At 41.5% G+C, this 68,444-nt stretch overlaps 1 protein-coding gene across 1 annotated transcript; it reads left to right on the top strand.

Annotated features, from left to right (window-relative positions):
• Nucleotides 1-51,252: 51,252 nt before the first annotated feature.
• Nucleotides 51,253-51,689, top strand: LOC122043701. Its single transcript, XM_042604297.1, has 2 exons — nt 51,253-51,504; nt 51,573-51,689. The coding sequence occupies exons 1-2, from the start codon at nt 51,253-51,255 to the stop codon at nt 51,687-51,689; spliced, it is 369 nt and encodes a 122-aa protein (XP_042460231.1).
• The last annotated feature ends 16,755 nt before the right edge of the window (nt 51,690-68,444 follow it).

The raw sequence follows: 68,444 nt of genomic DNA, 5'->3' as shown, positions 1-68,444 counted from the left end.
AGTGTGTGTTGTTGATTATAGAAGAAATATGTGTCCTAGTTATCTAGGTTGAGAATGCCCCCAAGAGGAGCTCATAAGGATTGTCATGTTAAACCCTGTAGGTGAACTTAGTCTGACATGACAATAAAGTTGAGTGGTACTACTCTTGAAGTTAGATATTAATTAAGTGAGTTGTCAGTAACTTACTTAATTAGTGAACATTTGTAATCTTAAACAGGGAGACTAACACACTCATAATAAGAAGGAGCCCATAATGTAATTTGGGATTGGTGCAGTAGTGCAGTAATAACTCTCTAGTGGAATGAGTTATTATCGATGAACTTGAGTTGTGTGTTCGGGGTGAGCATGGGATACTCAAGCTCATCGGAAGGCCAAAACCAATTTCTCCTCTAGGTCCCTGTCGTAGCCTCATTAGAGCCTCAAGTCCATCCAAAGAAAGACCCATCTTGGTGTCCAAAAAGGGGGCCAGTCCATTGCTTGATGACCAAGCAATGGTCGACCACATCACCTCTTAAAGGGCAGGCCCTATTGCTTGGTGACCAAGCTAGTAGGGGTTGGCCACAATATTAAAACATGGAGGGTTGTTTTTGAATTTTTTAAAATCTTCTCTTTGTAGAAAACTATAAGTTTTAAAAGAGAAATTTTAATTTTAAAAACTTTCCTTATTTGAATTTGACCACATGTTTTAATAGAGAGTTTTAAAAGTTTTAAAACTTTCCTTTTTTAACCATCCTCATGGTTAAGAAAAAAAAAGGAAGATAAGTTTTAAAATTAAAATTTTCTATCATCATGTTAAAAAAGGAAATTTTATAAGAGAAGTTTTAAATTTTAAAACATGATTTTAATTTTTAAAACTTTCCTTTTTTAACTCTAGGAAAGAGAGCTTGTAAAACTTTATAAGAGTTTTTTCTTCTTGTAAAATTTTATAAAAAAATTATTTTTTCTTTCCTAAATATGGTGGCCGGCCACCTTACTTGGTGCCTAAGCAAGGGGCCGGCCAAACTCAATCCTAAACCAAATAGGATTGATCACAACCATTGATTTGGTGATTGATTCAATCAAGAGGAAAGAAAAGGAAAAAATAAAAAGGAAAAAGAAAAAACTCTTGGATGATTTTATTTTTTGTAAATTTTTTTTCCTTATTTGCCTTGGGCAAGTAATATAAAAGAAGGGTTGAGGGGGCTTCATGAGACACAACTCTTATTCTCTTGCTTGGAGATCTCTTGGTGGCCGGCCCTCTCCGTTCTCCCTTTCCCTTTGCTCTCTTCTCCTTGGTGGTGGTGGTGGCCGGATTTTAGAGGAAGAGGAAGGAAGCTTTTGGGTGGTGTTCATCTTGGAGGATCGTCGCCCACAGACGTCCAAGGCGAGGTGAGGAATACGGCAGAAGATCTTGAGGTCATTAGCTTACAAAGAGAAGGTATAACTAGTAATTTTCTTCCGCATCATACTAGTTATTTTCTTTGTAAAAAATTCTAAATACAAGAGGCAATTAGATCTAGTTTATTGAATTTATTTTTCGAGTTTGTGTTTTCTTCCTTTTTGAATTTGTGATTCGATTGTTCTTTTTGGTTAACCTAGAGTTATTTAAGGAAATTAAATATTAGCTTTCCTTAAAAGGCTTTGACTAGGCGATGGTGGTTGCTCCCATATCCAAGAAGGTCATGTGCCTCGCCATGCAGTCCTGGAAGCCAATTTTGGAAATTAATATTTAATGGAATTAATAACGTAGGTGGATTTGAATCAATAGTGTTAAGTTCTGCTTACGATTCAAATCTAAATCATTAAGAACAGATAAGTTAAATTTGGAATCAATGATGTTAAGTTCCTTCTGCGATTCCTAATTTAACTTCTAAAGAACACAATAGGTTATTTAAGGAAAGGTTCGACACTTGTATAAAAAATTTTTGTACAGTGGAACCGGTATATTTTCCTAGGATTAACCAATAATTGGTATCAGAGCAGGTTTATCTCTATGTGTTTAGAATTCAAATAGGTTATGCACATGTCATACATAATTTAGGCAGGATAATAGTAGGTTGTGCTAACTCTTTGGTTGCAGGCTCCAACTATTATGTCTTATTAATATTGTGTGTGATTGGACCCTTGGACATGTCAAGGGCATTATCTGTGTGCATGATTGTATGTATAAAATACAGCAGGAGCTGTATTATTTTTAGAATTTTATTTTTTGCTCGATCTAGAATACATGTACATTCCCTCGTGGAATATAGGATCGATATATGTAAAATTCTATTTTTGTCGCGGATCGGATTCTTGCGAGGCATGGTATTTTTGGAGCACCAGAGGCGCAGCGGAATAAGAAACAAGATGGATGTGACGTCTCGACCTGATGGCGGTGGCTAAAGATGGTAGCAGCTAGGGTTGGAGCACATGGAGGACAGTAACAAGAAAATGCCATAATAGTTGGAAAATAATTTCCATATTTATTGCTTTTATTTACTGTGATGTGTGTGTATGCATTTGATGTATGCTAGGATAGTTTAAAATTCCTTACTTTAAATAACTAAGTGGGAGAGAGATTTATTTTAGTAAATTCCACAGTCTCCATTACTGGTTTGTAAGTGATGCAAACAAACTTGCGCGTTGGCTCTGAGTGTCTTCCTCCATATCGGATGAGTTTGTTTGTGGATCACTAGATCAAACTTCCATTTTGGATGACTATAGGAAATTAATTAAGAGCGTGTGATCTTCCCCATCGGAAGGGGCACAATCTTATTAATAGACTTAGTGTCAAGTAATGGTATACACTTAGGCACGCCTAATAGTATCCTCCTCATCAGAGTCACTGCTATTATTTGTGTGACCGAAGGAAACCAACTATTAATTTTATTTGTTAAAAGTTAGGTTGACAAAATAATAAAATTAATGGGTTACACCCTCCTTTTACAAATGTTGAATTTGTATACACCCACACTATCATGGCATACAAAATTCACTATGTTTTGAGGTGTTGGTTAATTTAAAATAGTATTGTTTGAGGAATCAATATTATTCTAAATTTAGAGTTCTGACCAAAGTTATTTTTGTGATTCTTAGGATGACTTTCAACCCACTAGCCATTATACTGAAAGAGAACAAACTTACTGGAACCAACTACATAGATTGGAAAAGAAACCTGAGCATTGTCCTTACTGCTGAAAGCTATAAGTTTGTATTGACTGAGGCTTGCCTTGATGCACCTGACGGTGACTCTACCCCAGAGGAGATTGAGTATCATAAGAAATGGGTAAAAGTTGATGAGATGACGTGGTGTTACATTTTGGCATCAATGTCAAATGTATTGCAATATCAGCATCAAGATTTACCAACAGCTTATGATATAATGAACAATCTCAAAGAACTCATTGGGCACCAGAGTCAGACTGCTAGGCAAGAGGCAATGAGAAAGCTAATGACAACCACCATGTCTGAGGGGACACCCGTAAGGGATCATATCCTCAAAATGATGGCTTATCTGAATGAAATACAAATCCTTGGAGGAGAAATCGATGGGGAAACCCAGGTCGATATAATTCTCCAAACGCTACCCAAAAGTTTTGAGCAGTTCCGCCTGAACTATAACATGAACAAAAGAGAGTATACGTTGGCGGAACTTCTGACAGAACTACAGGCAGTAGAAGGAATATTTCATCAAAGTTCTCAGATTCACTATGCTGAAAATGGTTCTACTTCTAAGCCGAAAGGCAAGAAGAAGAAGAAACAGGTCTTTTCAGCAAAGAGAGTGAATAAACCTCAGGGACAAAAAGCTGGAATGAAGAAGCCGAAGGACAAGTGCTTCATCTGTAAGCAGACAGGGCATTGGAAGGCAGACTGTCCTCGTAGGAACCAGAACAATAAAGGTATATCTTGTGCTCTAGTTGTTGAAACATGTTTAGCGGTGTTATCTACCAGCACCTGGTGTGTAGATACGAGAGCCACTGATCATGTCTGCAATTCCTTGCAGGGGTTCCAAAAACCCGACGACTATCTGAAGGAGAGATTACTGTCTACATGGGCAATCTACTAAGGTGGCAGCTGTTGTAGTGGGAGACGTCTACTTATCATTTGATAGGAATAGGAAATTGATTTTAAGAAATTATCTTTATGTACCCAGTTTTAGAAAGAATTTAATTTCAGTTTCTAAACTGTATTTGGATGGATATTCAGTTTCCTTTAGTAACAATGTAGTTATAAAGAGAAATAAAGTGATTATCTGTTCTGGTGCATTGGTTGACAATTTATATACTTTAAATCCAATTTCACCCACAAAGAAAAATATGGAAATTAATAATACATCTTCTAACTCTAATAAGAGAAAAGAACCTTTGGAAATGAACCAAACACATCTTTAACATCTAAGGTTTGGTCATATTAACTTAAGTAGGATTCAAAGGCTTATAGCCGATGGACTCTTGGGTCCATTAGAGTTGGAAAACTTTCCAACATGTGAATCTTGCTTGGAAGGTAAAATGACCAAGAGACCTTTTAAGGCTAAGGGGTATAGAGCCAAAGAAGCATTAGAATTGGTTCATTTTGATTTGTGTGGTCCTATGTCTATCCAGGTTAGAGGTGGTTTTGAATATTTTGTCTCTTTTATAGACGATTATTCAAGATATGGATACATTTACCTAATGCACCGTATGTCTGAGTGCTTTGATAAGTTCAAAGAGTACAAGACTGACGTGGAGAAATGTCTAGGTAAAAGTATCAAGACACTACGGTCTGATCGTGGTGGCGAATACCTCTTAGGAGATTTTAGGAATTACTTATCAGAGGCCGAGATTCAATCCCAATTGTCCGCACCTGATACACCCCAACAGAATGGTGTGACAGAACGAAAGAATAGGACTCTTATGGAGATGGTTAGATCGATGATGAGTTATTCAGAATTACCAAATTCGTTTTGGGGATACGCTCTGGAAACAGCAACGCACATTCTGAACTTAGTACCTTCTAAATCAGTATCTTCTACTCCCACAGAATTATGAAATGGGCGGAAGCCCAGTCTAAGACATATTCGTATTTGGGGTAGTCCAGCACATGTGTTGAAACTAGATGCTGATAAGTTAGAATCTCGTACAGAAGTTCGTGTGTTTGTGGGTTATCCCATAGGAACAAAAGGTGGTTTATTTTATAGTCCTAGAAACCAGAAGGTCATTGTTAGCACCAATGCCCAGTTTTTAGAAGAAGACTATATGATCGATCACAAGCCCAGTAGCAAAATTATTCTAGAAGAACTTGGAGAGGACACGTCTACTTCAGTACCAACAGTACAAGATGTAGTACCACAAGAGACTACAACACGTGTCACACATGATACACAACCACAGACGGTGCCTCATCGTAGTGGGAGGGTTGTAAGGCAGCCTGAGAGATTCATGTTTTTGGGAGAGTCTTCGGACTTGATCCCGGGTAAACATGAACCTGATCCCCGGACATATGATGAAGCACTCCAAGATATAGATGTAATATCTTGGCAAAAGACAATGAATTCCGAAATAGAATCTATGTATTCTAATAAGGTCTGGGAGCTTGTAGAACCACCTGATGGTGTAAAAGTCATTGGATGCAAGTGGATCTATAAAAGGAAAAGAGGGACAGATGGGAAGGTAGAAACCTTCAAAGCAAGGCTTGTTGCGAAAGGGTAAACTCAGAAAGAGGGAATCGATTATGAGGAGACTTTTTCGCCGGTAGCCATGCTTAAGTCTATCCGGATACTCTTATCCATTGCCACTCATATGGATTATGAGATTTGGCAAATGGATGTCAAGACAGCTTTCTTTAACGGAAGTCTTGAAGAAAACATCCATATGAAGCAACCAGAAGGGTTCATTGAAAAGGGCAAAGAGCATCTAGTATGTAAGCTCAATCGGTCCATTTATGAACTGAAGCAAGCTTCAAGATCTTGGAATATCCGATTTAATGAAGTAATCCAGTCATATGGATTTATTCAGTGTCCGGATGAGTCTTGTGTATACAAGAAGTGTAACGGAAACGTGGTGGTATTTCTTGTACTATACGTAGATGATAGTTTGTTAATTGGCAACAATGTCAAGGTATTATCGGACGTAAGGGTATGATTGTCCAAACAATTTGATATGAAGGACTTAGGAGAATGTGCACACATTCTTGTGATCAAAGTTATAAGGGATCGCAAGAAAAGAATGTTGTGTCTATCCTAAGCTTTATATATAGATACAATCCTTGCTCGTTTTAGCATGCAAAACTCCAAGAAAGGTTTCTTACCTTTTAGGCATGGAGTGTTGGTGCAGGAAGCATCCGACGATCGAACCTAAGTTTTGATAATGGCAAAGGGATTCAAAGTTAAGATTCTCTGTTATCTAACATGTTGAATGAGTATTTCAGGAAAGTCCTAACTGCGGTTAGGCAGGTGAAAACCCTAGGGGGTGGTAACCCTAGGTCCTAGGGGGTGGTAACCCTAGGTGGAGAAAAGTCCTAGCTGCGGTTAGGCAAAGGGAAAACCATAGGGGGTGGTAACCTTAGGTCATAGGGGGTGGTAACCCTATGCGGAAAGTCTTGGCAGGTCGATAGCTTCAGGCAAAAGTCCTAGAGGGTGGTAACCCTAGGTGGAAAGTCCTGGTGTCGCGAACCAGGTGAAAGACTGGACTAGCCGGGGAAGCGGATGTCCAGCAGAAAGTCCGGAAGCATCGAGTGCTGAGCAAAAGTCCAGTCGATCTGGAGGATCGTACTGGCAACAGGTAAATCTCCTGAGTGGAGTAGGTGAGGACGCGTTCCCTGTAGAGGGAACAGTAGGCGTCGGTTCGACCTAGGGTTTCCGGTTGGAAACCCGAAGTCAGACTCGGACAGTCCGGAGACTGTCTATACTTCATTTATCATGTTTATTGTGCTAACTTTGTGTTGCAGGATAGTGTTTGGGACTAACGTATCTTGCAGGTGCAAAGGAGCAACCTAAAGCCTCGGATGAACAGTGTCCGAGGCGCCTCCATGGAGCTTGGAGGCGCCTCGGGTGCAAAAGCTGAGCTGGCTTCGAAGCACCACTGGAGGCGCCTTGAAGCAGGTAGAAGGTGCCTTGGAAGGTGCCTTGAGAGGGCTATAAGGCGCCTTGAATGGATGAAATTCGACCAGGTCAGTTTTGATCCACGCGGAAGACCAGGCAGCATGGAGGCGCCTTGAACAGCCTTCAAGGCGCCTTGAATACCCTTTATAAGGGGGTTTCAACCAGCACTTCAAGGTATGAAGTTTGAGGCTTTCCTTCTTCAACGTGCTGCTAACAAAATCATTCCGAAGCGCTGCTACAACATTCCGACGACCCGGAGCTCTGCTTTCTTCTTCTTTAAGTTGTCGGTATAACTTTATTATACTTTCTTTGTAAGAATCTTGTAATTCTTATCGAGATTATAGTTGTTGTCCACCGGAAGCGATCAAGGATCGCGGGCCTTCGAGTAAGAGTCGATCAAGGCTCCGAACGAAGTAAAAATCCTCCTGTCTCTGTGTGCTTGTTTTGTTTTATTCCGCTACTTAATTACTCCGATAATTCTTACGTTTTCGATAATCGAACAAAATAGCCACGAGCGCTATTCACCCCCCCTCTAGCGCGGTCTCGATCCAACAATTGGTATCAGAGCGGGGTCGCTTCAAATAAGTGAAACCACAGATCTATAGAGATAGATCTAAGAGATTGCTTGGCCTAAGTCAGAGTACATACATTGACAAGGTACTCCTTCGGTTTGCCATGCAGAACTCCAAGAAGGGATTTCTGCCGATGTCACATGGCGTGAGTCTTTCGAAGACTCAAGGTCCCTCTTCTAGAGAGGAGAGAGACCGCATGGATCAAATCCCTTATGCCTCAGCCATAGGATCGATCATGTACGCCATGCTATGTACTCGACTTGATGTCTCGTATGCTTTGAGCATGACGAGCAGATACCAGTCAGATCCAGGTGAAAGTCACTGGATAGCGGTCAAGAATATTCTTAAGTACTTAAGAAGGACTAAAGAATATTTCTTGATATATGGAGGCAATGATGAGCTAGCTGTAAAGGGTTACAGTGATGCTAGCTTCCAGACCGACCAGGATGATTATAGATCGCAGTCGGGGTTCGTATTTTGCATTAATGGTGGTGAGATGGAAGAGTTCGAAGCAGGACACAGTAGCTGATTCTACAACAGAAGCCGAGTACATTGCTGCATCAGAGGCAGCAAAGGAGGCAGTTTGGATCCGCAAGTTCATCACTGAACTTGGGGTGGTTCCTAGCATTGCTGACCCCATTGAGCTCTATTGTGACAACAATGGAGCTATAGCACAGGCGAAGGAACCTCGCTCACACCAGCGGACCAAACACATACTACGGCGCTTCCATCTCATTCGAGAGATCATCGAGAGAGGAGATGTGAAGATTTGCAGAGTACCTATAGAGGCTAACATCGCAGATCCCTTGACCAAGGCTTTGGCACAGAAGAAGCATGATGGTCACACTAGGTCATTTGGGCTTAGAGCCTACACTGATTGGCACTAGTGCTAGTGGGAGATTGTTAGCTAGAGCCCTAGAACCAATCATTAGATGATTGTATTTTGGACTTATTGTATCATATTCTATATAAATAAAGGCATTTGGATTTTGGTTATTATACTTACTTGTATTTGTGCCAAATAAACTAAGTATAATAATGTCCTTGAGTAGATGGTTCTCACCTATATCAATCGGTTAGTTGAACCGATAGTGAGATGATATAGGGAACACTACTCTTAATCATTCCTAGTCGAGTATTAACATTCAGGGACAATGTTAATGATATAAGACTAGCATGTATGTCAACTCGATGACTTGATGTCACAAGTCATGGATATAGAGATATCAAGTTGACACATGGGTATACATTAGAGAATGTATACTGAATGACCCGCCATGAGAAAGTATCATGGATCGTTATATGAGTGTCATATACTTTCTCATGTGGCTATTAGTATGACTACTAGTTCTTAGACCTGAAGTCACCATAGATCCTTACATAAGGAGTTATGTACTTTGGTTTCGTCAAACGTCACCCGTAACTGGGTGGACTATAAAGGCGATTACCGGGTATATAACAAATTATGCAAAGGGATGTGAGTGATGTAGATGGGATCTATCCCTCCTATATGACGGGAGAGACATCGGTATTCTTGATAGAGTGAGACCACGAAGAGCATGGCCATGCCCAAATGAGTCAATATAGGATATTGAGCTCATTTGATTTAGTGTGTCTACATGGAGTTCAAGATTTAGATTGATTAGAGGATGACACGGTCTATGCCTCATATTGATCAATCTAGATGTCTAGGATAGAATGACACTTGTCATATATTGTGAGGAGTCACAATTAGTAGTCACAAGGTGATGTCGGATCTCGACATTCTTGTAACTTGGGTAGTGATGATGTGTTGCTAGATACCGCTCATTACTTATGCTCCTAAATGGGTTTAGGGCATTGCCAACGTTACAAGAACCTATAGGGTCACACACTTAGGACAATTAGATGGAGATTAGGTTCATATGATGAACCAAGAGGATTAGATTCATTTGATAAATCAAATTGGATTAAGAGTAATCCTAATTGGGCTAACTTGAGTTGGACTCAAGTTGATTCATGTATTCAATGAGTCTAATTTAGATTATGACTCATTAAATCAACTTAATTTAATGAATTAGATTCATTATATTAAGTTGGCTTGAATCAAATGGTTAGATTAGATCAACCATGGAAGAGATTTGGTCAAGTTTGACTTGACTTGAGAGGAGATTAAAAGTCAAGTTTGACTTGACTTTATGCCACCTCATTGGTGAGTTGGCATTAATGTGGATCAATGATGATGCACCACATCATCATGGTTGCCACCTCATGGGAGTTACTAGTGAGTGCCACCTCATGGAGGTTACATTCCCTCTTTGATGACAACTTAATGCATTAATGAGGGGGTTACATTTGGGAAATGTGGCCGGCCACAATTTGAATGAATATGAATTCATTTTCATTCAAGTTATGATTATTGCATCTTCTTCCTCTCAAGCTCTCCCTCTCCTCTTCTTGCCGTGGCTGATCAAGGGTGCTAGCACACCTTTGTTTAGTTTCTCTCCACCTAATTAGTTCGTGTGGATACTTCTAGAGGAGTGTCTATTTTGACACTCTCGAGATCCGGCACCGTTTGGACGAGCGGGAACACGAAGGGCTTCGCTACAAGGGTAAATTTCTAAACATGTAGATCTAAGTGTAGATCTAGATAGTAAACTCGTACTCATAAGTTTTTCGTAAATTTTCTTCGCACGGATCCATGGCTAGGGGCTTTCGGGGTTTCCGCGACGCGAAAAAGCGATTTTCGCGGCCCGAAAAACCCAACATGTTGTTGATTATAGAAGGAATCTGTGTCCTAGTTATCTAGGTTGAGAATGTCCCCAAGAGGAGCTCATAAGGATTGTCATGTTAAACCCTGCAGGTGGACTTAGTCCGACATGACAATAAAGTTGAGTGGTACTACTCTTGGAGCTAGATATTAATTAAGTGAGTTGTCAGTAACTTACTTAATTAGTGGACATTTGTAATCTTAAACACAGGGAGACTAACATACTCATAATAAGAAGGAGCCCATAATGTAATTTGGGATTGGTGCGGTAGTACGGTAATAACTCTCTAGTGGAATGAGTTATTATCAATGAACTTGAGTTGTGTGTTCGGGGCGAGCACGGGATACTGAAGCTCATCGGAAGGCCAAAACCAATTTCTCCTCTAGGTCCTTGTCGTAGCCTCATTAGAGCCTCAAGTTCATCCAAAGAAAGGCCCATCTTGGTGTCCAAGAAGGGGGCCGGTCCATTGCTTGGTGGTGACCAAGCAATGGTCGGCCACATCTCCTCTTAAAGGGCCGACCCTATTGCTTTGTGACCAAGCTAGTAGGGGCCGACCACAATATTCAAACATGGAGGGTTGTTTTTGAATTTTTTAAAATCTTCTCTTTGTAGAAAACTATAAGTTTTAAAAGAGAGATTTTAATTTTAAAAACTTTCCTTATTTGAATTTAGCCACATGTTTTAATAGAGAGTTTTAAAAGTTTTAAACTTTCCTTTTTTAACCATCCTCATGGTTAAGAAAAAAAAAGGAAGATAAGTTTTAAAATTAAAATTTTCTATCATCATGTTAAAAAAGAAATTTTATAAGAGAAGTTTTAAATTTTAAAACATGATTTTAATTTTTAAAACTTTTCTTTTTTAACTCTAGGAAAGAGAGCTTGTAAAATTTTATAAGAGTTTTTTCTTCTTGTAAAATTTTATAATAAAATTATTTTTTCTTTCCTAAATATGGTGGCCGGCCACCTTGCTTGGTGCCCAAGCAAGGGGCCGGCCAAACTCAATCCTAGACCAAATAGGATTGATCACAACCATTGATTTGGTGATTGATTCAATCAAGAGGAAAGAAAAGGAAAAAATAAAAAGGAAAAAGGAAAAACTCTTGGATGATTTTATTTTTTGTAAAAAGTTTTTCCTTATTTGCCTTGGGCAAGTAATATAAAAGAATGGGTGAGGGGGCTTCATGAGACACAACTCTTATTCTCTTGCTTGGAGATCTCTTGGTGGCCGACCCTCTCCCTTCTCCCTTTCCCTTTGCTCTCTTCTCCTTGGTGGTGGTGGTGGCCGGATTTTAGAGGAAGAGGAAGGAAGCTTTTGGGTGGTGTTTATCTTGGAGGATCGTCACCCACACGACGTCTAAGGCGAGGTGAGGAATACGACAGAAGATCTTGAGGTCATTAGCTTACAAAGAGAAGGTATAACTAGTAATTTTCTTCCGCATCATACTAGTTATTTTCTTTGTAAAGAATTCTAAATACAAGAGGCAATTAGATCTAGTTTATCAAATTTATTTTTCGAGTTTGTATTTTCTTCTTTTTTGAATTTGTGATTCGATCGTTCTTTTTGGTTAACCTAGAATTATTTAAGGAAATTAAATATTAGCTTTCCTTAAAAGGCTTTGACTAGGCGGTGGTGGTTGCTCCCATATCCAAGAAGGCCATGTGCCTCGCCATGCAGTCCTGGAAGCCAATTTTGGAAATTAATATTTAATAGAATTAATAACGTAGGTGGATTTGAATCAATAGTGTTAAGTTCCGCTTGTGATTCAAATCTAAACCATTAAGAACAGATAAGTTAAATTTGGAATCAATGATGTTAAGTTCCGTCTGCGATTCCTAATTTAACTTCTAAAGAACACAATAGGTTATTTAAGGAAAGATTCAACACTTGTACAGGAAATTTTTGTACAGTGGAACCGGTATGTTTTCCTAGGATTAACCAACACAGTCAGGAGTCAAGGGGATATGACAGTCAGAAGTCAAGGGTATGTGGCAGTCAGAAGTCAAGAAGACGTGGAAATCATAAGTCAAGGGGGTGTGCCAATCAACAGTCAGGAGGATGTGGCAGTCAGCAGTTAGGGAAAGAAGAGCTAGGATCGCTTAGTGTCATCAACCGCATGATGCTCGGTCGGATGCTTACAGATCAGGATCCCAGATCTGAATCAGAATGTGCAATCGGAGTGATGCCTGACCTGCTCCGACTGGTTAGATTTTTCTGAGCTCGGTTATATCTAGGCCTGGTTCTCTCAGTAGGCCAACTCTCAGTCAGCTCTTGAGCGATGTCGCCACAGCTCTTCTTCCTCATCAAGATTTAGGCCAAGTGTTATACCTAACAGATCATCCCGAGCTGCCCCTAGTCATACCCGGACGGGACAAAAGGCGCTACGCGACAACAAGATCAGGGAATCATAATCGCTTGTCAGAGAATAACTGCTGTATGTCAGGGAATATTCTAATGGTCTATGGTCATCTGCGAATGAAACCTTTTTCCAGTCCATGAGAGGGGTGGCACGCGTTCTCTATAACTAGACAGGTCCTGACACTCGACATTCCTGACATTTGTCAGGCTCCGGAGGTACGCACTGTCATATAAAAAGGGAGGTCCTCTCCCTTGAGCAGGTACACTCTCTCGCACATTTGCACTTGTCTTCTACTTTTCTTTCTCCTTCGTACACTATTCTTCTAGGGAAAAGTACCTGACTTGAGTGTCGAAGGATCTGTTCAGGGGCTTTTCCTTGGTTTCTGACCTCTAACATTCTGTGTGCTTGTCTTAGTGCGCGCAGAGCTCAAGTACCGCCAGCTTAGTTACTGCCATCGTCAGCGCCACATAGGGATCCGTTCTCTGGGGCACATATGATAAGGGTGTCCTAGTCGTCTCTTCGTCAACACCACCAACAGCTTATCTAACCTTTGTTTGACTCAGATTCCTGACAGGATCAATTTGGCACCGTCTGTGGGAATCTTCTCTACCTGTTCTGGAACATGAAGATGGAGGATATCGGAAGAATCAACGTCACCATGACAACAAGAGAATATGAACTATTTAGGGAGCCTAAGAGGCCGATGACTTCCGAAAAGCAAACCACTGCTTCATGGTCATACAAGATGCCTGCAATTTTCAAAGACCCGACTCATGTCTCAGATAGGGGATCTAAGAGAAAACAACCTGAGAATTTCCCTCAAACTTTCTACCAAGAGCTTGGCTCGGACTATTACCACAAGGGCCCAGACTGTTACAATAAAAAAGAGCAACCACAGACCTCTATCGTAGAGAACTCCCTGCCCATAGATTCAAAGAAGGGGAAAGTCATCGTCCTCAGGGAGGAGCCTCGGGGGGAGCCTGAAGAGCAAGTGCCCTTCTCTCTAAAGGTACTCGAGGAGAAGCTGTTGGGACCGATGTGCCCGCTAGAGGGGGGGTGAATAGCATCTCACCAAAATCGATAGCTTCCTACGTATTCGTTAGTTGCACAGCGGAATAATACGAAACTAAATACGAATATGAAAGCTAAAAGACAAAGAAAGGAAATGCAAACCAATGCACGTCAATGTAACGTGGTTCGGAGATAACTTGCTCCTACTCCACGGTTGTCCGTAAGGTGGACGATCCCGATCCTTCGGTGGATTAACCCCCGGCAAACTCCGGCTACTCAAGCAACTCCTTGTGGGTGGAGAAACCTCACCACAACACCAACCAAAAACACTTGGACACAAGAGAACCTTGAGCACGTTTGCTGACTACTAATTAGGCTTTAACCAAGTCTAATTTCGTCACCTTGGCCGGTCATCCCAAGCTCCTTCTTATAGAGCTTGGAACAAATCAGTAAGCTGATTTGCCCGTTACCAGTCGACTGGTCCTTGCACCAGTCGACTGGTGTCAGCCCAACGGCTCTACAATAACGCTACAGTGAACCCTAATTCTAGGATTTTTCCTCGAGTACATTCACTCAGTACTCGTTCTCGCCCGACCAACCTAGACCTAGCCTTCTAGCCTCCTCCATCAGCCTTGCGTCCCTCGGATGCCTCCCCATCCTTCACGTCTTGCCTTCTGGAGCTTCCATCGGCCTTGTCATTGTTGTCGAGTCTTCCTTTGCCAAGAGGTCGCGCCTCCGGGACTTCATCCATTGCCAAGTCACACTTGGACTTACGTTGCCAAGACTACATGCTTGGACTTACACCGCCAAGGCTTATCCTTGGACTTTCCTCCTTTGCCAAGATCACACTTGGACTTACATTGCCAAGACTACATGCTTGAACTTACACCGCCAAGACTCACCCTTGGACTTTCCTTGTTGTACCTGTATCCTGCACACTCACAATGCATATTAAATACAACAATAAACCTAACTTAAACCTTTGTCCAAACATCAAAACTTAGGGCACCTAGATTGCTCCAACAATCTCCCCCTTTTTGATGTTTAGCAACCTGTTTAAGTTAGGGAAACATAAATGCAATACATATGCAAATAAATATGCAAATCAACTCATGCATAAATAATGGAACCTAAATCCCTAGGCTCCCCCTTCACCTAAGCTCCCCCTTGAGCTAAGATTTTCTGCAAAGGTAAACTTCTCCCCCTTTGCCTAAACAATCGCTCCCCCTTCACCTAAGCTCTCCCTCGAGTTAGGATTTCTTGCAAAGGTGTATAGGTTTCCCACTTAAACCTAGACTTCTCCCCCTTTGCCATACATCAAAAAGAGCTCCAACAATATCCCAATTGTTGAAAACATGTCATCCAAATTGACCCTAAACTCATGTATTTATCCCCCATGGATCTCATACATTTAAACGAGTTGACACGGTCAAGAACAACGTTGAAAAACACTTTTAGGCTGGTATCAGTCGACTGAACTAGGTACCAGTCGACTGCCCCCTTCGACAGAACCTTACAGAAGCATTCTGTGGTCGAAATCTACTGTTACCAGTCGACTGGTATCGACAAAATAAGCTTACAGAAATATTCTGTGCTCAAAAACACTGCACCAGTCGACTGACACCTTATTTCTGCAAAAATTAGCCTTTTCAGGCCAACTTCAGAAATGCACCAGAAATTCCCTGGACCTCCAAAAATCTCCAAATTTTGTGGAGAGGTCTATTGTACCCTTGTATACTTGGAAAAAATATATATAAAAATATATTTATCACAGATCCCAAGATTGATATAAAATTCAAAACTAGCTAAATAGTTCAATTGAACATTGACCTAAAGTCCTAGTTTTGGCTTCCTCTTGATGTGTCTGCCCATACTAAATCACAATACTTCCCTAGCATGTCTTTATATGACATCTATACATCAAAAACTAATTTTTATGCAATATGACCCCCAATGTCATATTTTCATGCATGAAACACATCCCATTTGTGTCAACCCACTAGGTTAGAGACTTAAGTCTGTCTCTTAACCACTTGACACATTTGATAATCCATCTATCATGGGTCCCAAAAGCTCTTCCTATCCTTAGGAATCTTAACCTTAGTCACCTCTCTTGGTGACTCATCCACTATGGCTAGGTCACTTCGATGCATCTCGGGTGACACTTGGCCTACTAAACTCACCTTCTTAACCTTAGACACCTTGTCTTTGATTAATTTCTTCTTGTCCTTAATCTTGGACACCTCATCCTTGCTATAATTATATGCTACCCTAGCATATTCCTTCTTATTGGCCTTGGATGACTCTCCCTTGTCCTTGGTAACACCTCTCATACCAATGTCATGTGCTACCTTAACACTTGACCTCCTTTTGGTCTTGGAAAAGATTTTTATGTTTCCAAAGCGTAACTCCCCCTAAAAATATGGTCAAACTTCCATCATTGCACCAACAATGACTTGGGGTTCCTAAATAATTAGGAAAACCAAAACTCGAAGTTTTGAGGTTCAAAATTCAATAATGAAACTAAACCTCAACCGAAACTTCACTTTGGTTTTTCTTAACCGATCCATACTTGTTTTCATCATGAAAACTCATGTAAACATTATTTAGGGTATACTTTATTAGGGAAAAATAGTTTTCTATGAAAATATTTCCTGTTTTCAAAGATTGACACAAATTTGAAAACTCTTGAAAACTTCAATGTTTTCTCCTAATTTGTGTCTAACTTTTCAGTGATGATTACTATCAAAAGATAGTCTTCACCAAGGTTTTTCAAAAGTATTTTGAAATCATTTTCAAAACCAATATCCAACCACGTTCTTTGGGCTCAATGCACATGACTTGTACATTAGCTTTCCCAATGATTGGAAGACACATAACTATGTGTTTTGATGAACCTAAAACTCAACAAGATGCACTAAATCAACATCTTGAGTTTTGTTCACCATCTTAACATCTCACTTGTATCTAACGTGTATTAAAACACATACAAGTCACCTTATAGTTCTTTGTGAGATGTATATTTGGTCTTGCCCTAAACTAAGGGATCATGAATCTCTATCTAGGTATTGTAAAAATCATGATCATCCATCTAGGATGTCACTTGATATGATCCCTCTTATTGGAACACTTCCATACATAATAAATGTCTTTTGTCCTTAATTACAAGGAAATTGACATACTGCATGATGATTAATGACATACATCAAAATAAGCAATTTTCAAAAGCAAAGCATGTTATAGCTACATGATGTATGTATGACATGACATGGTATTTTTATATTTTTCATAATAAAATGAATGCAACACATGATGTCATGACATATAATATGCAATCAATCATGGTATTTTAGCATAAATAAAATATACCTAGATAATCTAAGTATCCTTAAACCTTAGCTAAAACCTTAAAATTAAGCCTAGATTGCTTATCTCTTGAAAGAATGCCAAAACCCAACTTGACATTTCTTTTATCCCTTTTCTATTTGTGCCAATTGAAATTAAGAATTCAATCCTCAAATATTTGTTTGGCACATATTACTCTCTTTAAGGATCAAACATTTAGATTGAGGCTTAATTTTGTTCTTAATCCTTTAAGAACATGCTAAGATCTCAACTAGCCATTTCTAATCCTTTTCAAGTGTGCCAATTTACATGTATTTCAATTCCTTAAGATTTGACATACTTTGTTCTTCCAAATAGTGATTACTTTGGATTAAGGTTAAAAATCTCCCTTAACCCATCAAAAGGAGACCAAGATCCCAACTTGTATTCCTTGTATTTTCATATTTGTGTCAATTTAATTTAAACTCAAATCCTCAAATTTTGACACAATTTACTCTTCTTAAAGAGTACACTTAATAATCCTTTTCATTTTCAAAGGTTAACAATAACCTTGAAAATGCTTTCAAGTGTCAACTTTTATCAAGGTTGGGTTAACTACCATTCCAATTGGAGTTGACACTCTCTAAACCCATCTAGGGTGTAGAGACTATGCTCCTAGGAACCCAAAACCTATTGGTGCTCCTTGGATGCTCTAGGTACTCACTAGGGATGACTTCCCTAAATACCTTCCTAAGGATCTTTCTAGGCTTCTTAGAAGCCTTGGTCACTTCCACTAGGTCACTTCTAGGGCTAACTCCCCTTGTAACCTTATTTGTGACTTTATTAGACTTATTAGAAGTCTTAGTCACATTGGTCTTTGCAAAAGTACTCTTAGGAACAACTTCCCTTGTACTTTTAGCTTGACCACTAGTCCTATGTTTGGTTCCATAGCTATATGGAACCCTATGAAAGGAAGTCACATCCTTCTTGGCTTTGGGTTTGTATCCCAAACCTCTATAGCCATTGGATGACTCTTGTCTAGCTTTTCCAATGTTGTGCTCACTTTGCCCCTTAAGCAAGTTTTCCATTCTTGCTAAGGTTCTCTCTAAGTTATCAAGTCTTGACCTTAAGACTTGGTTTTCCCTTACTAAATCCATAGATTTGGATTTTTGTTGATTCCTATGAGCATTGCTAGCCTTAGGCTTATATCTAAAGTCCTTAGAATTATTGCCTAAGTAGTTATCTACCTTCCTAACCTTAGGTATGGTAGATCTAGCATGAGGAGGTATATATTTGTCCTTAGGTTTACCATGCATTCTATTTTCATGATAAATAGCATTATAACGATTTAAATTTGAACTAGCATTCAAATTAGGGTTTACCTCCCTTACCCTTGAAGCTCTCTTCTTCTCCCACTTCTTCAAGTGCGCCAATTTCTTGAGCTCTTCTCTCCTTGGGCACTTTGTGTGGTAGTGACCCCACTCACCACATGTAAAGCACCTAATGTGCTTCTTCTCCTTCTTCTTCTTCCTACAACTCACATTAGTTTCTAAATTAACTTTAGTGAGTTTAGGATTTACCTTCTTTACCTTCTTGAGCGAAGGGCACCTACTCTTGTAGTGCCCCATCTTACCACACTCAAAACATTTGATGTGGTCCTTTGTGCTCTTCTTGGTAGTTGAAGTAGAGGGTTGAGCTTCCAAGATCTCCTCTTCCTCGGATTTCTCTTCTTCCTCTTCACTTGAAGATGTGGACTCTTCCACTTCTTCATCTCTTGAGGATGTGGAAGATCTCTCCTCTTCCACCTCTTCCTTCTCTTTCTCTTCCTCCTCTTCCTTTTCCTCCTCGAATGTTGACCTCTTGTCAACATCGGATTGGTCCTTCTCTTCTTGGACTAATGAGCCATTTTCCTTGGGCTCTTCCACTCCTTGGATTTTTATAGGGTCTTCATGATAGGCAATGATCTTTTTCCAAAGATCACTTGCATTTGTGGTTTTACCTACACTCAACAAAATATTAGAAGGTAGTAAATTATGCAAAATTCTCGTTACCTCCTTGTCCACCTCCGATTGCTCTCGTTGCTCTTCGGTCCAATGCCGAGGTCGGAGGCGTTTACCCTTCTTGTCCGTAGGAGCTTCAAATGGGTCACTCAAGACAACCCATTGATTCCAATCCATTTGGAACCATGTCTCCAACCGCTTCCTCCAATAATTGAAGTCTTCTTTGTCATACAGAGGTGGAATTCGGATATCCCATCCGAGCGGTCCTTCGGACTCCATCTTCTTCTTCCTCTAGCTTCTTGCTCTCTTGACGGTTAGTCCGTAGAAGAGCGACCTCGCTCTGATACCACTTGTTGGGACCGATGTACCCGCTAGAGGGGGGGTGAATAGTGTCTCACCAAAATCGATGGCTTCCTACGTATTCGTTAGTTGCACAGCGGAATAATATGAAACTAAATACAAATATAAAAGCTAAAAGACAAAGAAAGGAAATGCAAACCAATGCACGTCAATGTAACGTGGTTCGGAAATAACTTGCTCCTACTCCACGGCTGTCCGTAAGGTGGACGATCCCGATCCTTCGGTGGATTAACCCCCGGCAAACTCCGGCTACTCAAGCAACTCCTTGTGGGTGGAGAAACCTCACCACAACACCAACCAAGAACACTTGGACACAAGAGAACCTTGAGCACATTTGGTGACTACTAATTAGGCTTTAACCAAGTCTAATTTCGTCACCTTGGCCGGTCATCCCAAGCTCCTTCTTATAGAGCTTGGAACAAATCAGTAAGCTGATTTGCCCATTACCAGTCGACTGGTCCTTGCACCAGTCAACTGGTGTCAGCCCAACAGCTCTCTCAACGGCTCTCTACAGTGCACCAGTCGACTGCTACAGTCACCAGTCGACTGCTACAGTAACGCTATAGTACTGCTGCAGTAACGCTACAGTGCTGCAACAGTGAACCCTAATTCTAGGATTTTACCTCGAGTACATTCACTCAGCACTCGTTCTCGCCCGACCAACCTAGACCTAGCCTTCTAGCCTCCTCCATCAGCCTTGCGTCCCTCGGATGCCTCCCCATCCTTCACGTCTTGCCTTCTGAAGCTTCCATCGGCCTTGTCATTGTTGTCGGGTCTTCCTTTGCCAAGAGGTCGCGCCTCCGGGACTTCATCCATTGCCAAGTCACACTTGGACTTACGTTGCCAAGACTACATGCTTGGACTTACACCGCCAAGGCTCATCCTTGGACTTTCCTCCTTTGCCAAGATCACACTTGGACTTACATTGCCAAGACTACATGCTTGAACTTACACCGCCAAGACTCACCCTTGGACTTTCCTTGTTGTACCTGTATCCTGCACACTCACAATGCATATCAAATACAACAATAAACCTAACTTAAACCTTTGCCCAAACATCAAAACTTAGGGCACCTAGATTGCTCCAACAGAAGCTACTGAAGGGGTACAAGCCTCCATCTATTGGAGAGTATGATGGTAGTAAGGACCAGAGGATCATCTTCCAAAGTTTCAGAATGCTACGCTACTACACCAATACAGCGACGCCATCAAGTGTTGAGTGTTCCTAAACACTCTGTCTGGCTCGACACAAAAATGGTTCGATGGGTTGCCGAATGGGTCCATCACTTGCTTCCATGACTTTAAAATCATTTTACTATACCATTTTGCCAATAGTAGGAAGTACCAGAAGACAGACTATTATCTCTTTGCCCTTAAGCAAGGGTCTACTGATCCCTTGAGAGACTATATTAAACGTTTCAACCAGATAGCCCAGGACGCCCCATCCGCTACCTCTGAAATACTGATGAGCGTCTTCTCCCATGGTTTGGTAGAAGGGGAGTTCTTCTGAGCCCTCATCTGAGAGCCTGGAAGAACTTCAATGAAATGTTAAGGAAGGTTGCCAGTTGCATCAACGTAGAGGAAGCCTAGGCGGCTCGGCAGAAAGCAGACAAGACGTCTGCTCCTGCCAATAAATAGGAGAAGAGGTCGCCCCAAGTGCCAGCTCAGCCTCTTTCGTAAGCAAGGGATTCCCGACCAGAATTCCTGTCTAAGCAGGACTCTCGGATGGCCCAAAGGGTAGAAGTTGTCTAAGGCCCAAGACCCGATCAGTGGGGACCTCGCTATTGCACTTACCACAGGTCCCACACTCATGCCACAGGGGATTGCGTCCAGTTCGCCCGTGATTCTCGACGTGCAGCTAAACTAGGCCTGCCTCGACCAGAGATCGCGCCTCAACCTCAGAGGTTGTTGGTCAGTCAGTAGGACACAACAGGTTAGTCAGGTAAATCCTCGCTCGACAATGCAGGTCAAGAAAGCCAACAGCCAGGCCATGGCAAGAAGCCAGGGGAATCCCTGGAGGAGGAGAACAGGGGAAATGCAGCCATCCGAGAGATCGACATGATCTTTGGGGGCCCACAGATGGAGATTCTGCCAGGGCTTGAAAATCTCATGAGTGTCACTTGGAGATATACGCTGTAGGATGCAGTCGGGAGCAAGCTGCCGAGCCTATAATCAGTTTTGGACCGCAAGACTTGGAGGGGTTGGAGCTCCCTCATGATGATGCCCTAATAATCAAAGCCGTCATAGACAACAGTCGTGTGTCCAGGGTTTTCGTTGATACCAGAAGCTCTATTAACGTGTTGTTCAGGAATGCATTCGAGAGCATGCAAATTGATGCTAGTGAGCTCCAGCCCGTGGCCACTTCAATGTACAGCTTCACTGGTAATGAAGTAAGACGCATGCGTCAAATTAAGCTAGCCATTTCTCTGGGTAGCGAGCCCCTATTGAGGACGCAAAGAAGCACTTTCATTGTGGTGGATTCACTATCCTCCTACAATGTCATCCTGGGAAGACTAGCATTGCACGAGTTCCAAGCGGCAGTCTTCACCTTTCATTAGAAGATTAAATTTCCTATGGGAGATCAGGTCGGGGAAGTTAGAGGAGAGCAACTGGTTTCTCGCAAGTGTTACATCGATATGGTGAAAGTGGAGGCTTGTAAGGCTCAAAGAACCCAAGATGGCAAGATCACGCCATCCAAGAGAAACTTTTACCTATATAGAGGAACCCATCCCTTGGGAGGAGGTCCAGCTCTATCTCGAGCGTCTGGAAAGCTGATAACGAGTCTGTCACACTCGTAAATCAAATTAACAATGTATTTCCATGAACCCCTTATCTACACAATAATATTGTAGTAACAAGCCCAGGATCGAACCTCGAGGAACTAACGGTAGGATGTAATTTTAGGATCATATTTTGTTCTCATTTTTGGGGTTTTTAATATGGAATTGGGGATTTAAACTTGAATCTAAATCTAACAAAAGTGAAGCACAGCAATAAAGAAAATAATCTAAAGCAAGAGTGAAACCTAACTATGTGCCAATGATCAAACCATAACGCATTGTCACCCTACATTATAATTAAGTCATCAACACACTTAAACTAAATATGAAATAACGAAACGCAATTAAATATGATCTCCAACACCAATTAAAACCCTAGCTTGAACTTAACAACCTAACAATTAAACAAGCACTAAATAAGACTTAAACTAAGCTTTAACAAGGTAATGAAATGCTAAACTACTACTAAAAACATAACAACATCAAAATAAATCTGTGCCAAGATACAAAATAGGAATAAAACGAAATAAAACCTAAACCAATCCATTCTTACAATCAATCTAACAAACAACACATTCTTGCCGTCACACAAGAGTGTCGAAGTCGAGAACACCCAACTCCGGACCTCAATGGAGCATCTCAGCTGCTTCTCAGTTCAAGGTATGCTCAACAACGCCGGCGGACCACCACTGGCGAGCTAGAACAACCCTAAACCCACTCAAGTGCCGAAAATTTGGATTTCTTCTACCAAGAGCTCTCTGAATCTGGGATGAAGATGCGAGTGATGGTTTGTTATCGGATGGAGCTCAGGAACGCCGGCGGACCACCTCCGAACGTTGCTGATGGGAATCGGAGCTCAGATTTGGAAGAGCACCTCTAAATCTGGCGAAAACAGAGGCTTGCCGAGAGAAGAATTCTGCCGGAGGGAACACCCGCCGATGGATCCAGATGATCGGGATGACGATGCCGTGAAGCTCTACAATGAGGTTGAAGCTTGAAAGAGTTGATCGGAGAAGGAAAGAGGCCGAAATCTCGAAGATGCTGCGGGACGCGAAGCTGCATGGAGGAAGAGATTGACAACCATGAACACTGTAGCTTCTCTGTTTTAAATCAGATCCAGATCTGAACGGACGGTTGAAATTGATTTGGAGCTTGATCAACGGTGAAAGTTTGCCTAAAATCCAATCCGAAGGTATTGATCTTGATCTAGGGTCTGGATCTACTCTCCCTTAGGTCGAATCGACCAGATCTTCATTGGATGGCTCAGATCTATCAAATCTTTGATGAACGACCCATAATGTTCCATAGCTTGATTTTCTCGTTTGAACTCCGATTTGAGCACAATTTCGGTTCAAATAGATCCAAATCCAAGATCCTTTGATGCCTACAAAATGAGAATCAAATATTAGCATCAAATAACACCAAAAATAAGATAATTTGTAATTAAGTCCAAAATAAAGATAATGGACGAAATATGATGTAACCATGATTTAAACCTATGAAATCAACATCAAACCATGCATATATGAATCAAAATAATACAGTAAAATCATGGTTATCAAATCCCCCACATTTAGTCTTGAACGTCCCGTGAAAGTAAAGAAAACTAAAAATCATCTCCATAAAAAATTTCCTAACAATACCTAGAAGATAGTAAAAAGAATTTAACTAAGACCATCTAAAGATCACAAACAATCATGAATATAATCCAAACAATAATCAGTAGGTATGGTAGTTTCAATCCAATTGAAAAATTAAGCAAGATGCAATCTCACAAGGGATTTACCTATTCTAGCTCTCACACTCAAACATGTGTATAAGTGAAGCTCACTCAATGCAACTCACAACATTTCACTACCATAAACTTGCTTATTTTCTAATTCTCCACCACTATAAAACATAGCATACATGAATCAAAAGGATTTAATCAACAAGAATTGAAGTGGAATCAAAGAGAACAATAAAAGTGAGTGAAATAGGCAAAAGAGAAGAATTCAATGAAGAAAAATGAGAAGATAAGAGTATTGGAGGAATATACTTGATGAGTTGACCATTTTGATGTGAAAAGAGATGAATACAATTTGTCATTACCAATTCAAAAGATCAAGCTAACCTCCCCTTCAATTTAATTGTTATCCGAAATTCTTGATACTCTATCTCCACACTCGATACTCTTTTGTTTTGCCACTGTTTTTCCTTTCTTCTTCACTATTTTTGCACTTCAATTTCAGCATTTTGAAACTAAAATAATCTCACATCAAATTGAAGAAGAACTCTCCTCCCCCACACTTAAAATATTGACTGTCTCGGCCAATAGAATACACATGTATCCAATGAATTAACACTCTTGAAGCCACTTCATGTTGATATTCTTTGGTTATTTCCCTTTTCTGGATCTTTTAGTTAAACAATAAAATTTGGGGACCAAAACTAGATTCAGAATGTAAGATACCAAAAAATTTAAATAATAAATATTATTGGATGAAAAATATTATTGGATTTTTCCAGAATTTTTAGAAATTTTCTGGGAATTTTTCGGAGCTCGTACGGAGGATTTTGAGGGGATCGATCGGCGGGTGCGGATAAAGCCTGTTTGGAATACCCATTTAAGTGGGAGTTGATTTGGGAATGGACTTATGACTTTAATTATGCTAACCTAGGTCTAATTCCCGATTCTTATTCTTTCTCCCGATTCCTTCTCCCCGAAAACCCTTTTTCCTCTCCGGCGATTTCTTCTCGCTTCTGCGTCGATCGCCGCAAGCTCACCGCCGGCAACGATCTCCTTCTCCGGTGTGCCTCAGCCGACCCTTCAGGTCGAGGATGCCGTGATTCCTTTTCCTCTCCTCTCCGATTCCTCCCTTGCTGTCGCGCCACCGCCGCTGGCATCTCGATCGCATCGACGCACCGCCGACGCCGTGTAGCCACCGAGCTCTCTCGACCATGACACGCCACACGATGCCACCGGATCACCGTGAGCACCGGCGATGTTGCTCCTTCGTCTCCGGCTAGCCGTCGCTGTCATGTCTCTGTGCCCGATCCATGCCCTAACTGCCTCTGGGATTCTGATCGCATCTTGATTCGGCACTGTGATCGACAGGTGAGGGTTTTGTTCTTGATCTTGTGCTCTATTCTTGTATGAATTATGCCATAGTTCATCACCAGATCAATACCTCTTGGATTCCAGATCCCTTTCACAGTATATCGTCATCTCTGAGATGGATAGGTTACGGATGGATTTTTGGCTACTTGTGGCTTGTTGTAATCACTAGACCTCTACTTTGAGCATCATCTTGCCCAAGATTCAGTGCTAGTTGTCATTTTCCGGTTCTGATATGAAGTTGTTGGGCATCTTCCCAAACATCATCGATTTGGCTAGAAATCAGGATTCAACAGAGGGTAAGTTGGTTGGATTTCGTTGATGAATTGAGATTTGAATCTAATGCTCATATGTTGAGATGTTGATTGTGTTTTAGGATATTCGTTTAGGAGTTTAGCAACCCCACCTTACCTTAGCTACCAATATCCAGCAGCCATCCTCGAATTTGGATTATGCACAGTGCATCTGAATTTGGGTAAGTTTTGGAATTGATTTGTAATGCTTATTTGGTGAATGATTTATGTAGATGGGTACATGATCATTATTGGTATGTTTTGGATTGTTTCTTGGAAGCATAGGTGTTTGTGCGCTTTTGTAGCTTCTGGACAGTGGGTGTAGGGTTGCGAGATACTGGATTTGGCTGCTCTATCTCAAGGTGAGTGTATTTCAGTGATGCACTTTTGATTCTTAGTAGTATGTTGCTATATTAGGTTTCTAAAGGATGGTAGGGTTTGTGCTTGCTTTGATTTAGGAGTTGTGTGATGTGGATTGGATGATTATTGAATTGGGAGGTATTGTTACGATGTTGGATAAAATTGGGTTATTGTTTTGGAGGAGTTTTGGAGATGTTTCATGTATAACCTAATCTAATTAGGTTGTATTATGATTAAGGTTAGTTGGAGGATTAATCCATAATCATGTTTGATTAGGGTTATCCTAATTAGGTGGGGGAAAGTTGTTTAGTTATTTACTTCATATGTAACTAGCTAAAGACATTATATGATTGCAGGACTTTGGTTTGAGACGAGTGTCTCGACGAGGGATTTCCGGATCACGATCGACAGATTTAAGGCGGGTATTTCTTCCTTGACCTCTATGTAGATTTTCTTGTACTTAGTGCATGGTTATTATTGGATGAATTAGGTTACTTTACCCTATATCGTGTTCAGTTGTTGTTTTTCCTGCTTGTTTCTTTTGCTTGAGCTTAGAGATGATCTATTTAATTCATATACAGTCCCTACTCTTGATATCTACTCTGTTGTGATTACACGTGTAGAGTATGCCTTGTAGGGATTGTCGGGTTGTTGGTATTACCATGCTGATTGGGTGTATGATGTGGACTGTACATAGATGGGTATGTGTCATAGGAGTTATCTTGTTGACCGTACATTTACATGTGGTGTGTACATACGTATTTGTCATGTACTTTTGGAGGAGTTGTGTTGATTGTATGTTTAGAGTATATACACATGTCTGTTGTATTGTTATTGGAGGATACATGTTGATTGTACTTATCTTTTGTGTACATGTGTCTGGTGGGATTATTGGAGATTTTTGATTGATTATACATGTGTAGTGTGTACATATGTTTGGTGGGATACGTGGAGGTATCATGACGATTATATTCATGTTGGAGGTATTTATGAGGTTTGGAGTTATTGCATGGATGATGATTTTATATATATATATCATGTTCATCATTCATTGCATCTGATGACCATTGTCTCCCTTGTGGTGGAGAGAGTCGTCAGTTGGTTTGGGAATAGCACCGCACACTCGGCCACTCATGGGTAGTGGTAGCTGGAGCAGTTGCTGCTAGTCCTGTCGTGCCACCCGGTCACGAGGTTTAGTGAGATCCGGCGTTGTGAGCAGTCAGGGACCCTGATGCTATTTAGCTAGATAGCTATTAGCGGACTGTCCGCCTCGACCACTATATAGTGGGCTGGAGGGTAGTACAGTCGTCACAGACCCAAACCTCTCGGCCATACAGGGGTCGTGGTGTTCGGAGAGGTGGCGGGGGTGACCATGGAGCATGCATGCACTTTTGCATATGATGCACGGTGCATCTGGGGGTTATATTTGCATACATGCCTACTAGATACTAGTTGCATGTGTTTGTGGTATGTTGCATTTGTTTGCGATATGATTGTTGCATTTGGTTGCCATGCTGCATACATGTCATTTATTTTACATGTATATGCAGTCGTATTTATATTGCACAGGTGTCACGGGTATATCTATTGCAGATCCGGTGAGTTTACTGATCATTGTACCATGTGTCGATTCCAGATTGGGTATGTATCTGTCATTATGCTAGTTGTGATTTGTACAGTTTATATGTCAGGTTATTATGTCAGATATGTTTAGGTGTATTGATTATGATAGTATGATCATGTTCTTTATTCCCTACTGAGACTGTATACTTTTGATCTCCATGTTTTATTTGTAGACCGTGCATTGTCCTTTCTATTACCCGTTGAGTACCTATACTCACCACCGCATGTATATATTTATGTTTTCAGGTAGCCTGTAGATGGTTGGTGTCGCTCGGAGTATCCTGTCTGCTGGGTCCTACGTCACATCCGAAGACCGCGCTTGTTTTCTTTTATATATATCTTTTTATTATTTTTGGCATTGTATTTATGTGTAGCCATGTGGCTATCTTGTGGTTTTAGTGTTGTATTTGTGTTTAAGCCGTGCCGGCATGCATTGTATTTATTTGGTTTGCGTGGGCTTTCCTGTATTGTTTTTCCGCTGTGTTATTTTTTTTGTATGGCCGAGTGGGCTGTTAAATATTTATATAACTGCGTGGTTGTTGTCTCTTTTATTCCAGCCGAGTAGGCTGATGATATATACTGTGTGGTTGTGTAAATATTCTAGCCGTATGTGGCTGATGTATATTTGTTTGTAGTGATGCTTCATATTGTCACCGGTACAGGGGAGATGCTGTCGGATTTTTGTCTGACAGGGACTTCTTTGGGGCGTGACAATTTTTGGTATCAGAGCGGGTACGATGCCTGCTTTGTTTTTGTTTTAGATTTTCGAGATTTTATCTGATACCAATTTAGTGGTATCAGAGCAGGTACGATGCCTGTTATTCTTATTTTGGATTTCGTGATTCGATTTTCTTGATGTGACTTTCGGGCTTTGGGACCAGGCAGCAGCAGGACATCTCCAGGCTATAGGAGGTATGTTTGCATATTGTTATCATGCATTTCTGTTGATGTATGTATTGTTGCCCATATAGTTATGATGTGTGTTAGTGTTATCTTGTTAGTACATGCCTATTTGTTTGTAGCATGCGTTGCATGTGTTGGGTCAATCACTGATCACGGTTGACCTAATGGAGATCAAGGATTACAATCTCAGAGGATTGGTCATATCATACTATCAGTGGTTTTGGTGTATGCTACTGCTAGTTGGTTGAGAGTTAGAGTCATATACTAGTCCCTGTTATTATTAGCTGGGTAGTGGACGATATCTGTATACTCATGTTGACTCAGTTAGTAGAGTGTCGATTTACTCCTATTTAGGATTATGTTACCTGTTTAACTTGTGCAGTGGGGTCTGACTTATCTTAGTTGGTTTTGTGATCCTATTAGTTCGGTCAGTAGAGGATCGATTTACCCTTGTTGACTTGGGTAGTGGTGTATCGATTTACCTTAGTTAGTTTCATCAGTAGATGATTGATTTACTTTTATTGGATCAGTTAGGAGATGATCGATTTATTTTGTTGGTCCGACCCATAGGGGACTGACTTACTCTACTTTTAGAGATTCCTATCTTTGGGATGTTTCATACTTGGTTAGATGTTTTGACTCGTACCGGGATAGAAAGGACTGAATTGGCCGTATACCATTATCGGCTTAGTCAGTCTATAGAGGATCGATGTATCCTATTCCATGGGGACTTTGACTATGGATTGTCTGTACTTGGTTGATTGACTTAGAAGGTACATTCGGATAGGATACCTCCACTGATGTAGAACAGTGTAAAGCTACTTGCTTAACACTTATGAGATATAACCGTTATTAGGGTATACGAGTTGGAGAGTACATTTGGATATATGATTCGTATTGACATGAGAGAGTTGAAGTTAGCTGCTTAACCTTTACGTGACCCGGTACCACGTGAAGGAAGAAGCAGAGAATGTTTTTGGAGATCAGGTCGTCACTTAGTGATTTCTTTGAGGTGTTTGGAGAGAGAGTAGTTCTCTACTTCTTTCGTCAGCACGATGGATTTTAAAGTGATGACTAGTAGACTCGTCTAACGTTGCTCCATGGGAGATCCTGACTCATAGAGCTATCGGATGTAGTTAGATATCCTTGATGTACCTAGTGATTTACGACCTGTGATGATACGGAGGTAGGGGTATTAGTTGAGTAATACCTAGGAGTTCTGATCATAACTAGGTATAATTTCATATGATGATCTTTGAGGGGTAGAGCGTCGATTGACAGATATTTTGATCAGCTGTTTGGTTATAGTATTCCTTTATCTTTGTGTTCATTGCTTGATACTGGAGGTTGCTGAACCTCAGAGTGGAGCAATCACAGTATGATAGGGTACAAGACAATGGTTAGACGACTCAACTAACATTGTCTCTATTAGGTGGTTCAAGACTTTGACCACGTGATCATTTTACCAGATCTTGTAGTCTATATCTCATATTAGAGGGTTTGACCTTTTACCGATATTTATCGAGGGACATATATGGGATAATTATGAGAGTTGTGGAGATACTTTCTAGATGGGTAGACTCTTAGTCAGCAGGTTGTGGGACACTTTGACTTTGGATTTACATTCCTCTACTGTAGATATTCGATTTTCAGAAAGGATGAGATGATGAGATCTGACAGACCTGTTTGGATACGTTTAGTTTGTTGGTAGTAGGGGTTGAAGGTTGGATACTTTCCTTTGACTCTATCTTTGTTTAGGAGACTATCTGGTATGATTGATTGATGTTAAGGATGATTTTGATTGATGGTTATTGGTGAGATCAGGTGTGATGATATGTTATCTTTTGATGATCTATTAGTAGATATTTGAATTGATGATCTATTGTTTAGTATTTGATGTTGTTAGTGACATGGAGTGATATGTCTGTGATATTTATGGATTTGATGATTTGTGGTTGGTGATTCGATCATAGGTTTGCTGTTGGAGATCTTACGGTTGAGTGTACTCGTTGTACGGATATTAAGAGTCTATGGTTTTATCGGTTAGGCTTACAGTATCCTAGACATCATGTTTTCATGGACTCGATGTATTTGGTATTATTAGGGTGTTTAGATCAGTTTTCATTGTCTCCATTGTTGATGTTGTGATCTATTTTCGATCCGAGTTGGATCACGTACATTAGCTCCGCATAGTTCTAGAGATGTTTCGACGTGAACATCTATATGTGAAGTTAGTAGTACGTATTGTGATTGTCTTTTACGAGTTTTTGGGACACGTTGTGTTTAGTAGAGGATACCGGTGGATCTACAGGAGATAGAGGCTGTTAGCAGTTGGGAGTAGTCGTAGTCTATACGGAGACTCGCTGTTCCTTTAGTTTTTTTGGATATTTCCAGAGTTTGATTGAGGGTTTCTCCGGCATTATACAGTTGACCGGACTATCTAGGAACGGTATGAGATTTTCCTGGATAGATGCCTGCGAGATCAGTTTAGATAGTTGCACCTGTCTTAGCAATGCTTTCTAGTTTAGACGGATTTGTACTCTACACAGATGTATCGTACCTGGGGTTTGGTGTAGTTTCGATGTAGCATGAACGGAGTAGTCTCATGCCAGTATACCGAATTATCACGTAATGAGAATGAAATTCTGTATCTTCGTAGGAGATTGTGTGTTTCTGAGTCATTTCTTATCCGGGAGGAATTACTGCCGAAAACACATTGATCTGGATTTGCGATACATTCGGGTGATATCTAATGTATGGAGACATTGGAGTGCTCTTATTTGTGGAACGATATGAAGAAAGACATCACGGATTTAGTAGCTTGAGGTCTAGTATGTCAACAAGGGAAGGTTGAACATCAGATGTTAGTAGGATTGTCTTTGTTGGTTTGGATACTAGAGTAGAGTTGGGAGCATGTTTTGACATATTTTGTTGTGGAATTATCCAAGATATGGAGAGGATATGATGGTTTGGGTAATCATTGTTGGGAGACGACTTGCTCCCTAGCTATTGATTTGTAGGATAGATTCTTTTTGATTGAGTAGTAGGATTATACTCTAGAGGGATTACCAGACTGGATGATGTATCTCTGAGTATTGTTTTGGATGGAGATCAGTGATTTCATGTCATGGTTTTGATTATGGTTACAGCAGATTTTGGATTTGGAGTTTCACTTTGGTATAGATTTTCATCTCAGACTGATGGATAGTTTGAGCATCCTATACAGATGTTGGAGGATCTGATGATATTGGATTTTGGATTTCTGAGGTAGTTGATTTATTCATATTTGGCTAGATGGCAGTAAGGGAGTAGCAGAAGCAAGGTGAGCTCATAGTCATCACTATTCACTTGGAGGTGGATGGTCATGTTTGGAGATATGTTTATGATGCTAGGGTGGAGTAGTGGATGAGGATGTTGTTTGGTTATTACCCTTGGATGAGGATCCCTGAGTTGAGCAGTAAAATTTGGGGACCAAATTTTTATTAGTGGGGGAGAATGTAAGATACCAAAAAATTTAAATAATAAATATTATTGGATGAAAAATATTATTGGATTTTTCCAGAATTTTTAGAAATTTTCTGGGAATTTTTCGAAGCTCGTACGGAGGATTTTGAGGGGATCGATCGGCGGGTGCGGATAAAGCCTGTTTGGAATACCCATTTAAGTGGGAGTTGATTTGGGAATGGACTTATGACTTTAATTATGCTAACCTAGGTCTAATTCCCGATTCTTATTCTTTCTCCCGATTCCTTCTCCCCGAAAACCCTTTTTCCTCTCCGGCGATTTCTTCTCGCTTCTGCGCCGATCGCCGCAAGCTCACCGCCGGCAACGATCTCCTTCTCCGGTGTGCCTCAGCCGACCCTTCAGGTCGAGGATGCCGTGATTCCTTTTCCTCTCCTCTCCGATTCCTCCCTTGCTGTCGCGCCACCGCCGCTGGCATCTCGATCGCATCAACGCACCGCCGACACCGTGTAGCCACCGAGCTCTCTCGACCATGACACGCCACACGATGCCACCGGATCACCGTGAGCACCGGCGATGTTGCTCCTTCGTCTCCGGCTAGCCGTCGCTGTCATGTCTCTGTGCCCGATCCATGCCCTAACTGCCTCTGGGATTCTGATCGCATCTTGATTCGGCACTGTGATCGACAGGTGAGGGTTTTGTTCTTGATCTTGTGCTCTATTCTTGTATGAATTATGCCATAGTTCATCACCAGATCAATACCTCTTGGATTCCAGATCCCTTTCACAGTATATCGTCATCTCTGAGATGGATAGGTTACGGATGGATTTTTGGCTACTTGTGGCTTGTTGTAATCACTAGACCTCTACTTTGAGCATCATCTTGCCCAAGATTCAGTGCTAGTTGTCATTTTCCGGTTCTGATATGAAGTTGTTGGGCATCTTCCCAAACATCATCGATTTGGCTAGAAATCAGGATTCAACAGAGGGTAAGTTGGTTGGATTTCGTTGATGAATTGAGATTTGAATCTAATGCTCATATGTTGAGATGTTGATTGTGTTTTAGGATATTCGTTTAGGAGTTTAGCAACCCCACCTTACCTTAGCTACCAATATCCAGCAGCCATCCTCGAATTTGGATTATGCACAGTGCATCTGAATTTGGGTAAGTTTTGGAATTGATTTGTAATGCTTATTTGGTGAATGATTTATGTAGATGGGTACATGATCATTATTGGTATGTTTTGGATTGTTTCTTGGAAGCATAGGTGTTTGTGCGCTTTTGTAGCTTCTGGACAGTGGGTGTAGGGTTGCGAGATACTGGATTTGGCTGCTCTATCTCAAGGTGAGTGTATTTCAGTGATGCACTTTTGATTCTTAGTAGTATGTTGCTATATTAGGTTTCTAAAGGATGGTAGGGTTTGTGCTTGCTTTGATTTAGGAGTTGTGTGATGTGGATTGGATGATTATTGAATTGGGAGGTATTGTTACGATGTTGGATAAAATTGGGTTATTGTTTTGGAGGAGTTTTGGAGATGTTTCATGTATAACCTAATCTAATTAGGTTGTATTATGATTAAGGTTAGTTGGAGGATTAATCCATAATCATGTTTGATTAGGGTTATCCTAATTAGGTGGGGGAAAGTTGTTTAGTTATTTACTTCATATGTAACTAGCTAAAGACATTATATGATTGCAGGACTTTGGTTTGAGACGAGTGTCTCGACGAGGGATTTCCGGATCACGATCGACAGATTTAAGGCGGGTATTTCTTCCTTGACCTCTATGTAGATTTTCTTGTACTTAGTGCATGGTTATTATTGGATGAATTAGGTTACTTTACCCTATATCGTGTTCAGTTGTTGTTTTTCCTGCTTGTTTCTTTTGCTTGAGCTTAGAGATGATCTATTTAATTCATATACAGTCCCTACTCTTGATATCTACTCTGTTGTGATTACACGTGTAGAGTATGCCTTGTAGGGATTGTCGGGTTGTTGGTATTACCATGCTGATTGGGTGTATGATGTGGACTGTACATAGATGGGTATGTGTCATAGGAGTTATCTTGTTGACCGTACATTTACATGTGGTGTGTACATACGTATTTGTCATGTACTTTTGGAGGAGTTGTGTTGATTGTATGTTTAGAGTATATACACATGTCTGTTGTATTGTTATTGGAGGATACATGTTGATTGTACTTATCTTTTGTGTACATGTGTCTGGTGGGATTATTGGAGATTTTTGATTGATTATACATGTGTAGTGTGTACATATGTTTGGTGGGATACGTGGAGGTATCATGACGATTATATTCATGTTGGAGGTATTTATGAGGTTTGGAGTTATTGCATGGATGATGATTTTATATATATATATCATGTTCATCATTCATTGCATCTGATGACCATTGTCTCCCTTGTGGTGGAGAGAGTCGTCAGTTGGTTTGGGAATAGCACCGCACACTCGGCCACTCTTGGGTAGTGGTAGCTGGAGCAGTTGCTGCTAGTCCTGTCGTGCCACCCGGTCACGAGGTTTAGTGAGATCCGGCGTTGTGAGCAGTCAGGGACCCTGATGCTATTTAGCTAGATAGCTATTAGCGGACTGTCCGCCTCGACCACTATATAGTGGGCTGGAGGGTAGTACAGTCGTCACAGACCTAAGCCTCTCGGCCATACAGGGGTCGTGGTGTTCGGAGAGGTGGCGGGGGTGACCATGGAGCATGCATGCACTTTTGCATATGATGCACGGTGCATCTGGGGGTTATATTTGCATACATGCCTACTAGATACTAGTTGCATGTGTTTGTGGTATGTTGCATTTGTTTGCGATATGATTGTTGCATTTGGTTGCCATGCTGCATACATGTCATTTATTTTACATATATATGCAGTCGTATTTATATTGCACAGGTGTCACGGGTATATCTGTTGCAGATCCGGTGAGTTTACTGATCATTGTACCATGTGTCGATTCCAGATTGGGTATGTATCTGTCATTATGCTAGTTGTGGTTTGTACAGTTTATATGTCAGGTTATTATGTCAGATATGTTTAGGTGTATTGATTATGATAGTATGATCATGTTCTTTATTCCCTACTGAGACTATATACTTTTGATCTCCATGTTTTATTTGTAGACCGTGCACTGTCCTTTCTATTACCCGCTGAGTACCTATACTCACCACCGCATGTATATATTTATGTTTTCAGGTAGCCTGTAGATGGTTGGTGTCGCTCGGAGTATCCTGTCTGCCGGGTCCTACGTCACATCCGAAGACCGCGCTTGTTTTCTTTTATATATATCTTTTTATTATTTTTGGCATTGTATTTATGTGTAGCCATGTGGCTATCTTGTGGTTTTAGTGTTGTATTTGTGTTTAAGCCGTGCCGACCTGTATTGTATTTATTTGGTTTGCGTGGGCTTTCCTGTATTGTTTTTCCGCTATGTTATTTTTTTTTGTATGGCCGAGTGGGCTGTTAAATATTTATATAATTGCGTGGTTGTTGTCTCTTTTATTCCAGCCGAGTAGGCTGATGATATATACTGCGTGGTTGTGTAAATATTCCAGCCGTATGTGGCTGATGTATATTTGTTTGTAGTGATGCTTCATATTGTCACCGGTACAGGGGAGATGCTGTCGGATTTTTGTCTGACAGGGACTTCTTTGGGGCGTGACACAGAATCTCAAAACCAGCAAGAACTCAGATCATTACATCTTTTCATGATCAACATCGCTTCAACAACTTCAAGCTACAGCTTCCCAAAATCAGAATCACATGTTACACAATCCAGCAGAATCTGATTTTTTTTCTGATCTGATATCAAAACTGTAATTAATATCAGATAACTCGAGGGATATGTTCATGTTATATAAGTGGAGAACTAAACAAGTTAGCGCAGCATCAGTAACAACATTCTAGAAATAAACTTCTGCATATCTAAATTGTTTCCACTAAGCAATCAGGTTAAAAAAAATCTGAATTTTCCACTGATAAGTAAACTGCAACAAAAACTTAGCACACACATGTCGACTTGATACACCCCTTTCAGTTTCTACCAGAAAATTCTTCAAAGATGTCGCAATTCAGCCACTCTTTTCTCAACAAACTCAGGTTCAGCAAACCTACCTTCGTTTCCACTATTTCTTTGTGCCAAATGATCACCTTTATCTTCATCACTGCCTTCTAAAGCATAGAATACATTTTAATATTAACTTCAGTAATCTGTTGCTTTAGATTTTAATTATAGAAATTGGGAAACAACGCACAACTCAAATTTACAGAATTCAGATTCCAGTGAATAGTTTACAAATTATATTCTTAATGTCAAATGCTAAAATTTTAAATTCCAAACAGCTGCCCTGATTACTAGTATTATAGTTTAATCTTGCAGTTTCAGAATTTGAAATCCCAGTAATACAAGAAGGATGTTTCCCAGGTTAAAAATCAGAAGTTAGCTATCTTGCAACCTCAACTTTTGCACACAATTCAATTTAAAAATACCAACAGCTTCACAATTCAATTTAAAATGCATTGCTAGATTATGAAATTTGTAGCTCATTTTCAGAACCAAGAATTCAAAGATATCCTAAATGAATACATGAAGATTTAAGCTTGGAAACAACATCATTCAACACTACACTTATATGAAATTGAATTCTCCTTGTTTCTGATCAGCAATTGATTTTAAAGGTTTGCATCATTACATTACAACACTTCATAAATTCTGAAATTAGATTTCAATAAGCAGGAACTCACTGGATTGAGATACCTCAGGTTCCAGTGTAAATAAATTTCATTTTTGCACTTTCAGTTTCAAAACCTCACTGATATACTTCAGTTTCCATATTAAGCTACTCAAAAATACATCCAACAATCAGCATCAAGTTATAAAGAACTCAACTCTTGACAGTTTCCATATTACAGGTTACTGCATTTTCCAGCTGGCACTTTCAGAAATCAAGAACCTAGTCTTAACTACAGAAATTCGGCAAAGCAATAATATTCAAAGAAGTATTACAAAATTCTAATATTTCACAGTTTCAGAAATTTCTGAACTTGTTTTTCTGAATTCAGATTATCATCACAGAAATGCTCCAGCAGTAGAAATTTCTGCTCTACTTTTTCTGATCTTCTTAAAATCTCCAGCCAAACATTCAGCTTTAACCTCAAGAATATTGTCTTCTTATCAATCAACCACAGTTAGCTTGCCCTTCAATTCTTTTCAGATCAAAGAAGCAATTCGAAGTTGATATAGATTCTTTGCAGTAAGCACTTTTCAGTATCCTTCAACTTTTTTCCATCCATATTTCATCTTAGTGTTTAACTAGTCAAGAACTTGTAGCAAGATATTGGCACAACAACTGAACAAGAACAAATTCCATTTGAAATCTGGAATTTTTAACTCAGCAATTTTAGCATTTGATAATGTTCCAGCAGTTACAGAAACTTGAAAATTTTGAACATTACAGCTTCTATTAGGCAGCTTCATTTCAGATTCTATCAAACTCTTTAAGTTGCAGCTTTCACATTTGCTGAAATCAACATTCCTACATCTCATCATCCACATAAATCCCTTAATAAGCATTCCAACTCACTGATTTCAGCTCTGAAGTGCAGCTGGTTCCCTTGCACCAAAATAACTCTATGAAAATAACTCCCTGAATTCAGTTTCAACACTTGAGAGATGAAGTAATTCTATCTTGAGTTATATAGATCTCAATTCATCATTGCTTCTCAATTAGCACTGAATTAATAAGAAGTTGAATTCCAACTTCAATTGTACAAAATCAACACATTAACTTGGCACTAAACATGGTTTTGAAGAAATAATTGTTGCAACTAATTCTGTAAAGAAGATAACCATTGATAATGTCTACCAATTCTTAGCTGAAATGTCCCAACTGAAACAATACTTACTGAATACCTTCCCTGCAGTTTCAACAATTGGAATCAAATTCTGTTATGCAATTCACAGCTTCAATTCCAAGTTACTTGCAGATTCTTGCTTGATTCAATTTCAATTCCCAAATTGGTACAGAAATGCTCAACAAAACTACATCTCCAGTTTTCTGATTTCAGTTTCAAAAATTTCAGTTAAACAAATCAATTTCAGAACCTTGAATGTATTTAGTTCTACCTTTGATGCTTCAGTTCAAGCTTGATCTTTAATCTCTCTCACTTAATTCTTCACTGATTACTGAATCCAATTTGATTCATATTGGCTTAAAGGTTGCTCCTGATTTCCAACACCACTGAAATTTATAACTCAGTTTTTAGATTCAAAAATTCACTTTCAGCAGAATATTTTCCAAGTTAAGTAGCAACACATTAATTCTTGCAGACCACTGCATCTTTTCAGTAATTTGAAATCAGAATCTGTAGAGGTTAATGATGCAAGATTACCATTCGTTCCTTCACATTACAAACTTCATCTAAGTTACTCCTTTCCCTGATATCATTTCTAACATTTTGATAGTCCATTCATTCCACCAGCATTTTCCTCACTGTTTAATGAACCAATTGCTGCCCTTTTCTTCAACTTTTCCAAGTAAATGATACTCCATTCGAATGCTTAGTTGATGAAATAATAACCACTCATTGAATTCCGAATTTTGATCCATTTAAATCACATTCCAGTGGCTATACAGCTCACTGTTCTTGCATTGTTTTGTGTCCAGATAAATCCCTGAATTCATCTTTTCTCATCTTGTAAATGTCATACAAGGTAAGCATACCATTTGTTTTCAGTAACTCTTAAATTCAACTAAGCTTCCACTCATTTGGATATTGCATTCTAATTTTTTATACAAAACTGATACAAACTTTTCAGCCCTGCACTTCAATTTATGCAGAATTCCTGCATTGTGAATTTCTGCAGAATGCAGCACAGCACAGCAACTCCAACAGAAAGTTAAGATTTCAGCATTTCCAAAACCTTCTTACCACATATGTCTCTTACAATTTTGAATGCATCAACATAGTATCAAGTCTTACACTTCAAAACAATTGGAGCTCACTCTTGACATTATAAAACTCAAGATATGGATACATTTAGCATACAATCTAAAGAGTACTTAATTTAAACAGCATTCTTCCAAAACTCCATCATTGGCTTGAATTTTCCCATTCATTAACGAGTGCATCCAAAAATTCAAAAACACTACACACCTCCCCCACACTTAATCCTTTATCATCTTGCAAAATCTAACTCATCAAGTATTCAACCAAAACACTCAATTAAAGAATGACAAGCAAGGATTATCAAGAATTAAAATGCTAGATGAGAATGTAATAAGAAAATTGTGAGGAAAGGAATTGGAAAGTATGAAGGGGAACAAAATTGACAAAATCCTCAATTTCCATGCACACAAATGCTATTGTGACTTTGAAAAGAAACTAAGCAAATTCTAGAGTTCAATTGTTGTGAGTGTTAGGACCAAAAGTAGCTAGAGGGGGGGTGAATAGCTCGTCGCGTTCGCTCGGTGCTCGGCGTTGCTTGTTTCTTCAAGAATATGCAGCGGAAAATACAGAAACAAATACAACAACGCTAACACGGTTGGTTTACTTGGTATCCACCTCACAAGAGGTGACTAGTCCAAGGATCCACACCACGCACGCACCCTCCACTATGAAAACACTCCTTTTCGGTAACTACCGAGGGCGGAGAAGCCCTACAAGACTCTCAGTACAAGAAGAAAGGAAAGGGAAACAAAATACAAGCGCAAAGCTTACAATGAGTACAGAAAACCCTAACCCTAGCTTCTCTTCTTGCCTTTGATCCGCCTCTTGACTTGGAGAGCTTCCAAGATCCTTCAAGAACTGGTGATCTGAGCTTTGTGAGCGCTGTGGAGGAGTAGGCGAGTAATCTGGAGTGAATCGGTGAAGTTCTTCCGCAGCCATCGAACGCCTGCAGCTATAAACGACGCCAACGGTCGGATCCCGATCGATTCGAATGTTCCCAATCGATCGGGGAGGCTTTGGATCGATCCACGGATCGATCCAGAGCGCCTCTGTGCTCTGGAAACGCGCCTGGATCGATCCACGGATCGATTCAGCGCTTATCACGCGAAGCAGCCGCGTCCCAATCGATCCACTGATCGATTGGGACCTCTGGATCGATCCACAGATCGATCCAGAAGCTCTCTGTCTGGATCGATCCACTGATCGATCCAGAGCCTGGATCGATCCACTGATCGATCCAGCACTTGGTTTTTGTCCAAAACCAAGTCCTAAATCTCCCAAACCAACATCCGGTCAACCTTGACCTGTTGGTATGTCATGCCTAGCATCTAGTCACTCCCTTGACCTGCTAGGACTCCCTTACCAAGTGTCCGGTCAATCCCTTTGACCCACTTGGACTTTTCTCTGTGCCAAGTATCCAGTCAATCCCTTTGACCTACTTGGACTTTTCTTTCATGCCAAGTATCCAGTCAATCCTTTGACCTACTTGGACTTCCCAACACCAGATGTCCGATCATCCTTGATCCATCTGGATTTTCCCTTGCCTGGCTTCACTCACCAGGACTTTCACCTGGCTTCACTCACCAGGATTTTCACCTGGCTTCACTCACCAGGATTTCCATCTGCCTAGCTTCACTCACTAGGACTTTCACCTGGCTTCACTCACCAGGATTTCCATCTGCCTAGCTTCACTCACTAGGACTTTCACCTGGCTTCACTCACTAAGACTTCCTTCTTCCTGGCTTCACTCACCGGACTTTCATTTAGCCTAACATCCCAGTTAGGACTTCCCAGTCAAGTATCCAGTCAACCTTGACCTACTTGACTCTTCTTCAATCAATATCTTATTGTCAAACATCTAAACCCAAACCAAGACTCAGCTTGGTTACCCAGGTCAACCTTGACCTGAGGGATATTGCACCAACAATCTCCCCCTTTTTGATGTTTGACAATACCACAATAACACTTACAATCCCATATGTAAGTTAGGCTAATCCCATAGCCTCCTTCTTCATGCCACTAGGTAATGAAAGCATAAATTAAGCTCTTCATTCTCCCCAAGAGGGCAAACTCCCTCTAGGTAATGAAAGCCTAACTTACTCCCTTTCATGAGTCCTTTCATTCTCCCCATGAGCTTCCCATAGGTAATGAAGGACTAAGCTTAACCATACATTCTCCCCCTATTGGCACACATCAACCCATCGTTGGACACACATCAACCTATGCTCCAATTCTGGGCACACTTCAACAAATCCATTTGTTGAAGACTCTCCCCCTGAAGAGTTGCTCATCGTTGTTCACAACATCACTCGTTGTGATCAACACGATAATGAAGGTCTCATACCCTTCATTTATCCTTAACTTCTCCCTCAATGTAGACAACTACCCAACCTTGAGCATTATCTACCACATGAGTGTCCACTTGAAATAATGAGGATATCCACTCCCCATTTCTCCCCATTTCAAGTTTAAATGCTCAACCTTGAGCAAGTTCACAACAGAAGGTTAACCACCTTCCAAGGTTCATGAAAAATAACTTTCATGTCTTTAAAGAGTCCCTCCCCCTAAAGACATGGTGGTAACTTCTGTCATTGCACCAACAATGACTTGGAATCCCTAAAACATTAGGAAACCCAAATTTGGAAGTTTTGAGGTTCAAATATTCAAAATTTGAAACAACCTCAACCTAAACTTCTACTTAGTCTTCGTTAACCAATCCATCCTTGTTTTCAACATGAAAACACCCTTTGTATGTATACAAATGTATTTAAGGGGTTTGAAATGGTTACCTAGACTCAAGGAGGTTCAAAGATGCTGAAATCAGGCCTTCCCAGCCAAAATCAGCAACTTGGATCGATTGGAGTTGGGTTCCAATCGATTGAACCTTTCTGAATCGATCCACGGATTGATTCAGACTCCCTGGATCGATCTGCTGATCGATCCAGCGAGCTTCTGCTCGCGGGAATTGCCGTTTGAATCGATCCATGGATCGATTCAGGAACTCCAATCGATCCATGGATCGATCGGAGCTCTGATAGTTGTTGAAATTCCATTTCAGTCAACTTCAGAAACCCCTAGAAAATTCTACAAAAATCCAAAAATTATGAAATTTCGTGTAGACATTATTTAGGGCATACTTAATCATGGAAAAATAGTTTTCTATGAAAATACATCATATTTTCAAAGATTGACACAAACTTGAAAACTTGCAAAAACTTTAGTGTTTTTCTTCAAGTTTGTGTCTAACTATTCAATGGTGATTACTATCAAAAGATAGCCTTCACCAAGGTTTTCCAAAAACATTTTAAAAACATTTTCAAAACCAATATCCCATCATGTTCTTTGGGCATAATGCACATGACTTGTACATTAGCTTTCCCAATGATGGGAAAACACATAACTATGTGTTTTGATGAATTTAAAACTCAAAGGAATGCACTAAATCAACATCTTGAGCTTTGTTCATCATCCTAACATCTCACTTGTATATAATATGCACTAAAACACATACAAGTCACCTTAGAGGTCTTTGTGAGATGTAAAATTTGGTTTTGCCCTATTCTAGGGATCATGCATATCTATCTAGGCATTTTAGAGATATTAGACATCCACCCAGGATGTCACTTGTCAATAAGTGTCGTTAAATGCCATTCGTCCTTAATTACAAGGAATTAAACTTAATGCATGATTATGTTATGGCATACATCAACAGAAAATAATTTTCAAAAGAAAATATCCTATTACTACATGATGTATGAATGTCATGACATGGTATTTTTGGATTTTTCATAATAAAACATGAATGCAAAAATAGACATGATGTCATGGCATATGATGGGCAAACAATCATGGCAAGGTTTAGCATAAATAAAATATACCTAGATTAACTATCTAAGTATCCTTAAAGTCTTAGCTAAACTTACAACTTAAACCTAGATTGCCCTAAAGTGCTTCAAGAAAATGCCAAAGCCTAAATTTTGGCATTTCTAATTTTCTTGATTTAATGTATGCCAATTGAAAATAAACATGTCCTCAAATGTTGGCATATTCCATTTTTCTTCAAGAGTAGCACTTTTGAATTAAGGCCCGGATTGCCTTAAATTTCCTAAGAACATACCAAAATCCCAACTTGGTAGTTCATGTGTTTTCTCAAATTTGTGCCACTTTAAAATAAAATCAATACTTCTCCAATTTGGCACATTTTACTCTTTCAAGGAGTCAATAATAGGTCCATTTCATTTTTAAAGGTTAACTAAAACCTTGAAAATGCTCCTTGAGTGTCAATTTCCTCAAAGTTGGGTTAACTACCCTTCTAATCGGAGTTGACACTCTCTAACCCATCTATGGGGTAGAGAAGATGCTCCTAGGAACCCAACACCTATTGGTGCTCCTTGGATGCTCTAGGTACTCACTAGGGATAACTTCCCTAGATACCTTCCTAGTGACCTTGTTGGGCTTCTTAGAAGCCTTGGTCACATTTTCTAGGTCAACTCTAGGGATAACCTCCCTTGTGACCTTGTTTGTGACTTTCTTAGACTTCTTAGAAGTCTTAGTCATATTTATTGCACAAATACTCTTAGGGATGACTTCCCTAGTATTTTTGGCTTGACCACTAGACCTAGGGTTTGTTCCATAACTATATGGAACTCTATGGTAAGAGGGCACATCCTTCTTAGCCTTTGGTTTGTATCCCAACCCTCTATGGCCATTGGATGGCTTTTGTACCCCTAAACTTAGGTTATGCTCATTTTGCCCTAATAGGATATTTTCCATCCTTTTTAGGGTCTTTTTCATTTTATCAAGCCTTGATCTCAAGACTTGATTTTCTATCACTAAGTCCTTAGTTTTTAGTTTTTCATTTGATCCATGAGCATTTTTGTTTCTAGGCTTGTATCTTACATCCTTAGAGTTATTGCCTAGGTTTTTACCTACCATCCTAGCCTTAGGTGTAGTAGTTTTAGCATGAAAAGCTATATATTTTTCTTTAACACTATCATGCTTTCTATTTTCATGGTAAATAGCATTAAAATGATATAAATTTGAACTATCATGTTTTTTACCATAATGTAGAGGAGTAGGCTCAATAAATGTTACCTTCTTCTTTACCTTAGAGGCTCCCCCTTTACTAGAGCTTCCTCCATGAGCCTTGACCATCTTCTTCCCCTTGGGGCATTGACTTCGGTAATGCCCTTTTTGTTGACACAAGAAGCACACAATGTGCTCCTTGCTCTTCTTTGTCCCGGGGGTGGTCTCCTTGGGCTTCTCCTTGCCCTTTTGTGCCACTTGACCCTTCTTCTTGGCCAAGTTGGGACACTTGCTCTTATAGTGCCCATGTTCCCTACACTCAAAACATATTATGTGATTTTTATTATTAATTGAAATATTTATACCTTTGCTTGTAGGGGTGGCATCTTTTTCTTTGGATCCGGAGGTAGAAGCTTCCTCTTGATCGGACCTTGATTCTCCTCCATTTGATTTTTCTTGACTTGTGGAGGTAGAAGCTTCTTCCTCCTCTTCTTCTCTCGACCCGGATGTAGAAGCTTCTTCTTCTTCTTGATCCGGTGTCACCAAGGATTGCTCCCCCTCAATCCTAGAGGTGGAGGCTTCATCATCTTGAATGTGAAACAAGGAGTATGCTCCCTCCTTGTTCCCTTCGGTGCATTCCCTTGAGGATGAAGCTTCTTGGATTTCCTCTTCTTCGGAGGTTGAGTATCTCTCAACCTCGGAGTCCTCCTCTTGGTCTTGATCCAATGAGTCGCCCTCTTTGGATTCTTCTTGATTTGATACAGTGGAGGGGATCTCATGAATTCTTGCCAATTTGCTCCAAAGCTCCTTGGCATCTTCAAACTCTCCAATTTGTTCCAAGATGTTGCTTGGCAATAAATTGACCAAAAGCTTGGTCACTTTGTCATTGGCCTCACATCTTTGAATTTGGTCTTTGCTCCACTTGCTCCTTTTGAGTACTTTGCCCTTGGAATTTGTGGGAGCTTCAAAACCTTCCATGAGAGCAAACCATTGCTCTATCTCCATCATAAGAAAATTTTCAATTCTTGATCTCCAAGAATCGAAGCTTGCCGATGTGTATGGTGGAGCCACCCTTGTGTCAAATCCAAGTCCATCTTGGAATTGCATCTTGAAGTTGAGCTTGATAAAGTCTTGAACTTGAAGAATTTGCTCCAACTTCTTCACCCTCTAGCTTTTCTTGATATGCTTGACCCTTCCGGCGATGATTCCGGTGAAGAGCGGCCTCGCTCTGATACCACTTGTTAGGACCAAAAGTAGCTAGAGGGGGGGGTGAATAGCTCGTCGCGTTCGCTCGGTGCTCGGCGTTGCTTGTTTCTTCAAGAATATGCAGCGGAAAATACAGAAACAAATACAACAACGCTAACACGGTTGGTTTACTTGGTATCCACCTCACAAGAGGTGACTAGTCCAAGGATCCACACCACGCACGCACCCTCCACTATGAAAACACTCCTTTTCGGTAACTACCGAGGGCGGAGAAGCCCTACAAGACTCTCAGTACAAGAAGAAAGGAAAGGGAAACAAAATACAAGCGCAAAGCTTACAATGAGTACAGAAAACCCTAACCCTAGCTTCTCTTCTTGCCTTTGATCCGCCTCTTGACTTGGAGAGCTTCCAAGATCCTTCAAGAACTGGCGATCTGAGCTTTGTGAGCGCTGTGGAGGAGTAGGCGAGTAATCTGGAGTGAATCGGTGAAGTTCTTCCGCAGCCATCGAACGCCTGCAGCTATAAACGACGCCAACGGTCGGATCCCGATCGATTCGAATGTTCCCAATCGATCGGGGAGGCTTTGGATCGATCCACGGATCGATCCAGAGCGCCTCTGTGCTCTGGAAACGCGCTTGGATCGATCCACGGATCGATCCAGCGCTTATCGCGCGAAGCAGCATCGATCCGATCGATCGATCGATCCACGGATCGATCCAGAAGCTCTCTGTTCGCTGGGACAGGTCTGGATCGATCCACTGATCGATCCAGAGCCTGGATCGATCCACTGATCGATCCAGCACTTGGTTTTTGTCCAAAACCAAGTCCTAAACCTCCCAAACCAACATCCGGTCAACCTTGACCTGTTGGTATGTCATGCCTAGCATCTAGTCACTCCCTTGACCTGCTAGGACTCCCTTACCAAGTGTCCGGTCAATCCCTTTGACCCACTTGGACTTTTCTCTGTGCCAAGTATCCGGTCAATCCCTTTGACCTACTTGGACTTTTCTTTCATGCCAAGTATCCAGTCAATCCTTTGACCTACTTGGACTTCCCAACACCAGATGTCCGATCATCCTTGATCCATCTGGATTTTCCCTTGCCTGGCTTCACTCACCAGGACTTTCACCTAGCTTCACTCACTAGGGTTTTCCATCTGCCTAGCTTCACTCACTAGGACTTTCACCTGGCTTCACTCACCAGGATTTTCACCTGGCTTCACTCACCAGGATTTCCATCTGCCTAGCTTCACTCACTAGGACTTTCACCTGGCTTCACTCACCAGGATTTCCATCTGCCTAGCTTCACTCACTAGGACTTCCTTCTGCCTGGCTTCACTCACCAGGACTTTTCTTCTGCCTGGCTTCACTCACCAGGACTTTCATTTAGCCTAACATCCCAGTTAGGACTTCCCAGTCAAGTATCCAGTCAACCTTGACCTACTTGACTCTTCTTCAATCAATATCTTATTGTCAAACATCTAAACCCAAACCAAGACTCAGCTTGGTTACCCAGGTCAACCTTGACCTGAGGGATATTGCAGCAACAGTGAGTGCATGCCACTCAAGAGAAAATAATAGTGTATAGACTTAAAGTGGTCATCTCTAGGTAATTTTCATGCAATCTAACTTAATTAATCAAATTAGAATCCACCACCAAATTAACCAATAACATGCAAGAAAAGTATCCAATCATGTCACATGACCTAAAATTGATGATCAAATTTAAGAAACTTTTACCATCTTAAAAATATTACTAAACAATTCATGGAGACTATTATTCAAATGACATGCTATGTATACCAAACTAAATACAAAGTATGTAAGTAAAATGCAAAATGCAAAGTATGAAACTAAAGAAACGTATAAAGAATTTATTAGACACAAAGCATGAATTAAAATGCAAGAAAAAACAAAATTAGAACCAACTCCCCTTGAATTCCCGGTGGTTGAAGAAGGTTCAAAAGAAGAAGCCACCCCGGTAGTGGAGTCCTCATAGTTCCACTCAAATTCTTTTTATTCACCATTTTTCCTTTCACCATTCTTTCTGGAGGTCGTAGACGGTTTAGATTTAGTACCCATTTCAAACATCTATTGTGTCCTACAAAAGCAAAGATAAGCAACACATTTCGAACACTATCATGAAAAGATAAATGGGTATTACATTCTACAAATTCAATTAATGGTACCTCTATGAAATTTTTGGATAATTCACAAGAAATTCTCACCTTGTCGTGTTGAAAGGTACCTAAAGTGGTGATTATTACCTCCTTTCCTCCAAGTAAATGCTCAGACTCTAGTTCTGGTGAATATTCAATTTTATGTAGTGATTCTTGGGTGCTTGGCTCCATAACACAAGTCCTTACACTTACATCTTCAATTCTTGGTGATTCTTGAGGTATTGCTTCCAGTAAGCAATCCCCTACACTTAAATCATCTTCTACATCAAAACCTGCATCTTCAACAACATCTAAAGCAACACTATTAGTAGAATCAGAAATTTTAACAACTACATCATCATCACAAATTAAACTAGAAAATTCTTGTGAATAAATGGAAGTAGGGGCAAACCTAACAGAATCACTACTTTCCATCTCTCCACTAGAGTTCTGTGCTTGTAACTGATTAATGGATGATGCAATTTGATCTAACTGACTCTGAATATTCTGTATCCTTGCAAATTGTTGTTCTTGATTCTCTCTCATTTGTTGCATAACTTCATTGAATTTTCAAATTGACTTTACAAATTTTTCTTGTACATCCTCATACCTATTCCGTTGCTCCATAGGTAGGTAGGACTGATATTCAGGATGATAATACTGAGTCTGAGGCTGATCATAATAATTCTCCATCCCATCTCCAAAATACGGATAATATGGATCCATGGTAAAAAGAATTTCCTATTCTTACACTCACAATTAGCAAATAAAATTAGAAGACTCAGGAACAAATAAATTCAAACACATGGATATATAAGCATGAAAGCAATCAAACAACAATCCTAAAAACACCGCTACAAGTATCCCCAGCAACGACGCCAAAATTTGATAACGAAGTCTGTCACACTCGTAAATCAAATTAATAATGTATTTTCCACTAAACCCCTTAACCACACAATCATGTTGTAGTAACGAACCCAGGATCGAACCTCGAGGAACAAACGGTAGGATGTAATTTAGGATTGTATTTTATTCTCATGTTTGGGGTTTTTAATATGGAATTGAGGGTTTAAACTTGAATCTAAATCTAACAAAAGTGAAGCACAACAATAAAGAAATTAATCTAAAGCAAGAGTGAAACCTAACTATGTGTCAATGATCAAACCATAACGCATTGTCACCCTACATTATAATTAAACCATCAACACACTTAAACTAAATATGAAATAACGAAACATAATTAAATCTGATCTACAACACCAATTAAAACCCTAGCTTGAACTTAACAACCTAACAATTAAACAAGCACCAAATAAGACTTAAACTAAGCTTTAACAAGGTAATGAAATGCTAAACTACTACTAAAAACATAACAACATCAAAATAAATCTGTGCCAAGATACAAAACAGGAATAAAATGAAATAAACCCTAAACCAATCCAGTCTCACAATCAATCTAACAAACAACACATTCTTTCCATCACACAAGAGTGCCGAAGTTGAGAACACCCAACTCTGGACCTCAATAGAGCATCTCAGGTGCTTCTCAGTTCAAGGTATGCTCAACAACACCGGCGAACCACCTCCGGCGAGCTAGAACAACCCTAAACCCACTCAAGTGCCGAAAATCTGGATTTCTTCTACCAGGAGCTCTCTGAATCTGGTGATGGTTTGCTGTCGGATGGAGCTCAGGAACGCCCGCAGACCACCTCCGAACATTGCTGATGGGAATCAGAGCTCAGATTTAGAAGAACACCTCCAAATCTGGCGAAAATAGAGGCTTGCCGAGAAAAGAATTCCGCTGGAGGGAATACCCGCCGATGGATCCAGATGATCGGGATGATGATGCCATGAAGCTCTACAATGAGGTTGAAGCTTGAAAGAGTTGATCAGAGAAGGAAAGGGGCCGGAATCTCGAAGATGCCACGGGATGCGAAGCTACGCGGAGGAAGAGATCAACAACCACGAACACTGTAGCTTCTCTGTTTTAAATCAGATCCAGATCTGAACGGACGATTAAAATTGATTTGGAGCTTGATCAACGGTGAAAGTTCACATAAAATCCAATCCGAAGGTATTGATCTTGATCTAGGGTCTGGATCTACTCTCCCTTAGGTCAGATCGACCAGATCTTCACTGGGTGGCTCAGATCTATCAAATCTTTGATGAACGGCCCATAATGCTCCATAGCTTGATTTTCTCGTTTGAACTCCGATTCGAGCACAATTTCGGTTCGAATAGATCCAAATCCAAGATCCTTTGATGCCTATAAAATAAGAATAAAATATTAGCATCAAATAACACCAAAAATAAGATAATTTGTAATTAAGTCCAAAATAAAGACAATGCACGAAATGTGATGTAATAATGATTTAAACCTATGAAATCAACATCAAACTATGCATATATGAATCAAAATAATACAGTAAAATCATGGTTATCAAAAGCCTTACACGTATATCTAGTGACCTACTGATCGAGATTAAGATAGATCTGGTCAAGTGCTTGACACGTAATAGAGACGTCTTCGTTTGGTCCACCGAGGAGCTACCCGGAGTCAAGCCCGAGGTAGCTGAACATAAATTACATCTTCTGCCTGATTCCCGATCGATCAAGCAGAAGAAGCGAAACTTCTCGGCTAACTAAAATAAGATCATCGGAGCTGAGGTGGATCAACTCTTGAAGGCAGGACACATTAGAGAAATACAATTTCCGCCTTGGCTCTCTAATGTGGTCCTGATGTCCAAACCCAATAACAAGTGGAGAGTCTACATCAACTTTCGAGACCTCAACCGTGCTAGCGCTAAGGACTGTTACCCACTGCCCAAGATTGATCAGATGGTAAACTCAACCTTGGGCTGTGAAAGGATATGCATGCTCGATGCTTACCAGCAATACCACCAAATCCCTCTGGCATTGGAAGATCAGGAGAAGGTCAACTTCATCACGGCAGATGATACTTTCTGTTATACCGTTATGCCTTTTGGATTGTGAAATGCATGAGCTACTTATCAGAGAATGATGGATAAGATCTTCCGAGAGCAGATAGGACGAAATATGGAGGTCTATGTAGATGATATCCTCATCAAATCCTCTTGGCCATAAATTTGATTTTTGACATAAAGGAGACTTGTGGCATGCTATAACAATATGGACTAAAATTAAATTCATTGAAGTGCCTGTTTGGAGCTCAGGGGGAGGGGGGGGGGGGAATTCCTGGGATACCTCATTACCGAGCGGGGAATTGAGGCTAACCCGGAAAAGGTTCAAGCACTTCGAGACATAAAGCACCTCAGAATCTAAAAGAAGCATAGAAGTTGGTGGGCAGAATAACTACGCTGTCTAGGTTTATATCTCGGTCTACAGATTGAGCATTGCCTTTCTTCAAGGTACTCAGAAGAGTGGCCAAGTTTCAATGGGATGAAGAATGCAACCAAGCCTTCGAAGAGTTGAAAAAGCACATGGAGGCCTTGCCCTCACTATTTAAACCTATTGCGGGGGAGCCGCTCTGGGTCTATCTGTCAACTACCACTGGGTCATGGGGATGGTGTTGGTGAAAGAGCAGGATGATGTACAACGACAAGTATATTTCTTCAGTCATCTATTAAAAGGGGGCGAGTCTCGGTATACGATTCTAGAGAAGTTAGTTTACAGATTAGTTTTCATGGCCCGTCGCCTGCGACCTTATTTCTTAGCACACTCGATCACAGTCCTGACCAATAGTACTATGGGGAATGCCCTTACCAATATAGAGGTGGTTGACCACCTCATCAAATGGGCAACTGAGCTGGGAGAATATGACATATAGTATCCACCCTGAACAACGATTAAAGCATAAGCCTTGGAAGATTTTTGATGAAGGTCCATTAACCTGATTCTGAAGAAACTTAGAAGGTTTATGTAGACGGGTCATCCACCTAGCAGGGAAGTGGAGTAGGGATACTTCTGATATCCCCTCAGGAAGATATCATGCAGCTGGCCATTAGGCTAAATTTTAGAGCTACTAATAATGAGGTGGAGTATGAGGCGCTATTGGCAGGGTTGCAAGCGGCTTGGCATGTTAGCACCGCCTGGGTGGTCATTTATTCCGATTCTCAGCAGATAGCTCAACAAGTAGCGGGTAACTTTGAGGCTAACAGTGACAAGCTACAGTTAAATAGGGAAGCATATGAGAAAATGAAGGAGAGTTTCAAAGAAGTTATAGTGACTAAGATTCCTCGGGTAGATAACCAAAGGACAGATAAACTAGCTAAAATGGCCAGCTCTTTGACCACTTGGATGTTGGATAGGTCGATAATCCAAAACTTCCTAATAGCACAGATAGACTTACAGAACAATATAGAAGAGTCGATCAACTAGAGAGCCCCAATGATCATTTATCTTCAGCAAGGCGTTCTACCTGCTGATCTTGAAGAAGCTAGATTGATCAGAAGAAGAGCTCACATATACACTCTGATCAGGGATCAACTGTACAGGCGGGCATTTTTCAGACCACTGCTCAAATGCTTAAGTACGGATGAGGCATAGTATGCCTTACAGGAAATACATCAAGGGTGTTGCGGTAACCACATTGGAGGAAGGATCCTGGCTCGAAAAGTATTGCTGGCCGGATATTTTTGGCCCACTCTGTAGAGAGATGCCCAGTGATTGGTGAATACCTACTTATCTTGCCAAAAGCATTAGAACCTGACTCATCGACCGACTGATACGCTGAAAACCTCAATAGTCTCATGCTCTTTTGATCAATGGAGCATGGACATTGTAGGATCGTTCCCAATGGCACCAGGTTAGAGATGATTCTTGCTCGTAGCAGTGGACTACTTTTCCAAATGGGTGGAAGCTGAAGTCCTAGCCAAGATTACTGAGGGAGCCGTTATTCAATTTCTATGGAAGAACATCCTATGCAGATTTGGAATACAGCACAAGCTGGTCTTAGATAATGGAAGATAGTTCCAAGGACGCAAGATCCAGGAATGGTGTCGAGGATTTGGAATAACCCAGACCTTCACGTCCGTGGCTTATCCTCAAAGTAATGGGTAGATGGAGGTCACCAACAGAGAGATAGTGAGGGGTTTGAAGGTCAAGCTGGATCATGTAGGCGATGATTAGGTGAAAGAGCTGCCTAACATCCTCTGAGCGTACCCCACTACTCCACGAAAAAGCACCGGGCTCACTCACTTTCACCTGGTCTACTGTGGTGAAGTAGTTGTGCCCATCGAAGTTGGGGTGCCATCCGTCAGGAGGCTGTTGTATGACGCGAAAAATACCGAACGATGACTTTCAGAACTAGACTTTATTAGTGAAACCCAAGAACGAGTAGCTGCTCAATTAACTGCATATCGATAGCGGATGCGTCAAAATTATGATAGGAGGGTGATTCCCCAATTCTTCATAGAAGGGGAGTTAGTGTGGAAAAGGATGAATCCTGTAAGAGAGATAACCAAGTTAGCACCTCAATGGGACGGACCGTATAAAGTTGTTAAAAGGTTAGTGTCAGGTGCCTACTACCTGCAAGACGCTCAAGGTAGGAGGCTGTACCGTCCATGGAGTGCTAACTACCTCTAGCCTTATCGTACTTGAGTAAATCACTCCTTTGTAAGACTTGAGATCGAGACAGCATGATTGGCCTGGGCATAAAATGCCCAGTCGGGATAACTTGATCTAGAATATGCGTGAATCTTATTTAAGACCTAGTCAGGTCCCCGTGCTAATGCTAAATAGCTCAAGCTCCATTGAGTAAGGACTAAGGAAAAGACATAAAATCTAAAAAGGAAGTAGTAGTAAGGATAGTGAACATTAACTTTTATAAGTACATCGGGCAGATGTGCCATATACAATAGGAAGGGTTATTTAAATTTTGAAAACACATCGTCGGGAATCTCTTTGAGGATCCGACGATGATCTAGAAAGTCCTTAGGAGGGTCGGCGGACAGATACCCTCCCTCTTTGAGTTGTTGGAGTACTCCTACTGCACCATAGGCCACAGACCAGACGAAGTGATCCCCCACTTGAGAATCAAACTTTGAAGAATGTAAGTATTCTTCCCGGCTCACTTGTAGACAATCACTCTCCCCGACCTTATAAGTCTCTAAGGCAATAGCGGAGCTAGATAGGGCAAACTGGGCCTGAGACAACCCTATCTGCAAGGAGCTCAGTTCTGTTGCTTGAGACTCCAGATCCCTTCTATGGTCTATAAGGAGCATATCCTTGGAGTTCAGCTCCTGGGTCAGGCGATCCATCTCGTGTTTATGCATAAGCTTGAAGTCCTCCAGAGCTGCAGTTTGCTGAATCAGCTCTGATTGTGCCTTCTCCTTCAGGGATAGCTCCTCTTGGTACTTAGCTTCAGATGACTGGTGGAGCGCTTCTAGTCTCTTTTTGTCATCTTGGAGCTAGTCAATTTCTAGTTAGGATTCACCTAGGGTTTGTTCCTGGGAGACATTCACCTGCCTTGAGGTCTCCACCTCTGCCTTTAGTTGGGCCACGACTGAAGAAGGGTCAGAGAGTTGAGACTCTAGGACAACAACTCAATCCTTTAAGTTCTTATTCAACCGATGTATATACAGGATCGTATGATTTAAGCAGAGCGATTGGGAAAACATCTATTCATAAAAACATAAAGTTAGAACAAGAGGAGGGGAGCTGTAAGAGAGAGTGTAAGCTTACCATGGTGGCAGTTTCAAAGGACAGGTCCACCTGGGCAGGCAGTGAGAAGGTATCCATCACCTTCATAGTCTACTCCCATTGAGTTGCTAGCCGACCCCGCAGTAGGACAGAGCAAGCAAGGGCAGTAGGATAGCGACGTAATCCCCACTCTAAGGGTAGAGTAGCATGAAAATGAAAATAGCGAGACCGGGATGAGTCGGGAGCGGTCCCGCTAGCGCTAGGCTGAGAGGAAGTAAGCCCCGATTGAGTAGAGGGACCAGGTTGGGAAGAGGTAGGTCTAGGTTGAGTAGCGGGGCCAGGTGGAGAGGAGGTAGGCCCAGGGTGAATGGAAGGGCCATGTGAGAGGAAGTGGTCAGTTGAGGGGGAGAAGGTCCGATCGAGGTGTTGGGTATAGATTGTCGTTTCGGAGCGATCTTTTCTTTAACGATCGGGGCCTTCCCTCGATCAGCTCCTGCCCAGACTTCTGACGGCATGATAGGGTCGCTCAGGAATTGTGGATCGGGAGTAGAAGCTGGGGCTAGTCAGGACAATGAAGTAGCAGTATGGGCCTCGGATATCAGGCCGGGCCAAGTGGGTCCGTGTCTTGGTCTACGTGAAAGCAGTTGTTCATTCGAGTCTGACTCCTTTGATGGAGTCAGGGGTCGATGAGCAGGAGGAACTAGAGGAGTGTTCCTTATAGGTCCAGGAACAGAATGGATATACTGGGTTGCCTGAGCGACAGGACGAGAAATAGTTGGGGCAGCCTGTTAGAGTGTATACTAAAAGCCTAGCCTTTTGTAAACATTTTATTTTGAAATAAAAAATCATATTGGTCAAATGTCTACATTTATATGCTAAGTGTAGTTGTTCAATTGATTTATATTGTAGATAATATGGTGTGTGGTGTCACACACAGAAGATCATGTTATCAATTCCTTATAAATTATAAACAGTAGCTCATGACTAAGATGGAAAGGAACAAACCATTAGAATAGTCATAGTGTAATTTGATATTAGTTTATCTTAACTATAAAATTACACTAGTACACTCTAAGTGTATTGAGCTGGACCATTTAAGGTAAGTTCTTTTTATACTAACTGAATAAAAGAATAAGATCTTTGTTATTATGGAAGTGTGTACTCTTAATTCTGCTATAATAACAAACACATATATTTAGTATTTATTTCTTTGACTTATCAATGAGTGAGATTTAGTTCGATAAATCAAGAGGCCCGATAAGTTGGGAAATGATATTACTTATAGTGTGTGTTGTTGATTATAGAAGGAAATTGTGTCCTAGTAATCTAGGTTGTGATGCCCCCAAGAGGAGTTCATAAAGATTGTTATGTAAACCCTGCAGGTGGACTTAGTCCAACATGATAATAAAGTTGAGTGGTACTACTCTTGGAGCTAGATATTAATTAAGTGAGTTGTCAGTAACTCATTTAATTAGTGGGTATTCGATATCTTAAACACAGAGAGACTAACACACTCATGATAAGAAGGAGCCCAAAATGTAATTTGAGATTGGTGCAGTAGTTCAATAATAATTCTTTAGTGGTATGAATTATTATTGATGAAATTAAGTTGGGTGTTCGGGGTGAACACGGAAAGCTTAATTTCATCGAGAGACCAAAACCAATTCCTCCTCTCGATCGCTATCGTAGCCTCTTATATATAGAGAATTATATCCAACAAATACCCACCTTCTTACCCAACCTTAGGTGGCCGGCCAAGCCAAGCTTGGAGTCCAAGCTTGGGCCGGCCAAAGCCAAAGGGTTTAGCCATTGTGGTGGTCGGGCAATGCTTGAAGCTCAAGCTAGGTGGGCGGCCACAAGAAAATAAAAGGATTTTATTTTTTTAAAATCTTTTCTTATGTGGATATCATGGTTTTAAAAGAGAATTTAAAATTTAAATCTTTCATTTTATAGCTTTCTACAAAAGATTAAGTGAAAGGTTTGATATCTTTCCTTATTTGTAGTTAAAAGGGAGATTTTAATTTTTGATAAAACTTTTCTTTTTTGTAACCATATTAATGATTTAAAAGAGAGTTTTAAAATTAAATCTTTCCTATTATAGTTTCTACAAAGATTAAGAAAAGATTTGATATCTTTCCTTATTTGTAGATTGAGAGAAAGATTTTAATTTTAAAGATAACTTTTCTTTTTAGAAATCATCCACATGTTTTAATAGAAAGATTTTAATTTATAAAATTTCCTTTTATAACCAATCATGAAGGAAAAATTAATAGAGAACTTTTTATTTTAAAAATGTCTAGAAACAAATAAGGAAGTTTTAATTTTGTGTTTAAAACTTGCCTTATTTGGAGCATGTGGTGTGGCCGACCATAGCATGGGTTAAAAGGAATTCTTAATTAAATTTTCCTTATTAACCTATGGCAAGGAATATAAGGAGATTTTAATTATAATTAAATTTCCTTATTTGCCAAGACCAAGTAATATAAAAGAGAGGGTAGAGGTGCCTCACCTCACAACACATATTCTATTATTCCTCTCTCTTTTCTTCCTTGGTGTGGCCGGCCCTATTCTCTTCTCCTTTCTTCTTCTTGTGGCCGAACCTCAACATCTCTTGGAGCTCTTGTGGTGGCCGGATTTTGCTTAGAAAAGGAGAGAAAGGAGGCTTTGCTCTTGCATCCCTTAGAGCTTGAAGGTTGGTGGTCGAAACATAGAAGAAGGAAGTTGTCTTGGTGGTTCTCATCTTGGTAGATCGTTGCCCACACAACGTCCAAGATAAGAAGAGGAATATGATAGAAGATCAAGAGGTTGTTGCGTACAAAGAAAGGTATAACTAGTAATTATTTTCCGCATCATACTAGTTTTCTTTGTATAGTTTTTGAAATACCAAACATAAAAGGCATATGATTCTAGGTTTTGAATTTGTGATTCGAGTTTGTTTTTTTTTTATTTTTCGAATTTGTGATTCGATTGTTCCTCTTGGTTAAACCTAGGGTTATATAAGGAAATTAAATATTAAATTTTGTTAAGAGGTTTTGTCGAGGCAGTGGTGGATGTTCCCATACCCAAGAAGGCCAAGTACCTCGCCATGTTTGACCTGGGAACCAATTTTTGAAATTAATATTTAATTGAATTTGTAATATGGGTGGATTTGGATCAATAATGTTAAGCATCGTTTGAGATCCAAGTCTAAACCTAAAAGAACAGATAAGTTAAACTTGGAATTAATAATGTTAAGTTCCATTTGCGATCCAAGTTTAATTTCTAAATAACACAATAGGTTGTTAGGAAAGGTTCGACACTTGTATAAAATTTTTATACAGTGGAATCGGTTCGATCTTCCGAGTAGTAACCAACACAGCCACCCCTAGGGCGGGCGGAGCAGAATATGAAAGACCCCGCCTATCTAAAATTATACGTCCCCGACGGTTTATTTCCAAATCGCTTAGTAGGAGAGGCCTGGTTAAGGATGCTCGAGTCAGAGTATTCACTGCAAGAGAGCATTAGAATAAGGATAAGATGGCAAAGGTAAGATAGGACAGGGTAATCTTTACCTAGAGAATGCGGTAGCTCTGAAGACATATGACTCAACCTAAATAGAAACAATACATCTTTCGGTAGAAGCATGAGCAAGTCGAAGCACCAACCTGCTAGTTGCGTGGATGCCTCCATAAAGTTAGGGTCTGCCTGAAAATCCCCTAGATAGGGTGCCGAAGGAAGAGCTGATCGCCACTAGGTAGGCCACTCCATGACGATGGGGAAACGTAGGAAAAAATATTTATCCTTTCATTCCGATTCTGAGGATGGGAGGGGAGCAAAGAAGGTAGTACAAGTATGGGCTTGGAGACGGAAAAGACCCTCGTTATGGCGACAAGGGGTGAAGAAACAGTGGAATAGACGAGGAGTCCAAGGGATTTCACACACTTCACAAAAGAGAATGAACCCACACAAGATCCACATGGAATTAGGGGTAAGTTGACAAAAAGGAATGCGGAAGTAATGACTCATGTCAGATAAGAAAGGGTGGATAGGAAAACGGAGGTTGACGACAAACTGCTCTTTGAAAAAAGTCACATAACCCGTCAAAGGAGAAGAGACCCTATGAACTACAGAGGGTATGATGATGTGCATGGCCATGGGGAATTCATACGTGAACCAGAGATCATCCAGATCAACACTGGTGAAGGTTGAGACTCTAGGAGCGTATGCAGGCGCAGGAGAGTCCATGAGAGGTTGCAAACACAAAGCAAAAGGGTCAGAACATAGGAGGTAGCAGAAACAAGAGGAAGACTTAAGCTAGAGGCAAAAAGTTCAGTAGAGTGGTAGAAGAAGGGTATTTATAGTTGTCAGGGGGTGTAGAGGGTCTCGTCATCCGCACCAATCATGCGCTCCATACATAGGGTAGCTGGTGTCAGCCATAGGCTCCAAATCAATGCTGACCGTAGGATCGTCTTATAAAATCATGCCCAGAGGTCCTATCAGAAAGAAGGGATAAGGAGATTCATGGTTTCAGGAATAAGCGATGCTACAATAGCTCCCCTTTGGACTCGCAAGGGGACTCTTAAGTATCGTGGCTCGCGACTAGTCGAGTAACTAGATCATAAAACTCGGTCGGGGACCCTGGAGTATGGTGGCTCACAATTAATCGAGTGGATAATCGCTAAACCTGGTCGGGGATTGAATCGGCCAGTCAGGATAGATGCCCGGTCAGGTAAAGTGATCTTCTTGGGCATATGCCCTAATACCTGCAGAAGTGTTAAGTTGATCAGGCCTGGCCAGACAAAAACCCTGGACTAAAGCCTGCTTAGATATCAAACGGGTAGGCTGTTGACACTTAACCGAGCCTTAAGTTGACCAAGAACCTGTAAAAGGGATAAACACTTAACAAACTACTGAAATATATAAAGTGAAAGGAGCATGGACCTGGGGCAAGCATAATAAGTAAACAATACATTGCATATGGATGATATACCCAATCATATGTTTTCGCCAATTTTCAAGATTACAGAGAGAGGTGAGGTCTTACATCCTTGTCAAAAGAAAGAAGAAAATTACAAGATGGATATAAACTAGTCAAAGGAAGGGAAGGCTTCGTCAGGAAGCTCTTTCAGGAGGCGAGCTTGGTCCAGGAAAGTGTTTGGGGGAATTGACCAGAGAAAGCCTTGCTCCTGTAGCTGCAGCAAGGCCCTTATGCCAGCATAGCAAATCATCTGGTCGATAAGGTTGTCTATCTTCACCCCGAACTCTTTGGAGGCTAGGTAGGAGGCCTTGTAAGCGGCCAGACGAGAGCTCTCACCCTCCTGATAATCCTTCAGCTCTTCCCCAGCTTTGAGGGCTTTAGCTTGTGCCTTAGTTAATTCTAGGAGGGTGGTCGTGGTCTCTTCCTTAGCCATTGAAAGTTCATCTCATAAAGACTTGAAAGCAGCCTTAGACGCCTCCCACTGCTTCCAAAGGGCAACTTCCTGATCAACGCTAGCTGACAGATCTATCTTTTTGGCCGTTAGGTCTCTCTCTAGAGCATTGTGCGCCTCTTGGAGCTCCCATAGCTGCGAAGAGAGGGTGATCACCTCTGTTTCCCTCTCCTTTAGGTCAACTAAGATCTGGACATGCTACAAGCCCTCAGACTTAAGTTTGGACTCGCTAGTCCTCAGGGCGGTCTGCAGGGATTATACTTTCTCTAACTCCACATGAGCCATGCGTCTGGCGGCTCGGGTCTTCTCCTCCACAATCTGCAGATAGGACTGGATCGGGTTGTCAGTGGTGGTCAGGTCCAAAATACGGCTGGTGGTTGTAGGAGACGCCATCTCCTGAAGACAGGCCCTCAAGGACTCGTTCTCCCTATGCAGACTGGCCATGTACTGTGAGAGACTTAGCCCCATGACACAAGTCTGTCAAAAGAAGAAGGAGGATTAGTAGTATTTCAAAGACACGAAAAAAAATAGATAAAACTCATAGACACTAGCCGTTAATAAAACATGTCAGCCAACTCCAGCTAAGGGTATTCCAAAACCTAGTCGACGGTGCTTTTCCACGAATCAACCAATGCTCCATGGAGTTGCACCTGACCATAATTGGGAGACGTGCTAGCGGAAGGAATGGATCCCAACACTTGTAGGAGGGTAGTTGGAAGGCATAGGTGAAGGCATACCGGCTCTTGAAGCACTCCTTAGGATGAGAAGAAGGAGCAGGATCCGAAGTGGGTAGCTGGCTCGAGGATGGTAGAGCGAAAGGTGTAGAAGCCTCGAGTTGGTCTTCCGCTCGGGAGATGGTCTATTTCATAGTAGAGACTTGAACAGGAGAATAGGCTGCAACCTCTGTGCTAAGGGGAATGTCTGTCCGGGCAGGGGTTTTGGCTTTGGAGGATGTCTGGGACGCAGGCAGCCTCTGAGGTGAAGACTGGACTGATGGAGTAACGCGTCGCCTTTTGCGCTGAAAGCGTAAACGCTACTCGGGGCTGGAGAAGGAGTCCTCTCACCAACAGATGCCTTGGTGGGGAGGGATTCAGTGCCAGGGGCCTCAGGGTCCCCAGAACGTTGAGAAGAAGCCTCTATTGAGGCGCTGGCCTGGAGAACTTCCTGGCCTGCCATGATCTCTCAACCTCACTTCCGCAGAATCTCACTGGGCATCGTAGATGAGTTGAGGGCAAAAACATAAAACATGACAATTTCTGCAAGTAAAATGAAGATACCTTAGTTAGCGAAGACCTAAAACGGGAGACATTGGATCTTACCAAAAGGAGTGCCCAAAAGCGTCGGGATGGGGCTTAGCCCGAAAGTGTGCAACACACTCGCAGCAAAGAGGGAAGCCAAAGTTGCACTCCCTCCAGTTTCTCAGAACCCGTGAGGCAGTCTGGTCGATGCTGATGATCACTCAGCTTGAAGGGAGTTCAAAGAGTGTGATGCCATTCAACAGGACAAGACAAAGACTCAAGCAACTGGACATAAAAGAATCGAGACTTCCAACCCTTATTAGAAGAAGGCATACTCTCAAAGAACATGTACCCAATCTAGGATTGCACCATGAAGGCACCCAGTTTCGAGTGTTTGAGGGAATAGAAATGATGGAAAAGATGTGGCATCAAAGGGATTTGATACAAGCGACAAAGAATCACCATTCCACACATAGCACGGAAGGCATTGGGGGAGAATTGAGATAGGGGGATACCAAAATACCGACTCAAAGAAGACAAGAAGGTAGGGATAGGAAAGTGAAGACCACCGAGAAGCTGATCTTTGAAGAAAGTCACGAAGCTAGCGAGAGGAGGATAAGGACGATCATTAGGCCCCGGGGGCAGAGCTTGTATGCCTCCGAAAGTTGCAAGTTAGATTGAATGGACCTAAGGTCACTCCAATCCAAATCAGAACGAAAATATACGTACCAGGGTACTACCATCTTGCTGGCCATTGTAGGGTCAAAAAAGGAGGGAGCAGAAAGGAGGAGAAGTACTTACAGAAGAGATGCACAAAGAGGAAGACGAGCGAGCAAAAGAAAGAAGAGAAAGAAGGATCGAAGGAAGACGAAGCACTAATGAGCAACGACGGATAGACTTTAGGGTTTTTAAATCAAAACACTTAGGGAACATCGAGAGGTGAGCCGAATAATCGAAATGGTAGAGCACACGTTAGCCGTCAGATCTAGAGGAGTACCTTGGGGCCGCGTACAAAAAGTGTGCATCAAGCATCATAAGAAATTTCGTGGGGCACGTGTCCACTCCCTATAAAGTGACATTTATGATGAAAGTGACAGGGAAATCATAGAGGTGATATGCAAATAGGAGTGCCCTACCTCATGAAGATTATGCCTCAAGGATCGAAAATTCCAAGCGGCGGCCTCGGGAAATGAAGAAAGAGACGACGGGAAGTGTTGATCAAAATTTGGCGCCTCCACCCATCTTCGGAATCAGAGTTAGATTTAAATTTGACTAAAGCCTTATGTAATGCACTTTGTGATCACAAGAGCATTAAGCTAAGTCCACGAGCACAACTCCTTCAAGCCACAAATGCTGCCCGTCCAAGCTAATTCTTAGTTGGACTTCCAGACCAACCTCCGATCAGGATTCAAGACTAATTCCTGGTCGGGCATCCAGACCAGTTTCCGATCAAGCTTCCAAACCAATTCTCAGTCCGAATTCCAGACTCTTGCCCCAGTGCGAGTTATAAATGAGCATGCTCTCATGACCAATGACCTCTCAGTCAGGATTCTAGACTCTTGTCCCAATACGAGTTATAAGTGAGCATGCTCTCACGCCTCCAGATTTTGCCCCAGCGCGAGTTATAAGTGACCATGCTCTCACGACCAACGACCTCTCAATCGGGATTCCAGACTCTCACCCCAGCGTGAGTTATATGTGAGCATGCTTTCACACCTCCAGACTCTTACCCCAAAGCGAGTTATAAGTGAGCATGCTCTCACGACCAACGATCTATCGGTCGGGATTCCAGACTCTCGCCTCAGCACGAGTTATAAGTGAGCATGCTCTCATGACCAACGACCTCTTGGTCGAGATTCTAGACTCTCGCCCCAACGTGAGTTATAAGTAAGTATGCTCTCATGCCTCCAGACTCTTACCCCAGCATGAGTTATAAGTGAGCATGCTCTCACGACTAATGACCTCTCAGTCAGGATTCCAGACTCTCGTCCCTGCGTGAGTTATAAGTGAGCATGCTCTCACGACCAATGACCTCTCGATCGAGATTCCATACTTTCATCCCAGCGTGAGTTATAAGTGAGCATGCTCTCACGACCAACAACTTCTCGGTCGGGATTCCAGACTCTTGCTCCAGCGCGAGTTATAAGTGAGCATGCTCTCACACCTCCAGACTCTCGTCTCAGCACGAGTTATAAGCGAGCATAATCTTGCACTTAACAGCTCATGGGTCAGCTTTCTACACTCTCGCTCCCGAGTGGGTTAATAACAAGCAGAGCCTTCACTAACTACCTCTCAGGGTCTACATAAAGTAAGAAAGCGCCAGGGAGGAAAGGAAAAAAGAAATATGTACAAAGATCAAAACCCAACCAGATTTGCATTTATTTGATAAAATATAGGAAACACTCCTCAAATGATCATTTTTGCATTTTAGACATCTAAGCGATCAAATTTTTCTTCTAGTATCAGCATCCGGTCGGCACCCCGGCCAAAAGTATGACAGAAGAGGAAATATGACAGAAGAGGAATATGACAAAAGCGATCCGGTCGACATCCGAGATAAGAAGAGAAATATGACAGAAGATCATGAGGTCTATAAACTACAAAAGGTATAACTAGTTATTAGTTTCTGCATCATAACTAGTTCATTCTTTTGTTTAAATCTTGAAATACCAAACACAAGAGGCTAACGATTCTAGGCTATTGAATTTATGTTTTGATTTTGTGTTTCTTTTATTTTTCGATCTTGTGATTCGATTGTTCTTAATGGTTAAACCTAAAGTTACTGTAAGGAGATTAAATATTGAATTTTATTGAAAGACTTTGTCTAGGAAGTGGTGGATGATCTCATACCCAAGAAGGTCTAGTGTCTCGCTATGTTTAACCTGGAAGCCAATCTCTGAAATAAATATTTAATTAAATTTGTAACATAGGTGGATTTAGATTAATAATATTAATCATCGTTTGTGATCCAAGTCTAAACTTCTAAGAACAGATAAGTTGAATTTGGAATCAATAATGTTAAGTTCTGTTTGCGATTCCAAATTTAATTTCTAAAGAACACAATAGGTTGTCAGGAAAGGTTCAGGACTTGTACAAAATTTTTATATAGGGGAACCGGTACGATATTCTGAGTAGCAATCAACAGAGGGGAGGCTTGTGTACGGTGCATAATGGTAGGGTTTGATAAGGCCAGACAGTCAGAAGTCAAGGAGAAGTGGCAGTCAGAAGTCAAGGGGATGCGGTAGTCAGAAGTCAAAGGGATGTGACAATCAGAAGTCAAGAAGACATGTCAATTAGAAGTCAAGGAGGCGTGACAATCAACAGTCAGGAGGACGTGGCAGATAGTAGTTAGGAAAGAAGAAGTAGGACCACCTGTATAATACCCAGTCGGGTGCTTACAGATCAGGATCCCAGATCTGAACCAGGATGTGCAATCTGGGTGATGTCTGACCTGCTCTGACTGGTCGGATTTTTCTCAGCTCGGTCATATCCAGGTCTGATTCTCTCAGTTGGCCAACTCCCGATTAGCTCTTGAGCGATCTTGCCACAGCTCTTCCTGCTCATCAAGACTTAGGCCAGGTGTTATACTTGACAAATCATTCCGAGCCGCCCCTAGTTATATCCAGGCGGGACAGAAGACGCTACACGATAATAAGGTTAGGGAATCGTAACCGCTTGTCAGAGAATAACTGTTATATGTCAGGGAATATTCCAATGCTTTGTAGTCATCTGCGAATGAAACCTTCTTCTAATCCATGAGAGGGTGTCATGCGCCCTCTATCACTAGACAAGTCCTGCCACTCGACATTCCCTGATATTGGTCAGGCTCCAGAGGTAAGCACTGTCATATAAAAAAGGAGGCCCTCTCCCTTGAGTAGGTACACTCTCTTGCACATTCACACTTGTCTTCTACTTTTCTTTCTCTTTCGTACACTATTCTTCTAGGGAAAAAGTACTTGACTTGAGCGTCAGAGGACCTGCTTCGGAGACGTTTTCCTTGGTTTCTGGCCTCTAGCATTCCGTGTGTTTGTCTGAGTGCGCGCAAAGCTTAAGTACCGCCGGCTTAGTTACCGCCGTCCGTTAACGCCACGTGAGGATCCGTTCTCTAGGGCACATACGATAAGGGTATCCTAATTTCCTCTCCGTCAACACCAGCAACAACTCATCCGATCTTCGTCTGGCTCAAATTCCAGACAGGATCATCCATGAAGGAGATAAACAAATAGTAAAGTAGGGGTGATTGCGGATCGGGTTGGTTCGGTTATTAGGATAAAAAATTATCCGGCCCTACTAGATCAGATAATATAATACGGGTGTCACAGCCGATCGGAACTATACGGCCAAATAATAGAAAAACAGATGGCATATGAAGAAACATAAAAGGATCATTGATAATAGGTTACTGTCGAACGACAGGAGTACATTCAAAAGCTTACAAAAATATTCTCTGACCCCTCGCTCACTCTATGTATTCGAAGGCCTCATCGAGAATGGATTCAAGGATCTGGACGCGGTTCACGTCTTTATCAGACAAGGCCTCGGAGACATGGTCGTTTGCCTTCAGTTGGCCAAGCGTTGCATCAATCGCCAGTTCAAATGATCGGACGATCCGATCGGTCGCCTTCTCCAAGAATTGGTCCGAGTGGAGGTACTGTTGCTTCAGGTTGCGAAGTGACCCGACTCGACCTCTTGATAAGTGGTCAAAGCAGAACGGGAGGTCGCTAGCTCCTCATCAAGGCACTTCACCTGGCCCTGCAGCTCTGCCTCCTTGGCTGAGCGATTCTCCCGCTCGGCAGCCAATAAGTCCTTTGCCTTCTTCAGATCCTCGGCCAGCTGTCGGGCCTCCTTGTTTTTTTCTTCTAGATCGGCGATGGCCCGTAGTTTCCTTGTGGAAGCCAGATCGAGTTTCCGGTTGTAAGTCTTCAACTGTGCCTCGATCTGGCCCAGCCTACTGGCTTGCTCGGCCGACTTTTGCTGCTCCGCCACAAGGAGTTGTTGAGCCCTCTCCAGCTCGGCCTTCAGACGGGCGACCGACGGTCCTTAGGAGGAGGAGGCTTCTCCAAAAATTTTGAACCTCTTCAGCTCATCCTCCACTTGGGCTAGTCGTTGGCACATGACAATATTCTCCACCCAGAACTACAAGCAAAGATTAGTGCCGAGTAGAGGTAACTTATGAACTGATATTTGCGAATACTAACCCTAGTGGGCATCTCTAGATGGTTGTCAGCCAGCATGCCTGGAGGTTTCATGGTCATTCGCGCCCTCGCCTCCTCCCAGATGCGGGCGAGCCAACCCCGAATGTAGACTTGATGCTGAGGAGAGCTGGGCTGGTCGCCTGGCACAAGAAGATCCTCGGTCGGTAGGCGAAGGGTAGCAGTGATGGATCGTTTCCCACCCGGCGCCGATTGAGCAGAAGCAGACGGGTCGGAGGCTTGAGTAGGGCAGACTGGAAGAATGTCTGATCGGGTTATCCTCCGCCTAGCCAGGGGAAGGGAGGTGATTGGTTGAACGGGGAGCAGCTCCTGTAGCTCAGCCACGGACGGAGTCCGATCGGAGGAGGTAGCGTCCATTGTTGTGGGAGCTGGGGATGGGACGCCTCCCCCCGCAGAGGCTTGGACGGTTGAAGTGGCGGATCCGGAAGGCGCCTCCGTTCGACACCTCTTGCGGGAGAGCGGTATTTCATCGCTCGAGGGCCCCGAACCCTCAGCAGGGATAACGGGTGCCGCCTCTCGGACCGCTCCTGGGTCAGTTGCCCCTCCTGCGCTGGCCACCCGTTCGGTGGTCCTGTCGCCCGCAGTTGTATTTTCCTCAACTGTGTCCTCTTACGAGCCGATCGAGTCAATCCGAGCCGCTCCATCTCCTTGGCAGCAGCTGCTTCGATCTCGGCCTGCTTAGCCTTCATTATAACAGCTGTCTGGGCACGCATCATGATGTCGGCTGTAAAAAAAGAACAGAATCAGTTAGACTCAAAGGAAGTAAGTTAAAGAAATCTCATACCTAGGCTACTCAGGAGCTTCACCCGGTTCGGACTTAGCCCGAACATGTGCATCACGCCCTTTGGTAACAACTTGTGAATGTTGAACTTCAACCCGGCCAACATATTAATAGTGTAGAGGTAATCCGGTTGAGTCTTATACCTCTTCAACTCGAGCGGGGGTGGCAGGGCAGTTTGCCATTGAGTTCGGAAGTGGGGCCGCTCGGGGAGTCTCAAATAGAAGAAGTACTCCTTCCAGTATTTGTTGGAGGAGGGCATCTTATCGAAGAAGACCAGACCGATGCGAGATTGAAACAGGTAGGTGCCCAGCTCGGACTGTTTGGGGTAGTAGAAGTAGTGGAAGACCCGAGAGGTCAGTGGGATGTTGTGCACTCGGAACAACACCACCACTATGCACAGCAAGTGGAAGGAGTTGGGGACGAGCTAGGCGAGTGGGATTCGAAAAAAATTACAAACTTCGGTTATGAACGGATGGATGGGAAATCAGAGACCGACCACGAACTGGTCTTGGAAGAAACATATAATGTCGGTCGGTGGGATGTGTGGCTGGTCGGACGGTCCAACCAAGATAATCTCGTGGTCAGAGGGAATATCAAAGGCATTGATAAGATTCGTTGCGCCGCCCGCATTAAACCTGGTCTACATGGTGGTATACCATAGACCAGTATACCATAGACCAGGGGCAGGGTCGACCGACTGGGAGGAACTAGCCATGATCGGGAAATAGAAAAAAGTCGAAGATACAAAAGGAAAGGTGGCTGGAAAACATGACTGAAAAATGCGGTGACTAAAAAGGAGCGACAGGAAAACAACAATGGAGATAGCGAGAGAGAGCTTACAAGGGGAGGAATGTTGGTTTATACTCGGAATATCGTACTGGTTCCCTGTACAAGTCCTGAACCATTCCTAACAACCTATTGTGTTCTTTAGAAATTAAATTTGGAATCGCAAACGGAACTTAACATCATTGATTCCAAATTCAACTTATCTGTTCTTAGTGGTTTAAACTTGGATCGCAAACGATGCTTAACATTATTAATCCAAATCCACCTATGTTACAAATTCACTTAAATATTAATTTCAGAGATTGACTTCCAGGTTAAACATGGCGAGGCACTAGGCCTTCTTGGGTATGGGAGCATCCACCACTTCCTAGACAAAGCCTTTCAACGAAATTCAATATTTAATTTCCTTATACTAACCCTAGGTTTAACCAAAAAGAACAATCAAATCACAAGTTTGAAAAAACAAAGAAACACAAACTCGAATCACAAATTTGAAACCTAGAAACGTTAGCCTCTTGTGTTTGGTATTTCAAGATCTAAATAAAAGGATGAACTAGTTACGATACAGAAACGAATAACTAGTTATACCTTTTATAGCTTATAGACCTCACAATATTCTACCGTATTCCTCTTCTTATCTCGGACGTCGTGTGGGCGACGATCTACCGAGACGAGAATCCACCCAAGCCTCCTTCTTCTCCTTGCAAGTTTCGACGACCAAGAAACTTCTTGAGACGAAGAACTTTGGCCACCAACCAAGCTCCAAGGGATGCAAAGAAACAAAGCCTTCTTTCTCTACTTCTTCTCCAAGCAAAATCCTGCCACCAAGGACTCCCCAAGAGTTGATGTCGCTGGCCACCAAAGAAGAAGAAAAGGAGATAAAGAAGGATGAGGGCCGGCCACCACCAAGGAGGAGAGGAATAATAGAAGTATTGTTATGAGATGAGGCACCTCTACCCTCTCTTTTATATTCCTTGGTCTTGACAAATAAGGAAAGTTTTAATAAAAACTTCTTTATTTTTCTTGCCAATGAAAGGAAAATTTAATTAATTAAAAAAAAATCCTTTTAAGCCTTTCAATGGTAGCCCACATCATGTCTTCCAAACAAGGAAAG

This window comes from Zingiber officinale, chromosome 2A, assembly GCF_018446385.1.
Source record: "Zingiber officinale cultivar Zhangliang chromosome 2A, Zo_v1.1, whole genome shotgun sequence".
NCBI classification, from domain to species: Eukaryota; Viridiplantae; Streptophyta; class Magnoliopsida; order Zingiberales; family Zingiberaceae; genus Zingiber; species Zingiber officinale.
This window is presented reverse-complemented; position numbering and strand designations above follow the sequence as displayed.

Bases quoted from the DNA above. Each gene is read 5' to 3' on its own strand.
- LOC122043701 (XM_042604297.1), top strand. From the start codon at position 51,253: ATGCAGCTGGCCATTAGGCTAAATTTTAGAGCTACTAATAATGAGGTG. The intron at 51,505-51,572 runs GTAGATAACCAA...GATGTTGGATAG, and splicing joins TAGTGACTAAGATTCCTCGG to GTCGATAATCCAAAACTTCC.